This window comes from Eulemur rufifrons, chromosome 30 (assembly GCF_041146395.1).
Source record: "Eulemur rufifrons isolate Redbay chromosome 30, OSU_ERuf_1, whole genome shotgun sequence".
NCBI lineage: Eukaryota > Metazoa > Chordata > Mammalia > Primates > Lemuridae > Eulemur > Eulemur rufifrons.
The window spans coordinates 73,395,924-73,468,012 of NC_091012.1; the positions used below are offsets into that span (position 1 = coordinate 73,395,924).

The 72,089-nt window shown below is 35.8% G+C and overlaps 2 pseudogenes; one reads left to right on the forward strand and one right to left on the reverse strand.

Annotated features, from left to right (window-relative positions):
- Positions 1-20,508: 20,508 nt before the first annotated feature.
- On the reverse strand, positions 20,509-21,360 carry LOC138378570 (AT-rich interactive domain-containing protein 2 pseudogene; annotated as a pseudogene).
- A 19,758-nt stretch (positions 21,361-41,118) lies between these two features.
- LOC138379114 (E3 ubiquitin-protein ligase RNF115 pseudogene) lies at positions 41,119-42,024 on the forward strand (annotated as a pseudogene).
- Positions 42,025-72,089: the final 30,065 nt, after the last annotated feature.

Below are 72,089 nucleotides of genomic sequence, written 5' to 3' on the forward strand. Positions count from 1 at the left end.
GCCCATCTAAAGTCCACTCTGTCCTATCACTGAATTTTGATAGTGGTGGCCAATTGCAATCCCTTGGAGAAAATAGAAGACAATAGCCTACTGTTAATGGAATAAGCTTTAGTACTTGATGTTGCACTTTTCCTGATATTCATCTTCTGTTTTACCATGAATTCTAGATTTCCTTTTCACTCAGCATGTACTTCTACTGGTCCGAGTTGTTTGCCTAGTTAATTGACCTAGACCTTCATCTCTGAAAGGTCTAAACCTTCTGGTTACCTTGCTCTTGTCAGGCTATCATTTTTATAATTTTTCTTTTACTTTTAATACTCAGCATGGAAGCACAAAGAGGAAACTCAGTGAATGTCCCCATTATGAATTAACAACACAAGGTTTTTGTGAAATTAGGTTCAATTACCACCACAAGTATTGTAACATTTTCTTTGCCTGCTGTTCTAATAGAAGGAACTCAAAGAGACCCATTGTAACCATAGGTTTAGATGTCATGGGTCTCTTATTGTGTTTGATAATGGTAGTTCTCACTTGTGGGAAGGAAGACCCATAGAACCTAAAGTTGCTGAAAAAGGAACCACAAATTCCCCAAGCAGGGTCACTGGGAGTGATGGCAAGTATGCCATTTCTACTTTTACCACTTTCCTCCTGGCCCCATATGTTCTACCTTTTGGAGAATAGCATCATAAAATGAACATTTGCTTAAAGTATATACAACATCCTGAAGAAGAGCATACCAACTACTGAGATTGTCATTTCTAATCTAGTACTGTGGCTGCACCATCAAGAGACTGTCTCAATGTTCCATCAGGATGACAGCTTCTGGGTGAAATAATATATGGTAGGAGCAATGAATCCTGTGGTCATGTGCCAGTGGTCCCCATCCTTTTTGGCACCAGGGACCAGTTTCATGGAAGACAATTTTTCTGTAGATGGGGATAAGATGGGGAAAGGGGAGGCAGACTTCAGGCAGTGATGCACAGCCCAGTTCCTAACAAGGCACAGACTGGTACTGGGCCATGGCCCGGGAGTTGGTAACCACAGGTCATATGCTAATTATGGCAACTTCTTTGCTACAAAGCGGCAAACCTTGCTACAAGGTAATATTATGTGGGATCCAGTGTGGGTAAATAAAACAATCTATAAATCTTTGAGCAGTGCTGTTAGCAGGAAGCAGTATGAACAGAGAAGACACACCCAAACCAAGAATGCATATTATTTTTAGTAAAGACTAACCACTGCACCCTTCCATGTGGAAGGAGTCTGATGTAATTAACTTGCCACCAAGTATCTGGTTGGTTTCTTTGAAAGCTGATTTTTTATCAAGGATCCAGTCTTTGTCTTTGATGTTTACTGATCAGATATTTAGCACCAGCTGTATGTGCATTAGTGTTGTTGAGAGGAAACTCATGCTATTAAGCCTATGTATAATTGTCAATTTTGCTACCATGTGAAGTGAGTTGCATGGTGGCCCCTAAAAAGATATGTCCATATCAAATCCCTGGAACCTATGAATGTTACCTTATTTGGAAAAAGAATCTTTGAAGATATAATTAAGTTAAGGAATTTGGAATTAGGAGATCATTGTGGATTATCTGGGGTAAGTCTAATAACAAGTCTGCTTATAAGAGACACAAAGAGGAGAGACAGAAGAGGAGTAGGCATGGAGGCAGAGATTGGAGTCATGGAGCTACAAACCAAAGATGAGCAAAGATTACCAGCAGCCAGCAGAAACAAAGAAAGGTATAGGAAATGAATTCTTCCCCAGAGGTTTGGGAGGGAGTGAAACCCTACTGACACTTTGATTTTGGACTTCTGGCCTCTAAAATGGTAAAAAAAAAAAAAAATCTGTTATTTCAAGCCAATAAGTTTGTGGCAATTTAAGGCAGGCCTAGGAATCTAATATACCATGATTACCATGTTTATGATCTCATTGCATAAGCAATGGGGTGAAAGAAAACAAGCTACATGAAATCTACTAAAGTGACCTTCTACCACCTAGTTGTTCAGTGGCTCCTCTGCAGTGGACACTCTCAGGTAGGCATTGATCTGAGACAAAGATTCACACACTTTGTGTCTATTCCTGTAGGTTTAGCCACATTTGTCTTCCTTAAACTTCATTGTCTTTGATCTTCAAATTTTGCTCATTCTAGACTTCTGATGATCAACCAAACTATTCTTTCTCAATTTGGTGAAGAAAGTGTCCTATGTGGGACTTTTGAGAAATGTAGTCAGATGATGAGTTTTATGGTCTTCTATAGGTAATCCATTCTAGAATGCCCCATCTTTTTCAGCCTTCTAACCCCTTCCTCAATGCCTTGTCAAGACAGTTCAGACATCTCCACCTCATTTATAGTGGATGATCTTTTAATTCTCCATATGAGTCCTAATCTGCATAATTGTACCCATCTGGTATGAGTGTTGCTACTTGGCTCGCCCTCTTGCCCAGAAAATTCCCTCAAGCATCAAGACACAGTAAGCTCTTAATGTGTTGAGAAATTGTTTTCAGGTGATCTGGATAGGGCACTGATGGCATCTGCTGCAAGTGTCAAAGATTATATCATGAGTAGTGAACTTAAATATGTCTTAATTTGAATCCTGGCTTTATTTGTTTATGTCTGTGTGATCTTAGGTCATTCCTTAATCTGATCCTCAGTTTCTGCATTGAAAATAAGGAAATTAATATAATTGACTTTATAATTTGATGGGAGAATTAAGATAATGCACATGAATTACTTAATATGGTTCCTGGCACATAGCTACTAAATATTGGAGGCAGGAGTAAAACTCTAATTTTTTTGACTCCAATGTCTAGGCACTTGACTGTTATACCATATAAATAAGAAAGGAGAGGGTTGGTGGAAGTCATGCTACAATGGCACCATGCCACCATATCTTCTCACTCCAGGATACAGGATTTCAAGTTAAAGTCAGTTTAAATATAGCGTTGAAAGTTTGTGATAATTTCTGATGGCTAAATACACAAATAGAAATTAAGTCCAGAAAAACTGTATAACTTCTCAAGCTTTTATCCTCATTTATAGATGAGATTTATTTAACTTTCTTTGTGGTTTACTGAAAAGGACTTTGAAGACAGAGTCCTAGCAAATAATTGATTATACTTAGAAATCATCTAATTAACACTATATGTTTTGCACTTATAAATGCATATGAGGAAATGACTATATACAAATTTTGAATTCTTAAATCTCCTTATAATTGACATATCTTATATTCTCCACTAGCTTAAATAGTCCAAAGGACTGTTTATGCTGCAAAAGATTTAGAAATACTAAGCACTGTGCTTGTTTTTGCTGTCACTTTAAGTCAGAAAGCAATTAACGCATGACCTCTATTATGTTGTTTCCTTTCTCTTCCAGGTAGTTCACATTAGCATTAGAGTACTCTACTGGACTGCAAATGACTGTTGTCACCTTGGGAAACTATTAAACCAATCAATTTCCTCCCCAAGGTTGGCATTAACTACTGACATTTTAATTGCACAACAGTATTAAAGATCCTTGTAATGCTTAAAATTTTTGTCTAAAGCCATTCATGGCCTGCTTTTGTGTGTTTAATATGGGATTAGAAGAAGTTTGTTCATTAGTGTGTTTAACCTCTTCCACAGCTTGCTGATGCTAATGCACTTTAATAAAATGCTTCTTTTTCTCATGTACCTTTTAGGTCTGGAAAAAAAAGTGAACAAACAAATAACCTTGCCACTCCTCTTTGTAGGGCTTTCTTTTTAGTGAGGATTTTGTGTTTTAACCTGAACTGGAAAGTAACTAAGTAATTTCTCAGAACTAATTTGGGCTCATTTGGTCTTGCTTAGTTCAATTGGGCAATAAAAGTAGTATTTTTCAACCCTGTACCTTTGATGGCACTTTTACAAATTTGCTGCAGGCAGCAAAACAGGTTTCTGAGAGTGCTAAGCAGCAGGTAAACCCCACTATGGACAGCATTGGGAAAATTCTCATTATGCAAAGACCTCAGTCTAATAACTTCTTCTGACCACTGTGAAAACTGGAAATAGATTCTATTTAAAGGTGCAATAAACTTGTTTTACTAGCAGAGTTTTCAAAGGTATTTATCTCCCCTCCTTCCCAGTGACAACTTTATGCCTGCCTCTAATCACAACACCCAATCTCAGACATATTTCTCTAATTTTTTTCTGTGTGTATCTTTTGGAAGGACAATTAAAATATTAGAAGGAACAGAGGAATTATAGTGAGATAGATTTAGGTCCTCATGCAACTCCACCACTGTGTTACCTGTGCCAAATTACCCAAGCTCTCTGAGCTGCAGTTTTCTTTTTGTGGGTAAGAAAGTCAATGATGCCTATCGCAGAGAGCTTAGGTGAGGAATCAATTAGATCACACCTGTGAAAAAACTCAACAAATTTTGTCTTTATGATAAGACTCAAAGGGAACTTTGACTACACTGTTGCAGGAGTCCATCAATTAAGAATAACATAAAATTGATTTGATGCTGAAAGCCCCTGAATCTGACCCGGAAAGTAGCACATAAAGGAATTTAGTCTGAATTTTTAATCCCTTTTTTAAGCAGACATTTCAGTGTTTACTGTATCCTCTTCTGTTAGATAATATACTTGAAAATATAAGAGGTTATAATTGCCAGGAGTCTCAATTTGCTTTTCTCCTTACTACCCTGATTTGCCACCAACACACACACATAGGATTCCTAACATTACAAAGAAATAGAAATTATAGTATAGACTGGGGAAATTTTTTTCTCTGTAAAGGCTAAGAATTGATATCCCAATAGAAGTAATTTATGAGAGTTCTGTATAACTCAGGAAAAATATAGTATTTGATACAAATTACAAAATATAAATTATTTACGTAACTTTTTTTAGAGCATTCTTAACAAATTAATGGCCAGGCATAGTGGCTCACACCTGTAATCCTAGCACTTTGGGAGGCTGAGGCAGGAGGATTGCTTGAGATCAGGACGTCGAGACCAGCCTGAGCAAGAATGAGGCTCCTGTATCTACCAAAAATAGAAAAAAATAGCCAGGCATGGTGGCATGCACCTGTAGTCCCAGCTACTCAGGAGGCTGAGGCAGGAGGATCCCTTGGGCCCAGGAGTTGTAACTTCTAGTAAGCTATGATGACACCATTGCACTCTAGCCTGGGTGACAGAGCAAGACCCTCTCTCAAAAAAAAAAAAAAATCGAGTGTTAAATCCAACAAAATTGTACTTAACTATTAATACTTATAACCAACACATACAGTAATTAGGTATTTATTTTACACTTTCTGTGTATTCAACATTATGAGAGAAGCTTTAGAATATACAAAAGAAATACGGCAAGATAGTTGTCAGCCCTTAAAGAACTTGCAATCTAGTTGTGAAGATCAAACTAGCATACAAAAAAAAAAAATCAAGAGAGAAAATATAAGCTGGCTCCTAATTATATGCTAAATCCTGTGCAGAGTACATTATACATGAAAGGAAGGATGTGACTGAAAGCATAACTAGTTAGGAAATATTACATGGAAGAGATGTGTCTTAAGGCTAAAACTGTAGAAGATTACTGTGGATCTTAGTTGTATCTTCAGAAACATAGGTTTGAACATGCTAGGTACACCCTGCAATAACTGTTTAATGTTAATCTTTCCACAGATGAGAAGTTTATGGCCCACCAAATCCACAGAGATTTAAATTATATGCAACATGTTATTTTTGAAAACTCAGTGGGTACCACAGTGATTTTTATGTGTAAAAATAGTTTTAAAAAACACTGATTTGTTTTAATCTGTTTGTTGAATGCCTATTCTGTACTTTTCAGCATAAATGAATACTATCCATGTACTAAAATATTTTTGTACCATACCAGTATAAATTTTGCATGCAGGGTCATAAAACTTTTATTGAAATAATGCATATTTTGAAGTAGATATTTCTTAAACTTAGAGTGAATTGTGTTCCTGAAATAAAAATGTGGGTGTAGGGACATTGTGCCATTGAAGGAAAAAAATGTAATAATGAAGGATGCGTCTGCTATCATGGGCTTTCATTCACTCAACCACTTCTCCATTTATGTATTAAATAATCTGTCTCTGTGCCCATGCTGTGCTAAGTACTAAGTATACAGTGATGAATAAAATAGACTTTGCCCCTCTGCCCACATGGAGGGGAGTCTAGTGGGGGAGTTAGACAATAAATGAACAAACAAATAAATGTAGACTTATGAGTTGCTATGTGCTATTTAAATAAAAGGAGGTGAGAGAGAAAATATCAGTGGGGGCCAGGGAATCTACTAAGCTAGGCTGCCTCAGATAAGTCTACTTATAAAGAGGTGATGAAAAAGGAGCCAACCTTGTGAAAAGACTGTGAAAGAACATTCCAGCCAGAGGGGCCAACATGTGCATATTCAAGGAATGGAACATTCACTGTGGCTCAGGCATAAAAATAAAATATAATAGTGCCATGAGGTGAGGTTGGAGAGGCAACAGTGGGTAAACCTCATGGGCTCTTGTAGGTCGGTCACTAGGACTTTGTTCTAAGTGCAAGAAATGCCATTGTTGGGTTTGAAGAGGACAAGTGACATAATCTGATTTACGTGTTACAAAGATTACTCTTGATTATGAAGGAAATTAAAATATTTCACCCCAAAATATGCTCATTTGACATATTTTGAGATGGCTGTTCTGAAGACCTGAAAACTAAAGTAGCCCTGCAAAGCTGTCTTTTGTGGGATAGATTTGCAATTGTAGAGAAAATCTGCACTGATGCAGTCAGGTTTTCACTGAAGCCTTCCTTGACTGAATCTAAGAAAGATTAACTGAGACTCTGACACCTTTAAAGATCTGAAAGCAACATTTACAATCTATTATCTTAGTGCTGCTACCTATGAGGTTTCATCTACCTAACAAGACCACTTTTGCTAGCCAGGCCTCCCCTTCTCCCCCTCCCATACCCTGTTTTGTCAAGATCCAAGCCCCCTTTCTCTCTGTAATCTCAAGATGTTATATAAGATTCTGAAACCCATTAGGGTTTTGTGGGTAATCACTCTGTGGTTCACCCTCCATGTGCATATTAGTAAATTTGTATGCCTTGTCTCCAATTTATCTGCTTTTTTTAGTTGATTTTTCAGGAAACTTGCAGAGGTTGAAGAGGAAGTTTTCCCTTGGCCCCTATACTTATTTGTAGAGAAAGAATTAGAGGGGGATGACAAAGAACAGGCATAAAATCCAGTGCTTTTTTTGTATATTAAATTCAGTAATAATGATATGTCTTTTCACATATCACAATACTTTCAAAAGTATATTTATGTTAACGAATGGGGTAGTAGGGTGACCCCTAGAATGTAAAGTCTGAAAGCAGGGACTTCATTTATCTTACATAAGTGGTATAATGGAATGACCTGAATTTAAAAAAAATGGCAAATAAATTTTCTGTCTCTTTAAAACTTCCCTCACTCTTTTTTGGAACTGTAGCCTGGCCTGCATCCCTGCCTCTGGCAGGGAGAATGTCTTTTGTTCTTTATGTTGCAGGAGATAGCTCAGCCATCTCAGGCCAGCACCAGCCTAGCAGGTTGGTCCAGGTGAGCCCTGGTGGGCGGAGGTCACAGGCTTTGTCTTTGGCAGAGATGACGATTAGAATCATTAACATAGTAGCCTAGAACTGAGGGCCCTCCCTTTAAAAGCACTGTATTTCTGCTTATGTTCAAGAATTTGGATTTTGAGGCAAGAGTCTACCATTTTTCCTCCTTTGCAGGCAAAGTAACAAACTTATCTTTCCTTCTCCTCAAATTACTTATTCTCACTCTTCTGATGTGGCCTCAAGGACAAGGGCTGAGCTTTCAGTAACAGTGGTACTTAGATTACTACCAGATAACTAGTAATTGGTCAAAAATATTTCTTAAATCAATTAATTCAAGAATGAATAAAATAATTGTGATTTAATGGTTTTTATATAAGTTATTTCTAAAAACAATAGCTTTCACTTGGAGAAAAACTATGGCATCTCAATGTAGCAGAATTTTTAAAAAGTTCTGTGCATGAGGCTGTGATCCAGTAAAACCCAAAAGAAGGATAAGATTACTTTGCTCTAAAAGCAAGAAAATAATATGTGAAAGCTAAATGAATCATAATTTGTATGATGCTTATTATAAATACAATAAATAGTAACATGAGTATAACAGGCAAAGCACTATAACTCTGTATCATTTTGAAGTGAATTACTCTGAAATAAATGCTTATAATGGGGTCAGCAGAAGATTACAACAAAAGAAAAATTCGAAAGCAGAAATAGTTCCTCAGCAACATGTGCAGTAAAAACAATAATTGCATATGCTATACAATTTTTTAAAAAGAAGAAAGAAAGCCAAACCAAACACTATTTTAAAAAAATACAAGTATTAATTAGCTGACTTGAGTTTCCTAACATTCTTATATAGCTAGTATTTATCTAGAAAAAGGATAGTGCTTTTCTACATAAACAGTGTTTTAGAATGTATTTTTACTAATTTTTCCTTAATATATATTTGAATTGATGAAGAAACAAGTACCAGAAGCTAATGTGCATATCTATACAAGATCTACTTTCTGATACAATGATAATTAAACTAATGGTAAATGTACAGTGTAAGCTCTTATATAGCAATAATCATTTATTAATGCTCTCAAAAGCTATGGGAATATACTTGTAACAAATAGAAAAATGCAGCTCAAACATTTCCAGAATCTCCAAAACATTAGTAACTGAGACAACATGAAGAAGAAACTATTAATATAATACCCACTAAAAATATCCATTTAAAAACTGGGGAAGAAAAACATTTCAAAACCTATATGGTCCATATGGCAGCTGATGCAACCAGTTACTATGTTTTCTGGCAAATCATTTATCAGTGTCATTGTTGCCACATGTCAAAAATAGGATTCCACAGTTTAATGGATCTATGCTTCAAGTGGAAATGTGTAATTTGAAAGCACAGCAAGTGGGGTCATGTTCACAGCATCACTGATCTGTAGACCTGCAGTTATGTCTGTTACACAACATTGAGTAGTGTTCCAATCTCTTAGCTCTAACTTGCCTCTGTACTTTCAAATAATTCTCAGCAGTGAAAAGACTTTTAAAATTTGCAATGTTTTGATGTTTATAAAGAAGCAGCACTCATTTTAAAGTGTCTCTTACTCTACATATGGCTCTGACACAATGCTTTAGCTAGAAATTTAGTATATTCCTGGAAGAATAATATATTCAGGGTTAGAACAGATCTGTGTTTTATTTTCTGGAAAGACTTCTAGGATAATAATAGACAAATAATGACTCATGCCTTATGTCTACACATAAATTAAGTTTCTTAATTTGTTTTCAGTGAGTCTAGTTCCCATACTGCCTTACCTTGAGCAACTTTTTTCAAACAATGCACTGGTAAGAAGGTATTTGAAAAACGTCTTCTCAGAACTACATTTGCGTATACCAAACTGACCATTTTTCAGTCTTTTATATTTGAGGATCCTCCCATATAACTTATTTCTGCCAATATGATTAGAAGGAATTTGGGCATATATATACATAATTAAGATGCAGCTTCACTTCAAATAACTTTTATCATGCAGACATTATTTACTTGGTTGTATAATAGTACATGTGTAATTTGCACACTGAAGACCAAATTGCATAAAAATTTTGGAAGAGGGTTGGGGGTTTACATTGTTGAAATATACTCATTAGAAAATTGTTTAAGTAAAACTATGTGTGCTATTTACATTCTAAAATGCACAGAATGATCATGGATACAACCAGCAAACCAGCTGTCCAAATGTCAACTCAGCGAGAAGTGAGGTAAAATTCACTAAAAAGCAAGATTTGCATTTAAAAAAATTTATAAAATGAACAATGAAGCAAAAATAAAGACATGAATAGTCAATTTTTGTTTTTTTGTTTGAACTGGCCAAAGATCCTAACTCCCCAGCATTGTTTTTATAGAATTGGCAATGAAAAAAAAAGAATTATTAGTGCAGAATCTAGAGATAGATTGAGCAGCAGTGGATCAAAAACCAAGATGATTAGGTAAGTAAGTGACTAAATTACAAAGCAAGCAGTGTGAATGAGACTCTGAAATTGTAGTTCAATACCATACAGAAAGTCATGCAGGAAGAAAGCCAATCAGCATGTTGATTCAATTCATTCTTGAGCATATAAAGTTGTGATGGAGTTAATTGAAAAATCAACTGGGCATGTACTTTGTGAAAGAAATCAAAATATTTTATGTCCAAATATATTTCTTTGACGTATTTTAAGATGGCTGTTCGGAGAGAGCCAGCAAACAGAAAGAAGTAGATCTGCAAAGCTGTATTTTGTGAAGGAGATTTGCAGCTGTAGAAAATCTGCATTGCAGGCAAGCCTTCCCTTGTCTGGATCTAGTAAAGATTAACTGAGAGTCTGACACCTTTCAAGTCCTGTAAGAAACATTTACCATCTATTCTCTTTGATGACTGCTATCTTTGAGGTTTCATCTACCTAATAAGAGCATCTATGCTACCCAGGCCTCCTCCCTCTCATAACCTGTTTTGCCTGCTCCAAGCCCCTGTTAACAGAAAAAAAAAGCCAAACTCTGAATAATTTTAAAGAGATTTACTCTGAGCCAAATTTGAGGATCATGACATGGAGCCACGCTCAAGAAGTCTTGAGCAAGTAGACTCACTGTGGCTGGGTTACAGTTTGGTTTTATACATTTGAGGGAGACAGGGGTTATAGGTAAAGTTATAAATCAATACATGGGAGGCATACATTGGTTTTGCCTGAAAAGGTGGGACATCTCAAAGCAGGGTGCTTACAGGTTATACGTGAGTTTAAAGACTCTTTGACTTGTAATTGGTTAAAGACATGAAGCTTTGTCTAAAGGCTTGGAATGTTTTCACATCAGGAGCTGTTAATCAGAGACAAGCCACTGGACGCATATTTGTTGTGTAAATTGAGGACCTGCAGGTTTGTCTTGCATACCTTTAGGCCTATTAACAGGTTACAAAGGATATCCCCAAGAAGGCATGTCTCACCTCCCTCCTCCTGGCAAGCAATTTAGTTTTAGGATATTCCTTTGGCCAAGAGGGGGTCCATACAGTCAGCTGGTGGGGGGGAGTGTGAGCCTTAAGATTTTATTTTAGTTCATACCTCCATTCTTTTTGTAACCTCAAGATGATATATAAGCTTCTGAACCCCACTGGGGATGGAATAATTACTCTGTGATTCTCCCCATGTACACGTTAGTAAATTTGTATACCTTTTCTCCAATTAATCTACCTTTTGTGAGTTGATTTTTTCAGTGAAACTTCAGAGGACAAAAGGGAAATTTTCCCTTGGCCCTTAAAATTTTAGTACTATAACCAGGATACCAAAGCTCTACTCTTCTAGAAGCCATAGTTATGGGAAACCAGGACCTGATAAGCCATGAAAAAGATAAGAATTTCTTACCAGCCAGGCTCCCAGCCTTTCTGTGCAATCCAGTCAAGTGGATGGTAAAACTCACTGTCTCTTTTTCCTCTGCAACATCTTGATTAATGGGAGAAAAGGATTTGTGTGATTAGTCTTGGGTATAGCAATTCTCTTGTACTTTTAGGTACTTTGGGATATAATTATTCATATTGTTTGATCCTTTTCCTCCCAGAAAGAGTCTTTTTCTTTGTCCTTGGCTTTCTGTGTTCTTTTTTTCTTATTTCAGCATATTATGGGGGTACAAAAGTTTAGGTTATGTATATTGCCCTTGACCCCCCACCACCCCCGAGTCAGAGCTTCAAGTGTATTCATTTCCCAGACAGTGCACATCGCACTCATTATGTATGTATACACCCATCCCCTCCTCCCACATCTGCCAGACACCCAATTAGTGTTATTCCCAAATGTGCACTTAGGTTATGATCAGGGAAACCAATTTGCTGGTGAGTACATGTGGTGCTTATTTTTCCATTCATTGGATACTTCACTTAGTAGAATCAGTTCCAACTCTATCCAGGAGAACATAAGAGATTCTATATCACTGTTATTTCTTATAGCTGAGTAATACTCCATGGTATACATATACCACATTTTACTAATCCACTCATTAGTATTGATGGGCATTTGTGTTGTTTCCACATCTTTGTGATTGTGAATTGTGCTGCTATAAACATTCGGGTGTAGATGCCTTTTTTATAGAATGACTTTTGTTCTTTTGGGTAGATGCCCAATAATGGGATTGCTGGATCGAATGGTAGGTCTACTTGTATCTGTTTAAGGTATCTCCATTTTGCTTTCCACAGAGGTTGCACTAGTTTTCAGTCCCACCAGCAGTGTATCAGTGTTCGTGTGTCTCCGCATCCATGCTAACATGTATTGTTTTGGGACTTTTTGATAAAGGCCATTCTCACTGGAGTTAAGTGATATCTCTTTGTGGTTTTGATTTGCATTTCCCTAATGATTAGAGATGTTGAGCATTTTTTCATATGTTTGTTGGCCATTCTTCTATCTTCTTTTGAAAAATTTCTATTCATGTCATTTGCCCACTTTTTGATAGGGTTGTTTGATTTTCTCATCTGATGTGTGTTCTATCAATATCACAATGAGGGGTAGTGGATGAGGTTCCTTGTTTTATGTCCTTGAGAGTTTGACTTGTGACCTAGTGGGAGCACTCTCACTTGAGCTTTCCCATCTAGGGGTCATGATTTTCAGGTCACATCAGGTGGCCACTCTAAAAATAGCTGGGAACTCAAGACTTTTTATTCTGAATGTGTCAAGCTGTCAGGAGATTTTAAGAAGTCCCATCCGAAAGGGGCTTTTGTCATCTTAACCCTTACTGCATGATTAGTCCTGGGAATGTCCAATCCCAGGAAGGCCTACCTGGTGTCACAGATTAACATGTCTGTGACTGGTGGCGCCCCCAGAAATTTGTGGATTACTGAAGTCAATCACCATCCTTAACTATCTGTTGCAGTAAGAGTCTTTTGCTGTCTTACCCTTTTCATGGGAGTGAATTTATCCAGGGAGATCTTTAGGATTGCTGCTTCTATGGCCTCTCTAGGAAAACTAAATCTAGAAAATTACATCTTGGGCTTTCCAGGAAGATGCCATTGAACTGAACCTCTATTGGAATAGTTACATCATTGAAGATTTTAATTGTCAATGCCAGGAGATGGATCCTTTAAGTTAGATTTCTAAATTTTAAAAAAAGATTTTAGAGATCTCATACTCAAAATGAATGATGGGAAGATCAAATTTTTCAAATGACACATGATAACGTCTTGGCTAGCTTTAAAAATTCTCTTGACAAAATTAAAGACCAAAAATCTGACCTAAAACCAAGTTAAAATCCTCTCTAAGCTCAAACTGCCTGGTTTGGATTCCCTGTGGGATTCACAATAAAGGCTGTTCCACCTTGTAGTCTGGTAGATAAAGTTCTGTGCTTTCACCACCATGGCCTGTGTTTGATTACCTGTCAGGGAACCAGTCCCTTTTACTTTGATATTTGTGTTACTTTAGACATTTTGGGGTACCCATTTGTTGTTTACCCTTTTCCTGTCCATGGGCAGCTTCGATTTCTTTTGTTAATCTGTGGAGACATACAAAGTTTTGAGAGTCTTTGTGTGTAGATGATCAGCTGAGAAGCTGAGACTCTAGAAAATATGGCTGGACAGATGTGGGTTGTACCCCTTTTGTAGCTAGCAAAATTTTCCTTTCTTTGAGCATCTTTGGAGGGGTTCAGGATCTTATTAAATGGGAGGATACTTTTGATTAAAAAAAAAGAATGAAAGAAAAAAAATCAGAGGTCAGAAATAAATACCAGCTGTTTATCTCAGCTTAAATCTGATGAGATTTCAAAGGAATTATTTAAGGAGCTCTATGGTTAGAAGTCAGCTTAATTAAAAGATGATATTCAAGCTTTGCCAAGAGACACAGGTCTGCCAGAGATAACAGGGCCCAGGTATTTTCTCTGGGCTTCTCCATGATAACTTGGCTAGACCTCCTGATCTTGATTTCACATCTCTGTTCTTTGTCCTGGGCTCTGTATCTGGTACATAATTAAAATTGCTCACTTCCCAGGTTTTTAACTGAAAATAAGGGTTAATAAGAGTTAACATTTTAATTAATAGATGTATTTAAAGCTGCTAGATAAATTAAAAATAATTCTATATTCAAAGTGTATAAGAAAAGTAAAATGTGGTCTTGGTAAGAAAGGTTATTTTAAAAGTCATAATTAAACCAAGGAGGTGAAAGACCTCTACAGGGAGAACTACAAAACATTGAGGAAGGAAATAGCACAGGATGTAAACAAATGGAAAAACATATTGGCTCATGGATTGGCAGAATCAACATTGTTAAAATATTTATACCACCTAAAGTGATTTACAAATTCAGTGCAATCCCCATTAAAGAACTAGCATCATTTTGTTTGCAGATGTAGAAAATATAAGTCTATGTTTCATGTGGAGAAGACCCCAAATTGCCAAAGAAACCTTAAGCACAAAGAACAAAGCAGGAGGCATTACTTTACCAGATTTCAAGGTATACTACAAGGCTGTAGTCACCAAAGAAGCACGGTACTGGCACAAGAACAGAGATATAGACCAATGGAACAGAACAGAGAACCCAAACATAAAACCATCCTCATATTGCCACCTTATCTTTGAAAAAGCAGACAAAAACATACACTGGGGAAAAGCTTCATATTCAATAAATGGTGCTGGGAAAATTGGATACCCACATGTAGAAGGCTGAAACAGGATCTACATTCCTTACCATTCCCAAAAATGAATTCACAATGAATAACAGACTTAAACCTAGGGTATGAAACTATAAGAATTCTAGAAGAAGAGGTCAGGAAAACTCTTGTAGATACCTGCCTAGGCAAAGAATTTACGAAGAGGACGCAAAGGCAATCACAGCAACAACAAAAATAAGTAAATGGGACCTGATTAAATTAAAAAGTTTCTGCACAGCCCAGGAAAGAATCAATGGTGTGAATAGAAAACCTACAGAACGGGAGAAAAATATTTGCATGGTATACATCTGATGAAAGGATAATAACCAGAATCTACAAAGAACTCAAGCAAATCAGCAAGAAAACATTAAACAACCTCATTAAATAATGGGCAAAAGACATGAACAGAAGCTTTTTAAATGAAGATAGACTAACAGTAAATAAACATATTAAAAAATGCTCAACATCACTAATCATCAGGTAAATTCAAGTCAAAACCACTGTGAGATATCATCTAACTCCACTGAGAATGGCTTTTATCAAAAAGTCCCAAAACAGCAGATGCTGGTGTGGATGTAGAAAGAAAGGAACACTTATACACTGCTGGTGGCCTGCAAACTAGTGCAACCTCTATGAAAAGTAGTATGGAGATACCTCAAAGAAGTAAAAGTAGAAGTACCATTTAATCCAGTAATCCCACTAGTGGGTATTTACCCAAAGGAAAAAAAGACATAAAAAAGAACTGTACTCGAATGTTTATAGCAACATAATTCACAATTGCAAAGTTGTGTGAACAACCCCAGTGCCCATCGATACATGAGTGGATCAATAAAATGTGGTAAATGTATACCATGGAGTATCATTCAGCCATATAAAAATGATGAACTGATACCTTTTGTGACAACCTGGTTGGAACTAGAGACCATTGTTTTAAGTGAAGTATCACAAGAATGGAAGAACAAAAACCATATGTACTCAATACCAAATTGAAACTTACAGCTCAACACTCACGTACACATATGGCAGTAAAATTCAACAGAGATAAAGCAGTTGGGAGTGGGGAGGGAGGGATGCATAAATTTATACCTAACAGGTACAATGCACACTATATGGGTAATGGACACACTTATAACTTTGACTCAAACTGTGCAAAAGCAATTCATGTAACCAAAATGTTTGTAGCCCTAAAATATTCTGAAAATAACAATAATAAAAGAATGAATCAAATTAAGCCTTTGCAGACCTATGTGAAGAATCTTCAGAAGGCCCAACAGTGACCAGGCTCAACAATTCCTTCCAGTCTATTCTGAGACTTGTGACATTAGATCTTAGGATCCCTTGCAACTGTCGCTGCCTCCCTCTAGCAAATCTTCTGCCATTCTACCAGGAAGCCCAGTCTACCCTACTGGAGGCCACATGGAGGCAAACTGAGGCACCCAGCTGACAGCCAACAGTTACTGTCAGATGTGTGGCTGCAGCTACATGTTTGAGCCCAGGGCAGACCAGCCAGGACCCCCCAGCTGGGCCCAGCCCAACCACAGAGTCATGAGCTTAAACCACTGCATTCTGATATTTGTTACACAGCAATAACTAACTGATAAATTTAAATAAAGCTATATATATTATATAAAAAGGTGTGAGCATGTATTTGATTTTTGCTAAAGGGAAAATAATTTTGCCTAGTTTAGAGGTTTTTAACAGTTGTTTTAAATTGAAGAAATAAAATGAATAATTGATAAAACAATGTATATTGAAAGTCAGGAAAAGAAATAAAATGGGAAAAATTGTAAGAGATTATAAAATGTTCATGGAAATCTTACCTTGTGGTCAAAAGTTATTGAGATTGGATGGATTTGGTTCTTAGGTTTTATTAAAATTAGCTTTACCGGCTGGCACAGTGGCCCTTGTCTGTAATTCCAGCACTCTGGGAGGCCGAGGTGGGAGGATCATGTGAGCTCAAGAGTACGAGACCAGCCTGAGGAAGAGTGAGACCCTGTCTCTACTAAAAATAGAAAGAAATTATATGGACAACTAAAAATATATACAGAAAAAATTAGCCGGGCATGGTAGCGCATGCCTGTAGTCCCAGCTACTCGGGAGGCTGAGGCAGGAGGATTGCTTGAGCCCAGGAATTTGAGGTTGCTGTGAGTGAGGCTGATGCCACGGCACTCTAGCCTGGGCAAGAGAGTAAGACTCTGTCTCAAAAAATAAAATAAAATAAAAAATAAAAACAAAATAAATAAAATTAGCTTTACCATTCATAATACACTGATACAAAGGTAGAATTTGGTTTTCTCTTTTGAACAAGATTTTCATGTATTGTTAAATAAGAGATAGTAAAATACTTTTGTTTACCTTTTGTGTAAACTATCTAAAAAGAAAGGACAGAGGGAGAGACAGATTCAGTTTGCCCAATGGTGTCTTTATTAGGTCTTATGATTGTTAGACAAACTGAGTTTCCTCTCTATCAAAAAGTAAAGAGTTTTGCCTTTTGAAATATTTAAACTATCACTTTGACTAAATGACTATTATATTAACATTACAATGACCTATTAAACTTTTGATAGTTGAAAAACTTTCCAAAATCCAAATTTCAGATTTTAAATTCAGTCTTTTTGACTTTAAACTAATTTTGGATATTAGGACCCTTGGAAGTCCAAGATATGTTACAATTAAACAGGAAGAATTGCCAAATAAGAAATGGTATTTAACTTTCTTTGGGTTATATATTTATATAAATGTGTTATTAACATGTGTGTTCCAAAATTGTATGAGATTCATAAAATTCTGATTTCTTAATATATATTATCATTAATAATTATGATTATTATGTTAAATTGTTGTATACCATAGAAATAACTAAATTTCCTTGTCAATTGTGCCTCTAACCATGACTATTCTAAGACTTTTATTATCCATGATTACTTTTACTTTGATTCTTCTCAAAAATTAGTTTATAATTGGCTATGTCAACAGAAAAAGACCCAAACTCTCTAAAATTATTTAAAAGGGTTTATTCTCAGCTTAACATATGTGACTGGCCCAGAGCACATGGCCTCAAGAGATCCTAAAATAATGCACCCACAGTAGCTGGGTTACAGTTTGGTTTTATAAATTCATGGCGGCAGGAATTACTTGTAAAACCCTAAGTAAGTATGTGGAGGGCAGGGCATACATTGGTTTGGCCCTCAAAGGCAGTATATCTCAAAGTGGAGGGCTTATAGGTAATAGGTGGGTTTAAAAACTCTTTGATTTTGTAGTTGGTTAAAGAAACGAAGCTTTGTCTAAAGGCTTGGAATGTTGTTTTTTTTTAATTTTTTATTTCAGCATATTATGGGGGGTACAAATGTTTAGATTATGTATATTGCCCTTGCCCCACCGGAGTCAGAGCTTCAAACATGGCCATCCCCCAGACAGTGCGCACCGCACCCATTAGGTGTGTATGTACCCATCTCCTCCTCCCCCCTCCCATCTGCCTGACACCTGATGAATCTTATTACTATATATGCACTGAAGTGTTGATCAGTTAATACCAGTTTGATAGTGAGTCCATGTGGTGCTTGTTTTTCCATTCTTGGGATACTTCACTTAGTAGAATGGGCTCCAGCTCTATCCAGGATAATATAAAAGGTGCTAGATCACCATTGTTTTTTGTGGCTGAGTAGAACTCCGTGGTATACATATACCACATTTTATTAATCCACTCATGTATTGATGGGCACTTGGGTTGCTTCCACATCTTTGCAATTATGAAAATGTGCTGCTATAAACATTCTAGTACAGATGTCTTTTTTATAGAATGTCTTTTGTTCTTTTGGGTAGATGCCCAGTAATGGGATTGCTGGATCCAATGATAGTGTTTGCATTTCCCTGATGATTAGAGATGTTGAGCATTTTTTCATATGTTTGTTGACAGAAACTTTTCAAAAGAAGATAGACTAATGGCTTAGAATGTTTTAACTTAAGACAAGGATGTCTGTTAATCACAGACTAGACACCAGGCATTTATTGAAACTCAAGTAATCTTTTGCGCAAATTGATGTCTTATAGATGTGGTTTAAGCCTTGTCTTGTATAGCCTTAGGCCTGTGAATCAGTTACAAAGGACATCTCCAAGAAGGGAGGGGGCATGATGAGGCATGTCTAACCTTCCTTCTCATGGCCAGCAACTCAGTTTCTGGGTATTTCCAGGGTCCCCTTGGCCAAGAGGGGGCTCATTAAACCAGCTAGGGGCTTAAGACTTTATTTTAGTTTACAGGTATAATCCAAAATTTGCTTCTTCTTCCTCTTCCTCCTCCTCTTCCTCTTCCTCTTCCTCCTCTTCCTCTTCTTCTTCTTCTTCTTCCTCTTTTCTTCTCTCTCTTTTTTAATGTTCAGTCGTTTATTTAAAAACTATAAATAGTCACCAAAGTAAATAAAGCCATTCTGTAACATAAACTGTTAGGTCTATATTTTTACTTCATATCCTAATGACACAGCAGAAATGGTGGTTGGGAGGCCTTCCATATTTTTGGATGCTAATAGAACAGGCAATAGGCAGTTATAAATGGATACATTTCACATTGGGGGGAGAAAGACAGTTTAAGGAAGTGAGCATTTTCTGAGCAGAAATGTGGTACAGTATTAAGAATGGAAGAATAATACAATAAAATTCCACACTATATTAAGATAGAAAAAGCAATGAAGAAAATATAATACCTGCACATAATGCATACATAACGCAGGAGAAAACCTGTATAAAATTCCATGTATTTAAACCAATTTATAAATACAAAAAATTCTGTCCAAGCTCTGAGTTTGCACATGACAAACGTTTACAGTGGATACATGTTAGGGAAAACCAAAAAATACCTTCAAATAGTTTTTCTTTTACAAAAATAACATGAGATATATTATTCCATACTCTTTCAGCCAGCAAAATGAGTTCTACAAGGTCTATAATACAAAAAAAAGAAAAGAAAAGAAAAGAAAAAAAACACAGTTCCACAAAACTGTTTGACTTTACAGCATCAGTACCTTTGCAGAATTATTTACACAAATTTAAAGAACATCCACTGCGTACAATTGACAGGAAAGTCTAGAAAACTTTAGAACCTACCAATAATGCTTCTAGGACACCACAGAATTTATTTCCAGTGGCTGCAGTGGCATGAAAGGTGTTCGTTCTATTCACAAATATTTACAAGATCTATTCAGACTGGTAAATTTTTATGATAATAAATAAGTGAAAATATATTGGCTCAAGTAAGAAAACCAAGCTATTGATTTCTAAACAAAACACACAATCCATAGCTAGATATTAGTGGCCCCCTCTGAGATTGGAGGTTTAAGTGTGCTGAAACTTTTTTTTAATTATTCAAACCAGCTTAAACGGTTTTGTAAATGTAAAAATGTGCTCCTTTGGGGATATAGATAAAAAATATTTAATGCTTCTATTTCATCTGCTCATGTAGGTTTTACAATATTTCATGTATATTCCAATGTGGATGGTACTGAATTCTGATCATACCAGTTTCCATCAGGATTTTTCTGATCTGAGAGCCTTCCTTCAGATAAGCTGGTTGACAATCACACAGCAGTTCTTTTTTTTTTTTTTTTCTTTTTCTTTTTAGATTTTTTTTAAACGGAGAACAAAGGGATTGGCTCAGAGATCAGAATACGAACCTTCCTCTCAGCATCATGGGAGGAGATAAAATAATTCATTCAATGGTCTCTGTTCCATTAGGACTTGGTGCTTTCTTAAGTAACAGTATGTGAAATGTATCTGACTTTGAGTCCCCACTGCGTGAGTGAAATTATTTTTCACTGCAGCATTTCTGACTCTTTTTCTTGTTCTTTACTCTGAACTGTAAAATTAAGTTCATAAAGGCATTTGGCAAGGATGGAGGAAGCTTCCATGTTACTAATGGCTAGCACTGATAAGTTGTTTTCATGTCTCTTTAACAATATGCGACCACATTCTGAATATTTACCAATTTTTTTTAATATTAAGGTAGCTGTTAGTCGGATGTGTTTAGTTATTGGTCCCTCTTTTTCATCTGTAAAATATCTAAAGACAAGGTTTCTTGATCCTCTCCTAACAGCCATAAGTGCAGCACTGGGATGATTTACAATGGCCTTTTGTGCTCTAGGAGTTGAGCTTGTGCCCCCTACAGATGGCTGCTTGGTAGAAGATTTTTGACTTCCTGTTTGTCCTGGTTCATCTTGTTTTAATCCTGCAAGCAGTGCATCCTTTGAACAGTGCTTATCCTGTAAGTGGGTAATAAAAGAAAACCTCTGTCGTTGAAAAGGCTCACAACCTTTTCAAAGACATTGCCCTGGATATACATCTTTTCCTCCATGTTCCATTGCTGCATGGTAGAAAACCGGTGAGGGTGTCTGAAATCACTTTTTACAAGACTGCCACAGACACATGAAGTTCTGTCCAGGTTTTCTCATTGGATCTCCATGTTGACTGGATGCACTGAATGGAGAAGGCTGAGAACTGTTAGGCTGGACCTGCACTGATACAGCTGGTGAAGGTGGCATAGGAGTGTTCTGTGGGACCACATTCTGTATGTATGTTGGTGGATGCTGCTGCTTTTGCTGAACAGCACCTTCTACTGCTACTTTAGCTACAGTGCTTGGATCTGCTCCTGCTGGCACAGCAACCATTGTTGCACTGCAACCAGCATTGTTGGGGTCACTGATTGTAACAATTCTAACTCCTACTTTATTTGGAATTCCTGTGACTGTTTCCCTATTATTATCCTCTGCTGGCCTCTTTACAGTCTTGCATTCTGCTGTGCCATTTGTAGACCGAACGTCAGATGATAGGGCGAAATGCTATGGGGATGATATGGGGAAATGCTATGATTTGATGCCTCTGTATAACAGAGGTTGTAGAATGTGGTCAGACAACTACACTTGGGCATTGCTGAGCCACATCTGAATTCAAACTTGAAGCTAGAGGTCCATTAGGCAAATCAGTACCACTAAACTGCTGTGTTGCCACATTTTAAACCTCCTGTATACTGCTCATAGATGATGAACCACCCAAAATTAATACAGGTCCATTAGAAATTCTTTCTAGTTGATCACCTTTGGCAGTATCTTCTTCTTCTCTTTTTTTCTACTTCTTCTCCTTCTCCTCCTTCCTCCTCCTCCTCCTCCTCCTCCTCCTCCTCCTCCTCTTCCTCTTCCTCCTCCTCCTGGAAATTCATAGAAAGGATCCTGACAAGTACTCTTGAATACAGGTTTTTGGTAACTTTGAAGATGATAACATTGAACTAGGTAAAAACCTCTAGGACTCTAATCAAAAAGCTGTTGTGTTCATGAGGATTACTAACCCAACATCAAGCAGAACAAGGGTTATTTACATGGGACTGAATTGATAGAGGACTAAAATGATTTTTTCCTGAAGTTTTTATTTGAAACTTTGCTGATTTTTTTATATTTTGTTCTCTACAGTCATGAATTTTTTTTTCTTTTGAGCTATTTATAGCTTACAACAATTGGATAAAGTATACTTCCATGAGCAAATTTGAAACCTTTATCTTTCTCTCTACCTGGATTCTCTAGAATTTGGAAATTGTTTGTGAGTATTCTTAATTTATTGGATATTGACTATGTTCTATAAGAATCTGTTTCCTTTTGTAACAAGACATAATTAGAGACAATGGTTATTTTACCAAGGCTTTCACTGGAATGGCATATTTTCAGATATGATGAGATTGCTTTGTGGAATAGAGGTTGACTTTATATAGCCAATAAAAAGTCCATTAGCAAGACTGGCCTGGTACCTTGCCTACATGGTTTCTTTACAAGGTCCCTGACCTGTGGTATGTAAATAATATCACTTTCTGACAGACCCAGGACCTTCAAGTTATTTGGGTTAGATTATTCCAAAGAGTAATTCACCCAATTTTTACAAGCATTACAAGTATAGTCTGATGGTAAATCTTTGGTTTGGCTTACTGGGCTTGAGTTTTTAGAAGTCTAATCTGAAATTCTTTATGAAAAAATTCCAGCAAAGTCAATTTAAAATGAGATAATATGTCAGGTTGTAGCTGTGTATTCTTGGTTTTTAGTGTGCTCTTGGCCAAAGAATGACCAGACACACCAAAAGCAAGGTGAGTGTGAAACAAAGTTTATTGAGGAAGGGAAAGATAGGTTTATAGAGCAAGAACATGATATAGGCATGCAAAGTAAGAGCAAGATACATTCACCACAGAAAATGAACAGACATCTTGTCATAACAAAAAGGGTCTTGGTTATGGTCTGGGGTCTTATTATATAGTGTCTGGATTGAGCCCTCCTTGTGGTTCAGACCACCATTGAATGACTTTGATCAACAGTTGGAGTTATATAACCTGAGTCTGCAACCTATGCTTGCAGATCTCCCATGATCCTCTCTTAAAGTCCATTTGGGGGCATGAACCACAATGTACATTTAAGCTAATGACATGACAATTAGCCTTAGCTTGTTCTAGGTCACCTTCCAGACCCTATTGTACCTGTGCTGCTTGGCCCACAGGCTAGGGAATCCTCTCCATTATTTTGCAGTTGACATACTAATTTCTGATTAGCAGATTGGTAGGGTATTCCCTCCTTCCCCAAGTGTAGCAATTGCTTGGGGCACCTGCCTTTGTCCCCAAGAGGGGACAGAAGTCCCTTGCCTTCTACCTAACATTTCCCCACTTTCTATTCTAAAGGCCCAAATCATTGTTTAGGGGTGTCAACTCATTTGGCTGCTTCCTGCTGATTGGAAGAAATGATTTCTATTAGGATGGCCTCTTGCAGGTTCTCCAGGGATCTCTCCAGGGGACTTCAGTATATGTACTTGGTAAATTGTTGTAGTTGTAGGCGTGAGGAGGAGGTAGGCACTGGGGCTGGCAGAGAATGTAAGACCATTTGTAGCTTATTCGCCTCTAGACAGCATGAAATAAATTTAGTTAGAAAACTTATGAGGATTGGTCCCAATATAAGAATTCCCAGGATACAAAGTAATGAGGTGACCAAGGGAATTACCAGCGACATCCACCAGGGCCTAGAGGTCTCACCTCATGTCTGGAGACTGAAGGCAAACTCTAGGATGGCACTGATGTTGTCCTGAACCTGTCCTGACCTGTTAACAAAGAATCAGAACTGTTCTTTTAAGAACAAGCAGGTGCCCCCTTCTGCTGCAGTTAGAAGATCGAGGGCCCATCTATTTTGTAATGCAAAACCCTCCAGTGAATCCACCTGTTCCTGTGAGAGGGCAATTGTATGGCTAGTTTTCACCAGGGCTCATGCCATCTATGAAGCCAAGACAGTTGCAGGCCCAAGGTATGTGCCTCCTGTGGCAACTCCAGCAATGGCTGCTGTTCCCATAAAGGCAAAAATGGGAATTAAGGGAAGCACCTGTGTGTGTTAACAGCCACAGCCATGCAACAGGAAAGGCAAGGTGGATGAATCCTGGGCAATTTGAATATACTAGGCTCAGGGAGCAGCAGCCTCTCCAGTAAGGGGGTAGCACCCAGTATGCTCGGGTGCCACACACCCTGTATATGCCCCATTCTGGAAGAAGTTGGGTGATGAACTGGATTTTGGCTAGTAGGACAGGAGTTGATTAACCACTGGAATGAGTTTTGAGGCTCTGGTTAACTTGCTTCACCTGGCCTTATGACTGAGACCTCCAGGTGCAATGCAGGTAGTAGGAGATCTGTAGGGCCCTAGAAACTCCCTGCACTAACTGTGAAGCAAAAGCAGGATTGATGAGGGCTGTCTTGGAACCCGTGTGGCAACATCATCCAGGTTAATTAGTGGGGTGTGTCATGTAGGGGCATCCATTTAAAAGCAAGCAAATTTTGGCAGCCAGGATGGAGAGGGATGCAAAACAAAACATTCTTTAAGCCTAGTACACTAAAGTAAGTGGTTTCTAGGGGAATGTTGCCCAGTAACATATAAGGATTGGACACCACAGGGTGCAAAGGCACCACCACCTCATTGACTGCCCTCAAGTCTTGCACCAGTCGGTAGGTGCTGTCCTTTCTCCAGACAGGTAAAATAGGGGTGTTACAAGGAGAGCAAGTTGTGATATGTGGACCTGAAACTAGAAATTTTCTCATAAGGTGTTCAATACCTGCCCAGGCTTTGGGTTGCAAGGGATATTATTTAACACAAGGATATCACTGTTGCAGTTTGAGATGGACCATAACTGGCTGGGCTGTTCTGGCACAGCCTGGGGAACCAATGTCCCAAACTATTGCAGGGATATTTGCCTCCCAGTCCAGTTGATCTTGGCCCGAGACCTCTGAATCTGTTAAGAGGCCTATGAGACTAGGTTTCTCCTTAGGGTAGAAAGAAACCCGTGCTTACAGTTTAGAAAGCAAGTTGCATCCTAGCAGGTTGATAGGACAGGTAAGACTTAACAGAGATGAGTGTTCAATGATCACATTCTGCCACAAACAAAGCAAAGAGAGAGTAAAGAATTGTTTAGTAGGGACCCCAGAAACTCCAGTGACCATATAGGATTGAGTACTCAGTTTTCCAGAGTAGGTGAGGAGGACATAGTAGGAAACCTCAGTACCAAAAAGAAAATTTACTGGCCTATCTGCTACCAGGAGGGTTATCCTTGGCTCCAGTACGGTGATCATAATCTGCCAGGGGGCTGATGGGAGTGGGTTCCTTCATTGTTGTACCGTGATCAGGCCTGGGGACTGACTCCCCTCTTGGGACGATCCCATAGGACAGAATGTGGCCCAGTGACCTGTTGATAGCACTGATGACAAGGGGCCTTGGGCAGCCTGTTTCTGTTGGGACAGGCTTTGGCCCAATGCCCTTCCTGTCAGCAGATGTGGCACCAGAGATCACTTCCTTTGGTGGGAGCTTTGGCTGTTGGTCCAAATGTGAGTGCCAATGCTGCCATTAACTGGGCATTGCTAGCCTCCTTCCTCTACTCCTTCTCCCGGGCCTGAGACTCTAGCTCAGAAGTTCTGTTTTAGAAAACAGAATTAGTAGCAGCCACCATGTCATCCAGGGAGGTGGTAGGGTCCTAGACAAGCTTCTGGAGCTTTTTCCTAATATCTGGTGCTGCTTCTGTCAAGATTTTGTCGTATAGTATCACCTGTCCCTCATAGGAGTTAAGATTGAGAGTTGTGTGTCTCTCCATTGCCTCCTGGAGCCGATCCAGGGAGGCTATAGGGTTTTCCTCAGGCCCCTGTTTTATGGCAGAGACCTTGGAATAATTGACCACCTTTTGCCTCCTGGCCTTGAGGCTAGCCTGGACACATTCCAGCAAATGTTCTTTCTCCCACCTCTCTTCTGAAGAATCATTATTCCACTCTGAGTCAGTCACGGGCACTGCTGTTTCACCCACTGGATGTCTAGGATCTGAAAGGTGTAATCTGGCGGCAAACTTTTGTGTCTCCATTAACATTCTGCATTTCTCAAAATCATTTAAAGTCTGGCTTAGAATAACACGTACATCTTTCCAAGCCAAGTCATAGACTAGACACAAATGTTGGAATGTCTCTACGTATCTGTCAGGGTGATGGATCTAGCCCCCCAGATCCTGTTTTATTTGTTTTAAGCCTACTAAAGGGCTTATGGACCAGACTTGGTCCAAACTCCCCTGTTGCTTTCCCCAAGGTTAGGAGCCAAGCTGCCTTTCCCCCTGGTGGAGGTAGAGACGGCACCACCTCTCCTTTTGTAGGGCTCTTTTCAAGCCTCCCTGGGTATAGGGGCAGCTTAGAACATATGGGAACCTGAGGGGGATCTCTTAACACTGTAGTCTTGTTTGGCTCCAAACACCCCTTGTCAACATTAGAATCACAGAGTGATAACCAAAAATTAAGAGGTTGAGGTTACCAGAAAAAGTGGAAGTAATGCCTGGCAGATAAAAATTATGAGATGTTCACTATACTTTGCTTTGAGACTGAGAATTATGCTAGAACATTAGCAAAATTATCCTTCAGCTTCGTTTGTAGAAGATATTTTTTACTTTAGAAAATTGTCATACTTCTAATAAAAACTTCATTATTATTCTTAATGGAAAAAACAATTCACAATGACTGCAAGATGATATCCAAAAATAATACTGTTAATTAAAAGAAGTATAAAAATTACTTTGGCCTGGAAAATGATCATTGAACAGCATTTGGGTGCTTAATTAACACTTATGTTAGTTTTTATTTTACAATAATTAATCCATTAGCAATTCTATTGGTGCAGATAAAGAAACTAATTACTTTAAATTTTCATGCCTATAAAGGAATAACATGCATTGTGGTCATTGAAATTGCTTTTCCTTATAGTAATGCAAGTAGTATGCCACTTAATTTTCCCTAAAATAAAAAAGAAAGAAAAGAAAATGTGATTATTAAAAATGACAAATGTATAATCTGTTTAGAAATCTATTTATAACAAAAGAGCAAGGCTCCTTAAGGGAAGCTTGATCACAACTCTTCTTCAGATTAAATATGCAAATATTAAGAACACATTAAAATAACATAAATTATGAAGTGTAAATTATGAATTAATTGTAAATATGAAAGCTCAGTTACTGATTTCAAACAGGATGGGAGGAAATACTGGATTCACAATAAGATTTTGATTCTAGTTTCAGCTCTGCTGCTGTGACAGGCAGAATTTCTTTTTTTTTTTTTTTTCTTTGTTAATGTCATTTTTATTCTTTTAGCATTTTTTATTATGAAATGTTTCCAGCAGAGAAAGTACAGAGAACAATAAATGTCTGGGTACTTTCTTTTTTTTTTTTTTTTTTAATTTAATTTTACAGAATCAAAGAGTCTAACAGTATATCTTGTTAGATACAGTATGTCCTCATAATGTATACATTATTTCTTGTACAATGATATGAAATAATATGGGAAATATTCATGATAAATTATTAAGTGAACAGTGCAAGTTAAAAACAATAGTTTCATATTTTTTTTCCCCACCCCCCCTTTCCCGAGTCAGCACCTTCAAGTGTTACCACTCCCCAAACGGTGCGCAATGCACTCATTGTGTAGGCATACCCCCGTCCCCTCCCCCACCCCCCACCTCAGTCTGATGTCCAATTGGTGTCGTTTCCAGATTTGTATTTAGGTGATGATCAGGGAAACCAATTTTCTGGTGAGTACATGTGATGCTTGTTTTTCCATTCTTGGGATACTTCACTTAATATAATGGGTTCCAACTCTCTCCAGGAGAACCATAGAGATGTTGTATCTTCATCATTCCTTATAGCTGAGTAATATTCCATGGTATACATATACCACAGAATTTCAAAAATGGTTTCCCAAAGATGTTTTGCCACCCAATCCCAGAAATATCTGGATATGATGAGATATCACTCCTATAATTCTGTTATATGGCACAGTTGACCTTGAGATAAGAAGACTATCCATGATTGCCCACGTGATCCCAATGTAATAGCATGAATCCTTAAAAAAAGAAAGCTTTTGTGGCACTTAAAAAGACAGAAAGAATGAAAAAAATTTGATTTGCCATTGCTGCTTGAAGATGGAGACCATGTTAGAAAGTATGTGTGCAGTGTCTGAGAGCAGCTAGCCAACCCCAGCTGGTAACCAGCAAGGAAACAAGAACCTCGCTTCTACACCCACAGGAAATTAATTCTGCCAACAACCTGAATGAACATGGAACTGTGATTTTTCCCTGTGGCTCAGGTAAGAGCTTAGACATGTTGATGTATTCATTTCCGCTTGTATGACCCTAAACAGAGAACTCAGTTTAGCCTACCTGGACTTTTGACTCACAGAAACTGTGAGATAATGGGTAGCTGTTTTAAATTTCTAATTTGTTATGGCAGCAATAGAAAACTAATATAGCTGCTAAAAGGTAAAGTGAGTAAAGTTCTGTAGATCTCCTTTTCCACTTCTTCCTTTTCCACTTCTACCAAATGAAATAGTTGATCTACATTAGTATCAGCTAATCTGGGGCTCCACTGTTCTGGGAGAGTTTAAGTTTAATTTAATGATGCATACTGGAAAATTCTTTTTTTTTTTTGTTTGAGAGTCCCGCTCTGTCACCCTGGCTAGAGTGCCGTGGCGTCAGCCTAGCTCACAGCAACCTCAAACTCCTGGCTCAAGCAATCCTTCTGCCTCAGACTTCCGAGTAGCTGGGACTACAGGCATGCGCCACCATGCCCGGCATTTTTTCTTTATATTTTTAGTTGTCCAGCTAATTTCTTTTTATTTTTTAGTAGAGACGGCCTCTCGCTCATGCCCAGGCTGGTTTCAAACTCCTGAGCTCAAACGATCCGCCTTCCTTGGCCTCCCAGAGTGCTAGGATTACAGGCGTGAGCCACCGCACCTGGCCATACTGGAAAATTTATGGGTTTCAGGCAGCCAACTATTTTTGACAAAGACTCTGGTTACTCCTGCATTAAAAAAAATCCCTATTTTAAATTATGAATGTTCCAATACCTTTAGCATATATATAAATTCTATGGATCTGATATTGAGAAATTCTGGAGATGATAATAGCATTTTCTGTTTCTAAAATTATTTCTGATAAACCATTAACAGAATGATGAGTACCTCATAGGAATATACATATTAGCCATATTTCTTGTTTCCTGAGAAAATGAAGTCTCAGTTTCAATTGGTCTGTCTTGTCACAAAATGTTAGTTCATATATTATAATTTTTATTTCAAAAGGCATGTTGACCAATAATCACACTTGATGAATACTCAATAGCTGACTCATTCTAATATACTCTGATGAAAGATAAAGAGCCTATTCTTAGATGGTGTGTATTAAAATGTACATATTTGCAACCATGTTTCACTGCTTATATAGTCATACGTCACTCAATGATGAGGATACATTCTGAGAAATGTGTCATTTGGCAATTCTCTCATCATATTCACATCATAGAGTGTACTTACACAAACCTAGATGGTATAGCCTATTCCACATCTAGGCCATACGATCTATCCTGTTGCTCTTAGGCTACAAATCTGTAGAGCATGTTACTGTACTGAAACCTCTAGGCATTTGTAAAACAATTATCAGTATTTGTGTATCTAAACATAGAAAAAGTACAGTAATAAACGCCATCAAGCTAAATACAATTTACTGGTTTAATACCCTATTATTTAGTTGCCTCTGTTTGTGTTATAAAGTTTCAAATAAATTAGATTATCTATACCGCAAAAAAAAAAAGAAAAGAAAAAGTACAGTAAAAATATTGTATAAAAGATAAAGATGATACATCTGTATAGATCACTTAATTGTGAGTGGAGTTTGTAGAACTGGAAGTTGCTCTGGGTGAATCAGTGAATGAGTAATGAGTGAATGTGAAGGCCTAGGACAGTACAGCACTGAAGACATTATGAACAATGTACACTTAGGCTATGCTAAATTTATAAAAAATTTCTTTCTTCAATAATAAATTAAACTTAGATTACTATAAAGTTTTTTACTTTATAAAAATTTTAATTTTTATTTTTTTCTATTTATTTTTACTTTTTAAACTTTTTTTGTTAAAAGCTAAATCACAAACACACACATTAGCCTAGGTCTACACAGGGGCATGATCATTAATATTACTGTCTTCCATCTCCACATCGTGTCCTATTGGAAGATCTTCTAAGGCAATAACACAGAGGGAGGTGTCACCTCCTATAACAATGCCTTCTTCTAGAATACCTCCTGAACGACCTGCCTGAGGCTCTTTTAGAGTTAATATTTTTTTAATAAGTAGAAGGAGTACACTCTAAATCAACAACAAAATGTATAGTAAATACATAAACCAGTAACATAGTCATTTATTACTATGTACTGTACATGATTGTGTGTGCTATATGTTTGTATGACTGGAAGTGCAGTAGGTTTGTTTACATAGCATTACCACAAACACATGAGTAATGTGTTTTACTATGATTTTTTGATGACAGCTCCAATGTCACTAGGGGATAGAAAATTTTCAGCTTCACTGTAATCTTAGGGGACCACCATAATATATGTGGTCTGTCACTGACCAAAATGTCATTATGCAGTACATGACTGTATTTCTCATTTAAATTTATATGAAGCCCTTCAAGAAGATAGGGTTACCAACACAATATTCTTTGTTTTTGATACCTTCTTGTGATCGTTGTGAATCTGTATTCTTCTTATCATTCAGATCTCAATGCAAATACTACTTCTTTTAAAGAAACTTATTTCTAATCATCCAAAGTAAAACACCTACACGCTTTAGCAACCTATTTTAATTTTCTGCATAACGCTTATTACTACCCTATATATTTTTATTTGTATGCTTATTATGTATTTCTCTTTATTTTGTAAATTCCATGAGAGCTGAGCTCTTGCCTATCTTGATAACTGCTTTCTGAGTAATGTAGTCATAAGTGTATCATCTTTTGCCAACTTAACTTTAAACACGTAACCTTCTTGTGCTTTAGTAGGTGCTAGCCATTTTAATTCAGAAACTATATAAGTCTAGATTTTTAAATATATATTTTTAATTTTAGGGCTAAATGAAGATAATTAAATTTAGAAGTGTGGATTCCTTTACAGGTTTTTAAGAAATTCATGTTCTGTAGGCTTTCTTCAACCAACCTTCTTCTCACAGTTGAATCATACACCTGCCAGTACATATTACAAACTCTACTAAAATTTTCAAAAATGTCTTCTAAAAAGTTGCCATGACAACCTTCGGATAATTTTTTGACACTATCTCAGAATTTCAGTTTTAACTTCATAGACTCTAACATATGGGTTAAATGTTGATAATCCATTTATAAGAAATAGTATTTCTTGTTTTGTTTCTTTAAAATTGATATTTAACATTAATTATAAAATGTATTTAATTATTTCAATTACCTACTTACCCTGCTCTTGTGAAACAGCTTGGTTGGCAGCACCAAATAGAGAATTCAAAACCCAGCTCTGCCACTAATCCACTGTGTGACTTTTGCTAAACCAATTCAACTCTCTGGGTCACAGTTCCTCATGTATAGAACAAGGAGGTTGACTAGATGACCCCTCAGTTTCATTCTGTATATAAATTTCTAGAAATATTTATTATTATTTTCTTAAATGACAACATGCTTGAATTTCTATAATGAAAATATTTGTCTTGTCTAGTATTCTACAATTGGAATCCAGCTTTATTCTTTATTTTTTTACCTACTGAGGTATATAAGCATTACATGGTATCTCAGATAATATAACGTTTATATGACGTGCACAGCAACTACAAATAGGAGAATAATTTGCAAGAGTGTTGTCTTTCCAGTTTGAAATATTAGCCCCTGGTTGCTTTTATTTGTGATATTTATAACACATAAAGATATAGTAGTCACTGCTGATTCAAAACTGATTAATTTCAGTCCATACTGATTTTTCCTTCCACCATAGATCCATGGTAGTTTGTGCCTCTATTATTATGTTAATTAGTGTATGTGTGTATATGTCTGACTCCCATAGTGGTTTAGAACCCCCAGAATAAAAGTATTGCCTCTTGTCCATTTTTGGAGCACTCTTAATTCCTGGAATGGTCCATTATACCTAGTAAACTCTCAATAAATGTTATGAATTTAATTGAATCAAATTGAATTAACTGAGGCCATACATCTTTAAAAACAGGAACTCATTTTTTAAATTACATTGGGGACTTTATTGATCAAATAATCATCAAATACCACATTAAAAATCCTCATTCTTCAAATTATGTTCAAATGAAAATAAATTCCATTCCTATTTATTTTTGGTAACTTCATAACTTAAAGCTATGATTATTTTTTAAAGATCTATAATTTTTTGATGTTTTTAAGTACTATAATGTAGATACATCAAATGTGTTTCTGCTTTTCCTAACATTTTTAACTCAATAAAGTATCATAGTAAATAGTTCTATATTGTAACTTCTATAAGATATATTAGATTCATTAGCTATTTGATCATTTTCTAGACTCTGAGTATTGGTAGACTTCACACTTATGGTCAAAAGTAAAGTTATTTGAAAAGGGAAATCATCCTGTGGGTATAGCGTTTTGAGAATAGGAACACAATGAGGAGAACAAACCCCAAATTTTCATTTTAATTTAAGCTGATCTTTAATGAATATTTATTATATATGGCACAATCAATGCATAACATGATTTTGGTAAAACTTATAATTATCATATTCTTCATTTTTGCTTCATCAAGCTCATCAGTTCTACTCTGTAAAGAAAGTTTTGAACTTAATTAGGATTGTGCCTTATTAGAAAACACTTTGAATTATGCCAGAATGAGCATATTTAGGTGTTGGAATCACTATGCAGTGCTGTAATTTAAATTGTAAGGTTATATTTTCAGAGTGATATAGGAATATGTTCATTTTTAAAAACCCAAGTTAACTCATCATATGTCAAAGGTAAATTAGAGATCCAGAGATATAACTCAGAATGTAAAGATTGGTAAACAATATTTTAAATAGTCCAAGATACACAGGGTGGGTACTTGGTCTTCTTTATGTACTTCATAAGCTTGGAAAAGGTAATTGTGATTTTTTTTTTACTTTATGAGATATTTTCAAATATAGTAGATTAAATTTTATTGTAAAATTTCCACAGAAAATTATTGATCATTTCACATGAAAGAGTACTATAGAGCAAGACATTAGTTAAATGGGAAAGAATACAAACCACTGAGGCAAAAACAGTTAACTATGACTGATTTTTAAAATGTTGCTAAAAGCTATTTAATACAAAAAGCAAATACCCTGTTAAATAGGGTGTACAAGTGATGATAAAAAGGTGATCTGTTTAGTAATACTAATATGTTGCATTGTCATAATACTTTACAATTTACAAAACACATTCTGATATACTATCTCACTATGATTTGTTCTTCAGTAGGTTGTCAGCTAAGATTAATGTTTCCATTTTACACAAAAATAAAGCTTACAAAGGTTTGGTTACTAATCCAATATCACGTACCTAGTTAATGTGAGAAGTCTAGTGAAGCAATGTGAAAAATCTGAAACATCTTTTTCAAAATTACAAACTTCCTTATAAAAGCATGACTAATGTAGATGAACAAATGAACTAACTACCACTAAAGATGACAGTAAAGGGACTATGGGAAGACTAAAATAAATTTAACTCAACTAAATATACTGAATAAAATATGCTTTTGAAAAACCTAAATTCATCTTCAAGCTGCTAAGAAAGTGAGAATATTCAAAATCTAAAAAATAATTAAAAGCAAAAAACTGAAATTGATCTGCTCTTGAGATACCCTCCATACCAGATGAACTTGTGCTTCAGTTTTCACCAACACATAGGGGAAGTGGTATAGGAAAATATCCCAGGGACCACTGAAGACTGGAAGTCTGATAGAAGAATTCCTCAACCCCAAATAAAGTTGGGGCTCCCAAGTGCTCGATCCTTAGTATTAAGCACGAACAAGAAATAAACAGGCATTTTCAGGGAATTAGAAAGGAAACTTGCCTGTCTTGAACAATCATGGCAAGTGGGGAACTATCATAATCAAAGTTTTTAAAGATCTTGGTAATGGCCAGAAGAAGAATAATGAAATGTAGTATATTTTTGATATTAATAATTTAAATATGAATGTTAAAAAATCTCAGGTTATCACTAAAGAATAGAAGTAAAAAGTACAACTTTCAAGCTAGTAGAAAAAACAGAAATGGAATGAAGTCATTCAGAAATAAAAGGAGAGAAACAATAAAAGAAAAACAAATAGAAAATAAAAAATTATATGGTAGATATAAACTTAAATATATATGTAACTGCAATATAGTCAGGCACTGCATAACAACATTTTAGTCCATGATGGACCCCATATGTGACTGTGGTCCCATAAGATTATAATACTGTATTTTTATTGTACCTTTTATATGTTTAGATACATTTTGATACACAAATACTGTTGTGTTATAATTGCCTACCGTATTCAGGACAGTTACATGCTGTGCAGATTTGTAGCCTAGGAACAATAGGCTACACCATGTAGCTTAGGTGTGTACCACCTAGGTTCATGTAACTACATTCTATCATGTTTGCAAAATGGAAATATTGACTAACAATGCATTTCTCAGAATATACTCATTGTTAAGTGATACATTACTAAATTTAAACGGAATAAATAGTCTAGTTAAAAAGAAAAGAATTTTCAAACTGGACTATATTCCGTTTATATGGTGCTCTTTGAAAACATAAGAATACAGAAAGTTTTAAACTAAATAGATGGGAAAAGAGCTACATGAGAAATATATTAATCTAAACAAAATGAATGCAACTATGTTAATATTAGGCAAACTACATATTAAAGAAAATGTATTGGCCGGGCGCGGTGGCTCACGCCTGTAATCCTAGCACTCTGGGAGGCCGAGGTGGGCGGATCGTTTGAGCTCAGGAGTTGGAGACCAGCCTGAGCAAGAGCGAGACCCCATCGCTACTAAAAAATAGAAAGAAATTATATGGATAGCTAAAAATACATATAGAAAAAATTAGCCGGGCATGGTGGTGCATGCCTGTAGTCCCAGCTACTCGGGAGGCTGAGGCAGGAGGATCACTTGAGCTCAGGAGTTTGAGGTTGCTGTGAGCTAGGCTGACGCCACAGCACTCACTCTAGCCTGGGCAACAGAGTGAGACTCTGTCTCAAAAAAAAAAAAAAAAAAAAAAAGAAAATGTATTACTGGAAATAAAAGAGCATCAAATTATTGAAATACAAGATGCAATTCACATAAAAATATGATAATTTTAAACTTACATACCTTATTGCATAGCATAAAACATAAAAAGTAAAAATAGACAAAATGTCAGAAGAAGTAGAAAAATCAACTATCATAATGGGAGGTGATAATAATGTTTCTTTAAGTAAGGGATCAGCAAACTATAGCACACAGGCAAAATTTAGTCTGCTGCCTGTTTTTTTTTTTAATTTTTTTTTTTTGCTGCCTGTTTTTGTAAATAAAGATTTGTTGTAAATAGCCCTATCAATTTATTTAAGTAGTATATTGATATATGACAGCTTTTATGCTATGATAACATAGCAGAATAGCTGTAACAGAAGCCATAAGCCTAAAATACCTATTATCTGACCCTTTAAAAAAAATTGCCAGTCCTGATTTAAACAAAAGTTTTATCCAGTAGTATGAAAAAATCAGTAAGAATATGGGAGATTTTAAAAACTAAATTAACAAGGTAGATTTAATAAATATATAGAGAGGTATCTATCCAATAAATGCAAGATATACATTCTTTTCACAAAACTTAAATGAAGGATAAGCATATTATGGGGCCATACAGTAAATATCAAAAAATTTCAGAGAACTGAAGTGACAAAAATGATATTTTCAGACATTACTTAGAAATAAACAACAAAAAATAAGTCAGAAAAGTAAAAAATGTTTACACTTCTGAGTAACTCATGAGTTGAAAAATAATCAAAACTGATTTAATTAAATGATAGTAAAAATATTAACTGTAAAAATTTGAGTGAAGTATTTGGAATGAAATTTGTACACTTCATATGTATATGAAAAATTATTAACATAATGAAACTTATGCTAAGAATGCAATTAAATTCATTAAAGGTAAGCCACAGAATATAATTTAATGAAGTAGAGGAAATAAAATGAAGTATATAATGGAAGAAATTAATAAGATAGGAAAAAAAGTGAAATAGAGGCCAAGCATGGTGGCTCACACTTGTGATCACAGCACTTTAGTAGGCCCAGGTGGGAGGATCACTTGAGGCCAATGGTTCAAGACCAGCCTCGGCAACAGTGAGACCTCATCCCCACAAATATTTTTTTAAAACATGGAATAGTTAGGACCAAATAATCAAACGTTGATTTAAAAAACAAAGTAATAAAATTGACAATTCACTGATCAACCAAACAATGACAGCAAAAACAAATAATTTTATGAAAGAAAAAGATGACATGTTTGCAGATATAGATAGCATTAAAATATTAAATTATGAGCAACTTTGTTTTAAAGAGTTATATAAATGCATCAATTTTTAAAAAGCTGTATCATATCAAAACATACTCAAAAAGAAATAGTAAGGTGATGTCAGCAAAAAATGGTGAAGTAAGATCTAACAAAAATTTTCTCCTCCATATAGTCAACAGGAACACTGGTAAAGACTGACAGAATCAATTTTTTCAAAACTATGAAAATTATTGAAAGACTTGCAGCAATCTGGAAAATATTTATTCAACAAAAACAGCTAAATCTCAGTAAGAACAGCAATCTTTGTGGCATTTAACTTGTATTACTATTCTATTCTCTTAGCTCAGCTGTATCCTTGAAAATCAACAGTCTGCCATCGTAATTAAAAAAAAACAGTAACCTGGATGCTAACAGAGGAGGCAGAAAGGGAGTAGAGCACATTCAAAGCCACATTCCAAGAGAAATATCATCTTTTGAATTGCCTGATAGTTTCCTGGAAAACTCTACTGAAAAGGCTCTTACATTTGATGTGACTCAGAGCTCACCCATTGCAAGCAGACTTTTCCCCTAGAATGTTTGTCAAAAATAATCACAGACAATTGTTAAACATCATGGCTGCCTGAGGCAGTAAATGGATAAGAGCTGGGAAGAACAGTAAGTTAATCAAAAATCTTAAAAAAAAAAAAAAAAAAGCTGGCCCATGAAATCTCTACAGTGGTTTTTGAAAATCTTTGATATACTCCAGGGATCTAGAAGGCCATACTCATGTGTACAGCTGTGCAAATGACCAGGACTACATACTGACTCAGGGTAAACTTGGAAAGGCCCTAAGCTATCACCTCTGGCTAACATTGAGACTCTGCACAAACAGGAAGTGAAGGCTAAGGAAGACACGTAAACTGCCTGGTTGAGTGTTAAAATTGAGCCTCAACATACACACAGAGCCACTTCACAAGACTGGAAGACTTACTTATTCTGAAAACCTAAGGTGTCTCTCTCCAAACATTAGTTGACCACTAAGCTAATGGAGTTAGACTTCAATGACCACACGTGACAAAGAATATAGACTTTATATAACTAGCTTTAAAAAAAATCACTAAAACAAAAAGCAACAACAAAAATGACAAAAATTAACAACAAAACCTGGGGAAGGTGGTAATCTGATTTCCATAACTGTCACATTATGCTATTTAAAATGTCCAGTTTTCAAACAAAAATTATGAGACATGCACAACAATAATGTAGCATGGCCCATACACAGGGAAAAATAAGGTCAATAGAAACTATCTCCAAGGAAGCCCATAGGTTGTACTAATTAGAAAAGACTTAATTCAACTATTCTAAAAATTCTCAAAGAGCTAATGGAAACGATGTCTAAAATTAAAAGACAATATGAGAATAACATCTTATCAAATGGAGAATATCAATAAAGAGATAGAAATTATATACTAAAAATAACCAGATAGAAATTCTGGAGTATATAACTACAATAACTGAAACAAAAAATTCACTAGAAGGAATAAACAATATGTTGAAGCAGGCAGAAGAAATAATAAGTTTATTTAAAGATAGGTTAGTTGAAATTATCTACTCTGAGAAATCAAAAAGAAAAATGAAGAAAAATTAACACATCACAGATCTATGGGCATATTCAAAATGTTGGAGAAAGACAGACAGTCAATAAAGAATTATATATCCAGAAAACCACCTTTTAAAAATAAAGGAGGACTGATGACATTTCTAGATAAACAAAAACTGAGAGAATTCTTCACTAGCAAACCTGCCTCCAAGAAATGCTAAAGAGTTTCCCTTAGATTGAAATGAAAGAATACTAGACAGTAACACTAATACTCATGAAGAAATAAAGAGCAACTCCACAGGTAAATATAAAGGACAGTTTAAATGATTTTTATTTGTAACACTTTCCCTCTCATATCTTATTTAAAAGAAAACTGCATAAAGCACTAATTATTAGTCTGTGCAGAAGTATACACAGTGGATGAGGCAATTTGTATACTAACAGAAGTACAAAAGAAGTGGGAGGGAACAAAGCTTCCTATAAACTGAGTTGTTGCATCCTCCCAAAATTTGTGTGTTAAAATCATAACCTCCAATGTAATATTATTAGGATAGGGTATTGGAAAATAGGCCTTTATGATTGCAGAGCCCTCATGAATGAGATTAGTATCCTTATAAAAGAGGCCCCAGAGAGCCGTCATGCCCCTTCCACCATGTGAGGAGGAAATGAGAAGGCACCACCTATGAACCTGGAAATTGGCCCTCACCAGACACTGTATCTTCTGGCACCTTAATATTGGACTTTCCAGCTTCAAGAAATGTGAATAATAAATTTAATAAATTTTTGTTGCTTACAAGCCACCCAGTTTATGGTATTAGGTTATAGCAATACAAAGAGACTAAAACAGAAACTTGGTATTGAGAGTACAGTGCTGCTGTAACAAATACCTAAGAATGTGGAAGTGGCTTTAGGATTGGGTAATGGTAGAGGCTGGAAGAGTTTTGAGGTACATGTTAGAAAAAGCCTACACTGCTGGGAATCGACCATCAAGAACAATTCTGGTGAGGGACCAGAAAGAAAATAGAAGTGATACAGAGAAACCCTCAATTTTCATAGAGAATATTCAAGTATGCACAATAAAGGCCATTCTGATAAGTCTCAGAAATGAGGAACATGTTATTAGAAACTGGGGAAAGAACATCTTTGTTATAAAGTAGCAAAGGACTGAGTAAATTGTGTTTGTGTCCTAGTATTTTGGGGAGTGTAGAAATTATGAGCAATGAAACTGGATATATGGCTGAGGAATTTTTTTAAGTAAAGTGTTAAAGGTGCGGCTTTAATTTTCTTGACGACCCCTAGTGAAATTCAAGAAAAGAAATATGACTTAAAGACAAAATGGTTAATCAAAACAGAAGCAGAACTTATAGAATCGGAAAATTTTCAGCCTATTCATATTGTAAAGAATGAGAAACGATGTTCAGTAGAGAACATCAAATGTGTGATCAAATGACAATCTAGTAAGGACATTAGTCAAACATCTAAACAGAATCTAGGACCTATTGTGTAAGACAATGAAAAAATGACCCAAAAGGCAATTCAGAAATCATCACAGACCCAGAGGGCAAAAATTCCAACATGTGTGGGCCATCTTAGAGAATCCCCATTAGAGCAATGACCAGCAAAGCTGTGGGAGTGGGGCTGCCCCCATGACCTCAAACTGACAGAGCCACCTGCATGTGATCCCAGCCTCAGGGAACCGCAGGCTTGTGAGTCAGGCACAGACCTGCTATGAAGATGGGGCTGAGGAGGTAGGGCCCAGGCACAGAGATGACAAGGGAACAAAGCTCTAGGGATGTATGCACCACTCCAGTGTCTGGAAGTCAGAACCCCCACCCTAGTAGGTCTAGAAAGTGAGACCAGAGCCCTTGTGGGCCAGAAGGGCAGAACGTCAAATCACAGAAAATTATTCTGAAGACTGAAGATTTAATGCTATCTGCACTTTTGGGTTTTAGACTTACTTGGGACCTGTTATCCCTTTCTTCTTTCCTATTTCTCCCTGTGGAATAGGAGTGTCTATCCTATGCCTGTCCCACCATTGTATTTCAAGAGCATATAACTTGTTTGATTTCACAGGCTCATAGCTGGAGGGGAATTTGCCTCAGAATGAATTGTACTTTGAGTCTCATCTCACCAATATCTGGTTTAGATATTTACATGAAGCTGTGGACTTTAAAGTTTTGAATTGATGCTGGAACTAATAGAGACTTTAGGGGTTATTAGGATAGAATGAATGTGTTTTGCTTGTGAGAAGGACATGCATTTTGGGAGGACAGGATGGTATGCTATGATCTGAACATTTGTGTCCTCCCAAAATTCATAAATCAAAATTGTGATCCCAAGGTGATGCTATTAGGAGGTGAGGTTTTTGAGAGGTTATTAGGTAATGAGGATGGAGCCCTCATGAATAGGAATAGTGACCTAATAAAAGAGGCCCAATGAAGACCCCCTCTCACCTTCTGCTGTGTGAGGACATGGCAATAAGGCAGCGTCTATGAACCAGAATGCAGGCCCTCACCAAACACTGAATTTGCTAGTGCCTTGATATTGAACTTCCAGCCTACAGAACTGTGAGAAAAAAATACTATTTACAAGCCACCCAATGTATGGTGTTTTGTTGTTGCAGTCCAAAGGGAATATATAGGGGAAAGTTTTTGAATGTCATTGAAAATAAGTTGGCATTTATCTGAACTAGATTGTTACTAATTAAAATGCTAATTATAGCTTTCCTTACCCTCTTTGGGGATGGGAGGTAGGATGGAGTGGGGAGCCTCGGGATCAAAAACCACGCAGCTGCCTCTCTGCGCCCATCAGACTCACATGACTGATGCTGGCCAAGTGCTGGCAGTGGCAGGGACAACAGCAGGGGAGTTAGAGGCCTGGAAAAGGACAGACGGGTTGCCCTCTCCCACAGCTATGGAGGAGGACAAAATGGCGGAGGCTTCGGCGATGGGCAAACAAGGGCATCAGCTGTAGCCAGCAGCGTTTTTTCTGCCACCTTTGCAAGGGTAAGATCAGCACCAAACTACTGGAATATATTTGTTCCAAATGTGAATCAGGCTTCATTGGAGAAGTGACAGGTGATTCCTGTTTTTTAGGTAGTGGTAACAGCTGGATAGATAATAGCCCATCAACACATTTTGCAGAGCTCTAGGACCATTTGTATTACACGATGTTCGTTTAAGATTCTAGACCATTTCTAAGTAGCAATACACTGGACCAGGATAATAGAGCCAATGAGAGGGATCATTAAACTCACGGACTCCTGAGGACCAAGTCGGCCTCCAGAGCTACCAATGACTTGGAAACACAGATCACAAGGAAGTACTCCTCCTGACAGATCTCCAGCTATTGAAGAAATAATACAACATATCTTTGCCAGATTTTTTGCAATTCTTGAATCCCCATACTCTTTTACCTAGAGGAGGATGTTGCACTCCAACCCTGGGTACTATGCTTGGGGTCAAACAGGGTCTGATGCCATTGTAACCTAGCTTTTAGAACAACTGGAAAACACAGGGTCTTCCCTAGATGACATAGAAAAAGATCACATCTCTTCCAACAGTGACAGTAACTCAAAAACATGTTGATACGGGTTCCAGGTGTCCAGTATACAAAGAAGATTACAGAGTTGAAGAGGAAGTCTGATGGTTATGCTACAATCACTTCTTTCATAGCAGTTGTATTGTGCCATGGTTAAAACTACAGCATACATGTCCTGTATGTAGGAAGAGCTTAAACAGTGAAGACTCTACTTGGCAAACCCAGAGCTCTGAGGCCTCTGCAAGCAATAGATTTAGCAGTGACAGCCAGCTACATGACAGATGGACTTTCTGAAGCTAAAGACCACACCTCAACCAGGGCTGTGGTAGTCTTCTTATCATAGCTGTAAAATATATTTTAAAAAATAGTAGATGGATTTAGGAAGCACACAAGAAACCCCAACCCATGATATTAATGCAATGAGTGTTTTTAATTCTTCTCTAAATTTAAAGTTAGTATTTATAGATAGAATTGTATCTACAACCAAGTATCTCTTATTCCTGAATTCAGAGTGATAATTTTATAAATGTGAAACTTAATTATGTGGGCTTCCCCCTGCCTGAATAGAATCAATTCCTTAAAGTCTAGCTAGGGTCCTGCTCTCTGTCATGTTGTCTTGTAATGGATATTTCCACCTCCTTCTCCACCTCTATCCCACCATTAGAGTATTTTACGTAAATGTAATGGAACTACAGCCCAGCCCTAATTAAAAAATGCTAATTGTAATCTGCAAAATGACCATATAATAAAACTCAGAAAATATAGTAAAAGAAACAACAAAAGAATTGAAATGTTAAATAGAAAATATCTATTTAGCAACAACAAAAAAAGAATTAACACAGTAATGATGAAAAAAGACATAAAGCATATAGAAATCAAATAGCAAAATGGCAGATGCAAATTCTACATTATTAGTAATTAAATCACAGGTAAATGGATTAGAAACACCCCAGTTAAAAAGCCTAAATTGGCAGAATGGATAAAAACAAATGTGATCCAACTGGATGCTGTCTACAACAGACACAAATTAGATTCAAAGGCACAAATAGGTTGTCAAGAAATGGAAAAAGTGTGACATAAAAAGAGCAAGAAAAAGAGAGCTGGTGTGGCTTCAATGATATCAAACAAGATTAATTTTGAAGCAAAAAATTTTTACCAGAGACAATGAAGGAAATTTTATAATGGCATGATCACCAATACAGCAATAAATTATAATGTTGATAAACATATATGATCATAATAATAGAGTCCCAAAATACATAAAGCAAAAGCTGAAAGAATTGAAGAAATAGAAAATTCAACAATAACATTTGGAGATATTATTACCCCAGTTTTCATAATGATTAGAACTAGACAGAAGGTCAGAAAGAAAATAGAAGACTTGAAATGCACTATAAATCAACTAGACCTAACATATCTATATAATACTCTACCAAACAATAGCAGAATACATATTATTCTAAAGTGCAAGTTGAACATTCTCTAAGATAGACCATATATTAGGCAATTAAACAAGCCTCAATAAATTTGAAAGGATTTAATCATACTATGTCCTACATCCAAAAAGAAATAAAAGAAACCAAGCTCAGAAGGACATTTTGAAATTTCACAAATACATGGATATTAAACAAAATGTTATGAAATAACCAATATGTCAAGTAGGAAATAAAAAGGGAAATTAGAAAATACTTTTTTTGAACAAAAATGAAGACAAATTATAACAAAACTTAAAGGATTTGGCTACAGGCACTACATATCTTTTTAAAAGTCTTGCATATTTGCATCAGAAGATATATACTAGAATGATCTTAGCTTCTTCTTATGATAGCAGTAAACAAATAAATAACAGACACAACCCAAATGTCCATTAAAAGTAAAATGACTAAATTGTAGTATATTCATACAGTGGAATTCTATACAGCAACACTGAACATGAATGGATTCTAAGAATGTGTGATAACATGGAGGAGTCTCCAGAACAAAATGCTGATTGAAAAATACAAGTTTCAAGAAAAAAAATATCTAAGATGAGTTCCCTAGTATAAATTTTAAAACTAAGAAGAATAGAACCATATAGTTTAGGGATGAACACATAACTTGTAAAATTATAAAGAAAAACAAAGAAATGATAAACACAAGATTTAGAATAGTGGTTACTTCTGAGGGCCTAAGAAAGGATATGGGCTCAGGAAGAGGCAGACAAGGAGCCTTCGTATGTAGCTGTCATGTTGTATATCTTAAACAAAGTGATGAGCACTTAGCTGATCAATAATGAATAAAATAATTTTTAAATGATTATATTGTTCTAATCTGGTACATACATAATTTTATAGCAAAATCCCTAAACAAAACACTTTAAGTATTTTATATGTGGTATTATGTACATGTTTATGATATCTCCTCATGGTTGAGTAATGTGCAGTAAGGAAAAACAAAAGAATAAGGAACTTTGTAGCTACAAACGTGGAAAGATCTCTAAGATATACTATTAAGTGAAGAAAGAAAAATGGAAGAAAATATAGTATAGATTATACTATCAGTTCTGGTAAAAGGATACGCATTTGTATTTGCTTGCATAGGCATAACATTCTTGGATGGATACACAAAAATGTAATAGCAGTTGTAGGGAAAGGAAACGGCTGGCTGAGGCCAAGGTTGGGAGAGTTTGGTTTTACTTTTTATATCTTGTGCTTTTGAAACAGGTGAATGCACAATCCACTAAAAATATCAATTTAAATTCTAATTTAAAAAAGATGCTCCTACTTAGCCAGTCATTTAATAACATTTGGCAGATAAAATTAATCAGCTGTGGCACTGAAGCCCTTAAATATAAATTCAGAGGATTCTACTGTGTGAAATCACAGAATATCACAAAGAGGGACTTATTTGGATCAAAATGTGAAAATAAAACTTTGCATATCACCATGATTTTTGATTTCAGGAAAAAATGACAGAAATGTTTATAAGCTGAAGATAGGATTATTGTTTCTGTAGAATTCATTACCATAGTGGAAGCCTTTTACTCATCATCCTCCACCTGTGGCAAAACATAAAACAAAACTGAATCATACATTTATCCTGCCATCAAGAAACATATGTCAGGGAGAGGAGATAAAACAAATAAATAATTAACTATTATACAAAATAGAAAATAAAAACTCATATGAGAGGGAAAAAAAGTGTTAGAGTATTTTAGAAGTGATTGGAAATTAAATCCTACTAAGGGAAAAGTAAACTAGGAAAACTTATGGAGTAGGGCAGCATGAGAGTTGGGCCTGCAGAAATAGACAAGACTTATGTGTGTAGAGATAGATTGGGGCAAGAAGAGATAGCACATTCTATATGGAAAGAACCACATAAGCCAAATTATGTGGTAAACCAAATAGACTAGAATATAGCACAGGAAAGATCACAGTGCCTATTCCAATGACTGGAGTGTCACAGAGGTGCTCAAGAATCATTTGTTGAATAAATAGAAAAGAAGGTTAATATGAAGTATACATGGGTTGTGTTTGAATAATAAATTTTTTTCTTGCTTTTCTGTTTTCCCCATATAAAATCACTGTTACAATCTCACTAAAAAATGGAAAGATATGTCATATTTATTAACTGAAAGAATTAATATTGAGAAAATGACCATACTACCAAAAGTGATCTGCAGATTCAATGTAATCCCATCAAAATATCAATATATTTTTTCACAAAATTAGGAAAAAAATCCTAAATTTCATATGGAAACAAAAAATAGCCTGAATAGCCAACACAATCTTAGTCAAAAAAAAAAATCAATCTAGAGGCATCATGTTACCCAACTTCAAATAATATTACAAGGATATAGTAATCAAAACAGCATGGTACTGGTATAAAAGTAGACAAATAGATCAATGAAACAGAATAGAGAACCCAGAAATAAAACCACACACCTGCAACAAGCTGATCTTTGACAAAGCCAACAAAAGCATACACTGGGGAAGGGAAACCCTATCCAAAATGATGCCGGGAAAATTGGATAGCCATGTGCAGAAGAATGAAACTGGATCTTTATCTCTCACCGTACACAAGATAGATTAAAAATTTAAATGTAAGACCTGACATCATAAAAATTCTAGAAGAAAACATAGGAAAAAACTCTTGTAGACATTTGATTAGGCAAAGAATTTATGACTAAGATCCCAAAAGCAAATAACACAAAAGCAAAAATAAAAAAATGGGACTTAATTAAGCTAAAAACTTTCTACGCAGCAAAGAAATAACCAATGGAGTAAAGAGACAACCTGCAGAATGGGAGAAAATATTCCAAACTATACATCTGACAAAGGACTAATATCCAGAATCTACAAAGAACTCAAATAAATCAGTAAGAAAAAAACACTAACTCCATTAGAAAGTGGGCAAAAGGACCAGCCTGAGCAAGAGCAAGACCCGTCTCTACTAAGAGAATAGAAAGAAATTAGCTGGACAACTAAAAATAGATAGAAAATATTAGCGAGGCATGGTGGTGCATGCCTGTAGTCCCAGCTACTCGGGAGGCTGAGGCAGGAGGATTGCTTGAGCCTGGGAGTTTGAGGTTGCTGTGAGCTATGCTGACACCACAGCACTCTAGCCCAGGCAACAGAGTGAGACTCTGTCTCAAAAAAAAAAAAAAAAAAAAAAAAAAAAAAAAGTGGTCAAAAGACATGAACATAAATTTTCAAAGAATATTTATAAATGGCCAACAAATACATGAAAAAATGCTCAATATCACTAATCATCAGGGAAATGCACATTAAAACCACAATGAGATACCAATTTACCCCTGTCAGAATGGAAATTACTAAAAACTCAACAAACAATAGATGTTGGAATGGATGCAGTGAAAAGGGAACACTTATATACTATTGGTGGGAATGTAAGTTAGTAAAACCTCTATGAAAAACAGTATGGAGATTCCTTAAAGAACTAAAAGTAGACCTTTCATTAGGTCCCACTACTTGCTATCTAAAGGAAAAGAAATCACTATATCAAAAAGACACATGTGCTAATATGTTTATCGCAGCACAGTTCACAATTGCAAAGATATATATTTAATCTAAGTGTTCGTCAACTGATGAGTGGATATCTATACCATCTAATACTACTACTCAGCCATAAAAAGAATAAAATAATGTTTTTGCAGGAACTTGGATGGAACTGGAAGCCATTATCCTAAGTAAAGTATCTCAGGAATGAAAAAATAAATAATGTATGTATTCACTTATAAGTGGGAGCTAAGCGATGGATATACATGGTCATATGGAGTGATATAATAAACTTTGGAGATTCAGAAGAGGGGAGGGTGGAAGAAGGGAGTGATCAAAAATTAGATATTGGGCACAATGTATACTATTCAGGTGATGGGTATACCAAAAGCCCTGACTTCACCACTAGGCAATTTGCCCATGTGTCGTAAAACCACTTGCACCCCCTAAATCTATTGAAATGAAAGAGTCTTATAGAAAAAGAAATAAAGGTGGAGGCATCACACTACCTGATTTTAGAATATACTACAAAGATATAGTAACTAAGAAAATATAGTACTGGCATAAAAACATAGACCAATGTAACAGAATAGAGAATCCAGAAATAAACCCACATATTTACAGGCAACTGTTTTTCAGCAAAAGCACTGTAGGGGCTAAGGGATAATTTCCCTTTCACCATCTGAAGCTTTCCTAAAAATTATCTGACTAAAGGCAAATTAATATGAGAAAAGGCATATAAATTTATTAACTTACATGGAAGTCATAAAAAACATAAAATCCCAAAGAAATGGCAAGATGGTTGACACTTTTATACCATCTTGAGGTTACAGAAAAAATGGGGCTTGGAGCATGGCAAAATAGGTTATGATATCAAAACAGGTAATGGGAGGGGGAGAAGAGGAGGTTTGGCTAGGAAACTTGGCCTCCTTTTGTAGATAAAGACCTTCAAAGAGAATAGGTGGTAAATGTTTCTTTTACACCTTTAAAGATGTCAGATTGTCAGTAAATCTCTCCTAGATCCAGGGAGGACCTCAGAGAAAGCCTGGCTATACATACAATGCAGATTTTCTCTACAGATGCAAATTTCCCCAACAAAAGACAGCTTTGCAGAGCAACTTCTGTCCATAGGCCCTCTAAATGACCATCTCAAAATATGTCAAAGAAGTATATTTTGGGGTGCAATATTTTGGTTTCCTTTAGTTCCCTCTTTGAAACTTTTCCTTTTAGAAAGTTTCATATATTAAAAGCAAAGGTGATAGCTTTGGAGAGATGTGGGTTAAAACTTTTGAGATACTAGATAGGAAAAAGAAGAGCTTAAAAAACAGATTGGTGGGACTGCAAACTAGTACAACCACTGTGGAAAGTAATATGGAGATACCTCAAAGAGCTACAAGTAGAACTACCATTTGATCCAGCAGTCCCATTACTGGGCATCTACCCAATGGAACAAAAGACATTCTATAAAAAAGCCATCTGCATAGAATGCTTATAGCAGCACAATTCACAATTGCAAAGATGTGGAAACAGCCCAAGTGCCCATCAATACATGAGTGGATTAATAAAATGTGGTATAATGTATACTGTGGAGTTCTACTCAGTCACAAAACACAATGGTGATCTAGCACCTCTTGTATTATCCTGGATGGAGCTGGAGCCCATTCTTCTAAGCAAAGTATCACAAGAATGGAAGAACAAGCACCACATGTACTCACCATCAAATTGGTGTTAACTGATCAACACTTAAGTGCACATATAGTAATAACATTCACTGGGTGTCGGGCAAATGGGAGGGGGGAGGAGGAAACGGGTATATACACACCTAATGGGTGTGGTGAACACTGTCTGGGAGATGGACACACTTGAAACTCTGACTCAGGTGGGGCAAAGGCAATATTTGTAAGCTAAACTTTTGTACCCCCATTATATGCTAAAATAAAAAAAATTAAAAAAAAAAGATTAGGATAAGCAGAAAAGAAAAATAAATCAAGTATATTGTTCCATATCTTCTTACATGAGTGTTTTAGTCCTGCGAATTAGGTCAGTTCAGCTTAACAGGTTTTTTTTTTTTTTTTTTTTTCTCATTTTAGGAGACAGCACTGTAAATTGGCTCTCAGTGATAGGCCTCTATATATGATGCAGGCATTTCTTTGGAAACTAAAAAAATAAAAATTTAACATCTGGAATGGCCTATAAACTAGTTTTTTCTAGAGTCTCTGAAGCACTTTCAGATTGCAGTGGCAAGCTGACAAATTTTTCTGGGCAATAGTTCAAATTAGGTGTTCCAGTGAGCTTTCTGAGTAGTCTATAAATCAACACAAACACAGACTGTTTATACATTAAGTTGCTGTGGCAATTTTTCTGGTCTATATCAAGTTATCTAGCTTCAGTTTACAGGGCTTTAAGAAAAGCACAGTTTTAATTTCTAGTGATTTTAAGTTGAAAGGGTGGGAAAAAAATTAGAAACATTAGTCTGTAGGCTTATAGCCAGGAAAGAATTTAATATTCAGTATAAATTGTAGCCAAATAATAAAACCTCAAAAACAATTGCCAGGGCTATAATCTAGTAACACATTTTCTTCTGAAATATAATTTTTCTTTTTCCAGTCCCCCATTTCTACCAAAGATAAATCATAGTAAGACCAATTTATTTGTAAAATAAGTTTCAATCTTATTATATTTGGCCTTATTATTTGCATAAAGTGAAGCATACATTGTCATTGGCCATATATAGTCTCTTTTTAAGTTGGCTTTTTTGCAATTATTTTAATAAGGAATTTTTAATTAGGCTTTTGAAAGCCTCTGAAGGCTAGGAAGCCAAGCCAAGGATTCTCCATCAGACTGTTTCTGTAATACTTGTGTAAATCTGGTGAATTCTTTTCTTTCTGAGGTCCCCAAAATGTCTTGAGGCTTCTGGGCCTGTCAGAACATAACGTTCTGTATTTCCTTTGAGGTGAGGGTCCTTATAGGAGAACTGTGTAGACAAGATATTAGGCCAGTATTTCCAAGGGGCTTTTTGTTGGCTATATAAAAATTAACCTCAATTCCACAAAGTAGTCTGGTCATATCTGAAAATATAACATTTCATTCAAAGCCTTGGTAAAATAACAAGTATTTCCAATTGTGTTTGGTTACAAAAGAAAACACATTCTTAATGAACTTACGCAAATAACTATATTGCCATAAATTAAGTGCATTCACAAATAGTTTCCAAATTATGGAGAAATTAGGCAGAAGAAAGGTAAATGTTTCAATTTTACTCACAAATTATACTTAATTGCTGTTAGCTATGTATAACTTAAAAGAAACAAAAAGCTTTATTGATTCTAGACTACAACATATAAAATGAATCAGCAATGTTTCAAACAAAAGTCATAAAAAAATTCAGTTCTTCATCTGTTCAGTCCCTGTAATTAATTCTTGTACTGCTTGATATTAGGTTAGCAATTTTGTAAGTCCAATTCTTTTCTTTGGAGTTATTAGAGTTCTTACTAAGTTCAAAGATCTTATTATCTCAAAGTCATAAGTGGAGGCCTGTATTTCATAGTTCTTGTCAGAGTCTTTTTATTCTTTTTCTGAAACTTCTTGAAGGCACAGCACTTTAGATTTTGCAAAGAGCTTTTAGGGGAAAAAAGTATAAGAATAAAGCAATTAACTATGGATAAGACTTAAAATGGTTAAAGAACCAAATGACAAAAAATTGGTCATTTTTGTGGCTTACAACAATTCAACATAACAATCATAATTACAACTAATACCTTATACCAAGACATATCAGAATTTTAAGAACCCCACACAATTTTGGAACACATATTATTAAAATATATGAATATAACTCAGAAAAAGATTGTACACTTTGCATACAGGAAGCATTGTTTTATTTGACATAACATATAAGCCTAATGTGTCTTTCTTGTACTTCCAGGGGCCCTTTAGAATTTGAAGCTTAGTTTGGGGAAGTTTTTCCAGTATCAAAGATTTAAAACAATCAAAAACAGGCTCACAGGTCACTGTGAAATAATAGTTACTCATTTAGTTAAAGTGATAATTAAAAGGTGAGAACAATTCTTAGAGGAACCAATTTGGGAAGCTATTAAGCTTTTTAAAAGGCCAATGAAATTTTACATTCTTCTTTTAGCAAAAACCATTCCAATAAGAAAGAAAGAAAGAAAGAAAGAAAGAAAGGAAGGAAGGAAGGAAGAAAGAAAGAAAACAGAGAAACCAAACATATAATTAAAAAGGGGTTCAGTCAACTGAAAAAATATCCAAGAAACACAATACAAAAGAGAAAAAAATCAGAAATAACTTTTTAAAAGGACTTTTTTAAAGCCTAAATATCAACTTTTAATTAAGTTGACTTTTGACCATAGACCTCTTTAAAAAAATATTTTAGAATTTCTTATTATCAGAATTTGTTTGGGACAAATAGCCAATATTCCTTGATTTTTAACTTTTTTTCCTTTTTATAAAACTAAAGGTACCTTTTTCCAAGTGACTCACCAAAACCAATAAGCCATAACCAAGGTTAGGACTTAACCAAGGACAAAAGAGGTATTTCCAAAGAGTTTTAAAGCAGTCCTCACAAGATCTATACCCACCCTAAAGACCGCTCAAAGAAGGGAATGTTTTACTAGCCACAAATGGGATATAACCCACATGTTTGTCTGACAATATTCTCTAGAGTCTCAGCTTCTCAGCTGACTGTCTATATATAAAGGCTGACCACCCTGTGTGCCTCACAGATGGAAGATTAAGAGACAGTTGATAAGACAATAAATCAAAGGCTGTCCATAAAAAGAAAAAGAGTCAATAACAAATGAGTACCCCAAGAAATCAAGAGTCACACAAATATCAAACCTATATATATATATATATTTTATTTCAGCTTATTATGGGGGTACAAAAGTACCCCCATATGTATATATGTTGCCCATGATCCGCCCATCCCCCCGAGTCAGAACTTCAAGCGTGTCCATCCCCCAGACAGTGCGCATTGCATTCATCACGTAGTTATACCCCCATTCCCTCCCCCTACCCCCATCCTCCCTGAGTCAGAACATTCAAGCGTGACAGACGGTGCACAACGCACTCATCATGTAGGTATACACCCATCCCCTCCCCCCAGCCCCCACCTCAGTCCGATACCCAATTGGTGTTATTCCCAAATGTGCACTTAGGTGATGATCAGGGAAACCAATTTGCTGGTGAGTACATGTGGTGCTTGTTTTTCCATTCTTGGGATACTTCACCTAATAGAATGGGTTCCAACTCTCTCCAGGAGAACAAAAGGGATTCTATATCACCATTATTTCTTATAGCTGAGTAATACTCCACAGTATACATATACCACAATTTACTAATCCACTCATGAATTGATGGGCATTTGGGTTGTTTTCACATCTTTGCAATTGTGAATTGTGCTGCTATAAACATTCAAGTACAGGTGTCTTTTTTATAGAATGACTTTTGTTCCTTTGGGTAGATGCCCAATAATGGGATTGCTGGATCGAACCAATATTTTAATAAATATTCTTTCTCCTGGGTTAAAGAGCTCACATCTGTAGATACTGGTTCCCTGACCGAGAATCAAAACTGGGCCACAGTAGTGAAAGCACAAAATCCTAATTACTGGACTACAAGGTGGAGTGTTCTTTTTTATAAATCCTTCAGGGAATCCAAAGGAGGCAGTTTAAGGATACAAAAGATTTTAACTTTGTTTTAGGTCAGATTTTTGCTCTTTAATTTCTTCACAATTCCTAAGGTTAGTCATGACACTATTATGTTATTTCTTTTTAGTTTGACCCTCTGATAAACACAAATGAGAGATCTCTAAAATATTTTCCAATAAAGGAATCTCTTTAATTTAAAGGATTCATATTTTGGTCACTAGCAATGAAAATTTCCAATGGTGTACTTATTTTAATAGCAACTCAATCCAATAAACCTCTTTATGGAAAGCTCAGGAGGTTATTTTCCAGGTTTGGAATAAGTTCTTACCATATAAGAAACTGTTGCATCTGGGAGAGAGCATAGAATAAGCGGTCTCAATGATCCCACTCTCAAAATTTACTAGCAGGAATAGGCTGAGATAGCAAAAGGCTTTTGTGCTACAGATGGTTGAGGATGGTGCTTGTGCATATGGTGCCTCCAGTATCTCACAGATTTTTATGGGACTGCCTATCACAAACCATTAACCAGTGACACCAGGTAGACCATTCTAATATTGGACTTTTCCAAGACTAAGTAGGCAACAAGGGTAAAGATGGAAAAAAAAAAAAAAACCCTTATGGGATGTCTTCTTCTTAAGACAAATTCCCCTGAGAGTGTGGCACATTTGGAACAAAGAGTGTGCTGTGCTGCTTAAAATCATATTTGTCTCAAGTTTCCAGCCATTTTCAGACTGGCCACTGGATGTGACCTAAAAATCATGCATGTCAGGTGGCAGAGACCAAGAGAGAGTGCTTTCACTTGGTTCCAAGTCAAGCTCTCAAGGACATAAAACAAAATGAGGGAAAAATCCTTCTAATTTTTATTTTGGAGTTCCAGAGGAGAGTTTGTGTCAGTAGATGCTGGTATGGTCACAAACACAAAACTGACCAGTCTGTAGGGATAGCCTAAAAATTGGCTTATAGGGGTTTTAGGCCTATGTTCTACCCTATGGTACCCCTCTTTATGACAGAACAACACAGACAAAAACAAAGGGAAAGACTATTTCTGGGAGGAAAAGGGCCAGACAATATAAATATTTATACCAAAAAATGTACCAGAGCCACTATACCCAATACTAGGCACACAAATCCTTTTCTCCCATTAATAACTATTTTGGAGAGCAAAAAGAGAAAAACAGTGATTTTTACCATCCACTTGATGGAATTCTACAGAGAGAGAAGGTGGTAGCCTGGATGTTAAAAAATTTTCACCTTTCTCCCAGTCTGTAAGGCCATGGGTTCCCTTGCTTGCAGCTTCTAGAAGAGCAGAGCAGGTTTGGTTATCCTGTTCACAGCACCAAAACTGTAGGAGGCAAGGGAAAACTTCCCATTTGATTTCTAAAGGTTTGCTAAATATCAATTGACTAAAGGCAGATTAATAGAAAAAAAAGCATGGTAATTTATTAATGTGAACAGGAGTCATACAAAATATTAGAACTCAAGAAAATGACCAGATGCTTGATGCTTTTGTGCGATCTTGAGGTTAAAGAAAGAATAGGGACTTGGAGTATGGCAAAACAGGTTATGGTGGCAAAACAGGTTATGGTATGGGGAGAAGAGGAGGCCTGGCTAGCAAAGGTGGTCTTGTTATATAGATGAAACCTTGCAGGTAGCATCCCTCAAAGGACAAAAATAGTAAATGTTTGTTTTACACACTTAAATGTGTCAGATTCTCTGTTAATCTTCCTTAGATCCATGCAAAGGAGGGCCTCCCGGAAAGCCTGGTTATATCAATTCAGATTTCCTCTACTGACATAAACCTTCCCTACAAAAGACATTTTTGAAGGGCTACTTCTATTGATAGGCCCTCTGAGCAATCATTTCAAAAGATGTCAAAGAAGTATATTCTGGGGTGAAATGTTTTGGTTTTCTTCAGCACCAAGAATATTCATTGGAGAAAGGACACTCTCTTCAATAAATGGCACTGGGGAAACTGGATATTTATATGTAGAAGAATGAAACTAAACCCATATCTCTCATCTCAAAATAGATTAAAGACTTTAAGTAAGACCTGGAATTATGAAAGTACTATAAGAAAACATAGGGCAAGTGCTTCGTGACATTGGACTTGGCAAAAAAAAAAATGTTTTGAAGACCTCAAAAGTACAGTCAACAAAAGAAAAAAATAGAGAGATTATATGCAACTAAAAGGCTTCTGCATAGCAAAGGAAATGATCAATAGAATAATCAAGAGACAACCAACAGAATGGGAAAAATATTTGCAAACTATTAATACCTGGAACAAGCAAGGAACTCAAAAAATTCAATAGAAAAAAAAAAAAACCTCAATTTTTAAAAAACGGGCAAACACGCTGAATAGACATCTCTTAACCATGATATACAAATGGCCAACAGGTATGTGAAAAAAATGCCACCATCATTAATCATCAGGGAAATGCAATCAAAATCACAAAATTATCGTCCGACCCCATTTAGAATGACTATCATCAAAAAGACAAAAAGTAACAAATACTTTGATGACGAGAAAAGGGAACTCTTTTATCCTGTTGGTGGGAATTTACATTAGTATAGCTATTATGGAAAACAGTATAGAGATTCATCAAGAAATGACAAACAGAACTACCATGAAATTTAGCAATTCCATCACTGAGTATATATCCAAAGGAAATGAAACCAGTATTTCAAAGAGATATCTGCACTCTCATGTTTACTGCAGCACTATTCACAATTGCCAAAATGTGGAATAAGCCTAAATGTCCATCAACAGATGAATGAATAAAGAAAAGGTAGTGTATATATATATACACACAGTGGAATGTTATTTGGATATAAAAAATAATACAATCTTGTCATTTGTGACAAGGATAAACCTGAAGGATATGTTATTAAGTGAAATAAGCCAGGCACAGAAAAATAAATACTGCATGATTTCACTCATATGTGGCATATAAAAAATTTATCACATAGAAGTGGGGAGTAGAATAGTGATTACTAGACACTGGGAATTGAGGAAGGGAGAAGATAGCCAGAAGCTGGTTAATGGAAACAAAATTACAGCTAGACAGAAGGAATAAGTTCAAGTGTTCCATAGCACTGTAGGGTGACTATAATGAACAAAAATTTATTATATATTTTTAAACAGCTAGAAGAGTGAATTTTTAATGTTCTCAACACAAAGAATTATAAATGTTTGAGATGAGGGCTATGCTAATTGCCCTGATTTGATCGTTACACATTTTATACATTTATCTAAATATCACACTGTAACCCATAAATATGTACTGCTATTTTTTGTCAATTAAAAGTAATAATAAAGTAGCTGAAAAAAATTGCTGTCACAATCAAAGCTCTCAGGATTCTGATTTTGAACTAAAATTTAGGTAGATGCAGTTGGCTGTTATCAGCTGCCTGGGAAAGAAGCAGACAGAATTACTCAAGAAGTTCAGTTTTTAGAGTAAAAAGAGAATTTCTGTATTCTTCAAATGATACACATAGAAGTAGATTTTTCTACATATGATTATATCTTAATGCTATTGTTATCATTTTGTATATTTTGTATATTTGCCGAAATACAGTACCACATCAAAAGTAGATTTATAAAAGAGAAATGATTAGGTAGACTTGGAAATCTATCTCCTTAAGTTTATGTGTGTGGGTGTCTATGTCTATAAGTACCAACATGTGTGTACCGAGAGAATGAAAGTAGGATAATTTTCTTGGAACAATAATGCAAATAAATGTTTCTAGAGGCTTCTGAGAAGATAAAAATATTTAATGAAATAAAGGGATCAAATAAATAATCCTCAGATTTTGTACCTACTTGTTCACATAATTTTTTGTTTAGCTATTAGCAAATTAGCCTCAACTGTTTCCCAAAAGGTATTATACTTAGAGTCTGGGAAGAGATCATAATTTACATAATCTCTAATACCTGTTAACTAAAAAAAAATTAATAATGTTTATACTTTGGAAAAAGAGAGCTTTGTTTCTTATATAGTGTAGCCACCTGCTGGGCAGCCATTCCAACAGGTTGGGAGGCAGAGCCCAGGCCAGAAGCCAGGCACACATACTTCAATGAAGAGACAAAAGGCAACCAGATTTTATACTGAGTGGGGTGGTCAAAGATACATATAGAACAAGCTATAGGAGAAATAATGAATATTCATGAGGAGAAATCATACACATGAAATTATGCTTTATCTCTCCCATCCCATCATGGCTGCGATGGTGTTTCTGGGGTCCCCTTGCCCAAGAGGGGTCCATTTGATCAGTAGAGGGCTTAAGATTTTATTTTTAGTGCACATACCATACTTGAGGTTTGCATTTTGTTTTTAGCAATTTACCTTACTTTGTGCCAGGCACTGTTCTAAGCACTTGATGATCATCATTGAATAGAACAACCAAAGGTCTTGCTCTCATGCAGCTTATTCTAGGCCAGAGAGAATAAATAAAGTTGCAACAAACAAAATTAATGAGTAAATTCCATAATATATTATAAGATGATAAGTGCTAAAACAAAAAAAGAAAAAAAAATACAGCAGGGTAAGGAGAACACAAAGTGCTACGAGTGGGAATGAGACACAGGTTACAACTTTTAAAAGATTTAATATTCCTCATTGAGAAGGTGACATTTCAGTAAAATACCCAAAAGAGATGAGGGTGTTAGCCATTCAGACACCTAGAGAAAGACTGTTATAGGCAAAGAGAACAATAGTTACAAAGGCTTTGAGGCCAGAAGGTACCTGGTATGTTTGAGGACCAGGAAGAAGGGCAGTGTGCCTAGAGAAGATTTGTTGCTTGTCCGTAGTGAAACAAATTATCATCTTTCCATTGGTATAAAACAAAGAGAGATCTCTTTGTTAGAATGCAAGATTAAAGAGAATGACTTTCATAAAATTAAAATAATCGGATTATATTCTTACCCCTATCAGATGTAACAGACATAAAGTTTGCAACTGAAAATAAGATGAGATGTCATTTTATTTCCTACATATCAAAATTTTTTAAAATACAATCATCTCAATAGGTGTAGAAAATTGCATTTAACAGCACTGATCATACCTTCATGATAATATATTTTAGTAATACTTATTAAAAAATTTAAAAATTCCCTTAGTCCCTTATTGAGCATCTACAAAAAACTTATAGCATATACCACATGTAGTAAGAAAATGATGAAAATTTTTCTTTTTAGATGGGACATAAGATGAAGATACATATTCTGTAACAGCAGAAGGGAAGCTTAGCATGACTAACTTCATTTTGCTTCTGATCCCCTGAAGTAATATCATTTAGATTAAAAACTTCCTCTTAGCTCTGTATAAAGGCTAGAAGAAAGATGACAACCATGCCTTTTCCAAAACTAACTCCCAGGGAGATAAGAAAAGTATAGGAAGTCTGTCCAGAAAGTATGCATCCATTGTTAATATAACAACAATAGTTTGTGTGATATCGATGTCACCTGGAAGCCAAGGAGAGTGGACTGTAATGCACATGTGTGAACAATGACAACCTCACTGTACTAGTCAGTGGGGTGCTAGATGCCATTGAGTGAGCGTGGGTACTGTGTGGCCCTCACATCCAAAATGACTAAGTGAGTTGAGCAACGAATCTGCATCAAATTTTGCGTTAAGCTTGAACATCCTCCGTGGAAACTATTTGGATGATTCAGAGGGCTTTCAGGGATCATGTAATGAGTGTAGCACAAATAACAATGTGGCACACACTCTTCAAAGATAGTTGAGAATCTGTTGAAAGTGATCCACATTCTGGAAGGCTTACAACAAACAGAACACCTGAGAATGTTGAATGTGTATGAGCTGCAATCAATAAAGATCAGCAACTGACAGTGCAAGAACTAGAAGCTGATCAGGGGATTCCAAAAACTGTTGTGTCCGAGGTTTTGATGCAGGATCTTGGCATGAAATGTGTTGTGGAAAAATGCATTTTGCAGTTTCTGCTACCAGAGCAGAAGGAATATCATGCTGCATTTGCTAATGATTTGCTTCAAACCACTACCAATGAACCAGATTTCCTCAAGAAGGTCATAACCAGAGACAAATCGTGCATCTACAGCTATGATCCAGAAATGATGTCCCAGTCATCCTAATGGAAGATACCTTGTTCTCCACACCCGATGACGGCACAGCTAAGTCACAGCAAGGCCACATTAACTGTGTTTTTTGATTGGGAAGGTGTTTTCCATCATGAGTATGCTCCTCCAGGCCAAACAATTAATAAGGAGTACTACTTCAATGTTCTCCATTGGTTGAGAGATGCAATATGATGAAAATGGCCACAGCTATAGGCAACTGGTGATTGACAGCTTCATCATGATAGTGCGTTCACCCATGCATCACGTCTCATGCAGAGTTTTTTGGCCAAACATCAAATCATCCAGGTGACTCAGCCCCCCTACAGCCTAGATTTGGCACCCTGTAACTTCTGGCTTTTCCCAAAATTAAAATCACCTTTGAAAGGGAAGAAATTTCAGACCATCAATGAAATTCAGGACAATACGACAAGGCAGCTGACGGCGATTCCAACAAAGGATTTTGCAGAATATTTTCAACAGTGGAAGAGATGCTAGAAGAACTATGTGAAGTCCCAAGTTGCCTAATTTGAAGGGGACTGAGGTGCCATTGTCCTATGTACAATGTTTCTTGTATTTTGTATCTTGCTCAATAAATGTCTCCATTTTTCATATTACATGAATGGATACTTTGTAGACAGACTTCATATACACAAGTAACAATGCTATGTTGAAGACTTTTAGGAACATCCTTACCTTCATCCTCTCAAGTTAACTGACCAAGAGCAAAGAAATTTTACAACCTCCTCAAACCCTCACTGATGCCCAGATGTCTGCAGTTACCTCTTGCAACCCAACCCTCCTTTCTCTTCCCTGAAGATATAAAGGAGCCTAAAGTTTATACTAACTTAAAAGAGTTCTTAGGGACATTAGTCCACCATATTCTTGGTCTGCTGGCTCTCCATATAAGTTGCTTTCCTTGCCCCAACACCTTGCCTCTCAACTTACTAGCTGTCCTACAGTGAGTGATATGAGCTTGACCTTGGTTACAATCGCTGCCATTTTAATTCAGCCTTATTGTGGAGGATTTGGCCAGTGCCATATGAAAAGATGCCCAAGACCAAATTCATGATCTGCCCACTCCAAATCTGTCCTTTTCTTATTTCACTCAATTGTAGTAACAACCTGTGTGGCACAAGCCCCAAATTTAGGAGTCATCTTTCACATCCCCCTCTTCCACATTGTTGTATCCAATCCATCAGAAAGTCTGATGATTTTTAACTAAATAAACATCTCTCAAGTACATCTGTTTTTCTACCACTCCATGAATACTATTTTACTTTTAGTTATTGTTTCTCACCTGGACTAGCACCATAAGATCTTAAATTGTCTAACAGTTAACTGTGTTGTTAACTGTGTCTAAGAGTTAACTTCACCCTTTTGTCAAAGTGATTATTTGAAATGAAAATCAGATTGTTAATGGATTTTCATTGCACTTGTGATAAAGAAAAAACCTGCATGATTTAGCCCCCAAATATCTTTCCAGCCTCAACCTTCTTTTACTTTTTATGGGTGCATCTACACTGACCTTCCTTTAGGCTATCTTACTCACCTCTCCTTCTTCCCTTTATCTATGCTCTTCTAGCTAATAATACCTGGACGTCTCTTCCTTCACCTTTCATTAGTTAAATCCTACTTAACTTTCTAAACACTCACTTGCACTAGATCAAATAACTGAAATAAAATCTCCTAGCACCATACACTTCCCTTTCATTGCATCTATCACATATGTAATTTTGCATAAATTTGTATGAATACTTGATTAATGGCAATATCCCTTGCAGAGTGTATGTTGCATGGAAGCTGGAAATCTGTTTCACTTATTATATTTTTGTATGTAGATACAGTTCCTAACACTAATAACTACTTGAAATTATTTACTGAATTATAGATGAATGAATATTTATAGTTTTAACTATTTTGTATCATGGCAGACTATATGTTATTTAAGAGCAGGAATAATGTAATTATTTGTATATTCCCAGTAGCTTGGATTTTGTTTGGCATTTATTACTGCTTGGCATATAATTGATGCATTTAGAAAAATGAGTCCATGGCCCAGTGCATAAGAATTGTGAATAATTTCTTTCTGGTAATTCTTTAAATAGAAAATAAAGAAAAACAAAAGAATGGAGAAAAAAGAAGAGAGTATTTGCAGCAAAACAAGTGCCAGGTAATTCACAGAGAATACAACACTAATGTGGAAGGTAGGAATATTACTTAAAGAACTTAGATTTCTACATATTTTAGTAAATAGAATATTCTCAATAAATATGACAATTCTGATATGTCAACAAAATCTATTAAATATATTATTATAAGAATCACAGAGATTTTCTGTGATGAGATAGTTAAAAGAGATTAATGGATGATTATTTCTGTTTCAAGATAAGCAGCCCTCAAAACTTCTGTGCTGAAAACATTGTCAATGCTCCATCCTTAGCACTTGCCATTTCTGTGCACACCAGCCAGACTTCTAACCTACCAGGAATTGTCACCATTTCCTAAGGGCTTTCTCTGACATCTGGAGTCCTCTTTGCCAATATGCAGGGTAAAAAGATGTTCCAGAGAATTAAAAGGCCCCAAGAGTAGCACTTAACCAGTGATTGGTGAGAGCTGGTGAATAAAAACCCCACCTTACCAGGTTACTTGGGTAGAGTAACTCTGAAATTCTATGCTGGCTCTCAGGGTTTTCCTGTGCTGTTAAGTTCCAGTTGCCATCATTATAGTTCGCTTGAAAGTGCATACTTATTCACTTATTTCCCTTCTCTGTCTCATTTTTCTACTTTATTTCTAGAGTTTCTGGATATACCCACCAAAACACTTGCATTTGAATCCTTGTTTCAGGATCTTCTTTTGGAAGAACCCAAACTAAGATACTCTATTAGAAGTTATGTTTAAAAAGCTTATAAATGACCAAGTTCCCCAGCCTACTCTACCTAGAATAATCTAGACAAGTGGATTTGGAAAAAAAACTAAAGATGCCAGAGAGCTATCAAGACAGGCAGAACTTGAGAAGCCAATAGCTAACAACAGCTATTTTTAATTTCTGGGATTACTTTGTCATTCATTTATCAAAATTTCACTGACATGTTAGGTACTCTGTCAAACACAGAGACTACAATATCGAATAAAATATCATTCTTGCCTTTAAGGAGCTTAGAGTTAGTTGAAAAGATAAATATGTAAACAAATAATTGCAACACATGAAATAATATTGGGCATCAATATCTCCAGGGAACCATGGGTACCCTGACTCAAGTGTTTCTGGGGAAGTGTTCAGGGAAATTTTGATAGCAATTACGTCTGAAAACAGTTTTGTGACCTGGGTGAAACTCTCCCAGGTGAACCAGTTATGGCAAACTATTCTGTGCAAAGGGAAAAGCATGATTAAAGGTATGGAAGCATAAGACAGTGTATGTTTGAGGAATGATATGAGGTTGAGTATGACATAATTAAATATAAAAATAAATAAATATAGGGTTCTGTCAGATAATAGCAGGAACCAGGAATTAAATAGAGAACTGGTGTCAGGCTAAGTAAATCAGATTTTAGCCTATGGGTAATGACAACATTTTCATACTCAGACAGACACCACCTTCTTGCTTTCCCATGTTATGGAGGAGATATTTTAACACCTAGAGCTATGGTCTTTCTATTGAAAGTTATTTCTGAGCTTTATGATTGCAACATATGACACCTTCCTGAAATTCTACTAAATTCATGTCTGAAAGTTGATACATAGTATTTAGCCCAGTAATTGAAGCAAACCACATGTAAGATTTGTTAAAAAAGGATTTGTTATTTTAAAATGGACAGAAATAAGGTATGAATGGCAAAGAAAGCAAGTCTATTATATTGTGTAGAAAACATAACGTAATCTATGTTAAAATAACTGATTGAATTACACAATGAAACCTGCTACAATTGTCTGTAGGTGGTATCCAGAGTTTTGAATGCCTCAGATACCAAATGTTAGCAATATTTTAGCAGGTTTTTTTCTTAAAGATCTTGAAGGAGATTGACATCCCTAGTTCTGTAACACAAAGGGGCTTCTTTCAAGTCAATGTCCCACAAATCTCTCTAGTTGGTGATATTCTTATCTACCTCAGGGGCTATTAATTCAGCGAGGGGCTTGTTATTGTTACATATTTTTTAAAAAGAAAATTTTAAAAGTATAACAAAATCACAAAGAAGGAAAAAAGCCATTAACTGTACTTGCTGTCCAGTCTTCTTTGTAGAAAAGCTTGACAGCAGCTATTTTATGGGCAACAAGGAATACAGTGCCTGTAGGGTTGACAGACTGGGAAGCAGCCTTCTGCTTCCCTTATTTACCCTGGAATAGGAGCATATATAATAAACCACATGCCTAAGGCTCTCAGAATATAAATCTGTTTTTCATAGTGCAGTTGGACATGTTTATATGTGTATGAGGCCCCAATTTGCAAACTCAAACCCAAGGAAATTATATACTAGCTCTAAAGTTTAAGATCTGTTTATTTATTTTTTTAATCTTTACCTCATGGAAATTGGTAATTAGTTTTATTATCTCTAAAATCTAAAACAAAATCAAAATAGTAGACACAATGCAGATAAAGCAACCAATAAGTTTCTAAATAGCGTTTTTTGTTGATGCAAAGAGTAGAGAGTTCAGAGTTTCATTAACTAAGCCAATAGAAATGCTAATGAGTTAATTATCTCTTTGAGGAATGGAATCATTCAATAAGGTGACCATTATTTGACAATGTAAAATAATGATTTTTAAATCTCTTCCACAGCTTTAAAAAGGCTAATAAATGACAAGCTCTGTTAATATTAACCTACAAAGAGTTTTTCTCTGTATAATGCCACTACATATTTTTATTTTACTCTCCTCTGAGGTTGATTATAAACAGAGGTATATTTATAGTAAGCCACATATAAAATATGTAAGAATAATAGCATAAAATGGTCTTTAAATGCTTCATATTTAGGGTAGAATGCCAACATTAACCGAAGCAAAGTACTTGTGGTATGAGGTCTCTTGATATTCAACCAAAAGGCTAAAACCAATAAGAACTGGTTTCAAGTGAAGGGAAGTCAATCCAACTAGAAATTAGAGTTATAGCAATTATGGCTATCTGAAAATAATGAATAAACTCTTCTGTAAAGCCAAAGGTTCTATGTAAACAGCCTCTAAGGTAGGACATGCAAATGCAGGTAAAAGAAGAGAAATGAAGATAGCAATCACAAAAAGAAAAAAATAGAAGTACAATCCATAGAAAAAAGGTATAAATCTAAGACAAATTTCTTTTCCTAGAATTTCCTGCCTGATCTGCATCACTCTTACTTTCCACTCAAGGAGCAGGATGACCTTACCTGCCCTTGTGGGAGATGAGGGGCAAAAGATCAACTCACAATATGGCAGATTAATGAAAGAAAGATTTATTTACAGTGCCTGCAGGGAGAATCAAAGAGTGATTACTCAATATCCCAGTGGGGCCCAGAAATGTGTATATCCTCATTTTAGAGGGGAGTGGGAGATGAGAAATATAGGTAATTCTATTTAGAGGCAATAAATGGTTGCTAGGGAGGATGAATGGATACTTGGGAGAATGAATGGATGAGGGGAAAACAGATTGACTTGTAATGATTCTCCTTGCAAATTAAATTAACCGGAGAGCCAGATATTATATTAAAAATGATTTGGGCCATGTCTGGTTGCATTCTTGATCTTCTATCCTGTAATATATTAAGATAATAGGGAAGGTAAGGGAAGTCAATTGTTCTTTTTGATGGGTCTGGTTTTTTATGAATAAAGATGGAAAGCCCCTTCCAAGGCCTGTCAATCTCTAATGGCCTTTAATTCAAAATACTTTTTAAACCAAGGCATCATATTTTGGGTGAAATTTCCTGAGCTTCTGGCCAAGTGCAGTGTCTCACATCTGTAATCCCAGCACTCTGGGAGGCCAAGGTGGGAGGATCGCTTGAGCTCAGGAGTTAGAGACCAGCCAGAGCAAGAGTGAGACCCTGTCTCTACTAAAAATAGAAAAAAGTAGGTGGGCGTCCTGGTGCCTGTAGTCCCAGCTACTCTGGAGGCTGAGGCAAGAAGATCACTTGATCCCAGGAGTTTGAGGTTGCAGTGAGCTATGATGATGCCACTGCACTCTAGCCCAGGCAAGAGAGCAAGACTCTGTTTCAAAAAAAAAAAAAAATTCCTGAGGTTCTTCACCTTTAATTTATCCTCTCATCCCGTTCTAACTGTCATTTCATGAAAACACACACACACACACACACACACACACACACAATACCTGATGTATGAGCAGAGATTCTAAATGGGAGTTCTTAATAGTCAAGTAATGTGACTTTGGGTCTGTCATTATTTTGGAAACAGTCATTTATTAATTTTACTTACCTCGTCCCTGCTTTCTTTAAATTAAGTAACAGTAAATCAAATTACAGATTACCAAACAATAAATTGAAGTTTCACTGGGCAGAACTTTAAAGTATCTGCTATCAATATGCGTTCCATGTAATACTGTATGAAAATTAATTAAAATAAGTGTTTTTAAAACAAAAATATGGAAAGAAGAAAAGATAATCTCTTTGTTTCCAGAAGTAGCACTGTATTAGTTTGCTTCTTAAAATTAATGAGACATTTTCTCTTTTCTGACTATTAGGTTTATTAGGCTAATGAAATGATCGTATTCTTATTATTTAATAGACATTTTATAAAGTACCCATTTAGTGACATAAATATACTCAGAAATAAAGCATTTAAATAAAACAATAGTCTTCTACAACATTCAAATAGCTTTGCTAAATTGAAGTAAAGCAACAATGATTTTAAGAAATTATTTTCATCTGATACTGCTTAATTCATGTAGACTGAAAAATAGTCTTTTTAAGAGAGGCTATTCTAATCAGTGTTCTTAACAAAATATTCAGAATATAATTAAATCATATGCAAGTCCATAAAGAAAACAAATTAATCCAAAATTCCCAGTAAATAGGTGCTGAAGTTATTATATAAAATTAACTATCATATAAATGGGAAAATGTCTCCATAAAGTTATTTATCAACACTCAGTCATAACTCATCTCATTCCATATAATTTGTAAATAACAATCACATTGATATTAGTACTGGCAACTACATTAAACTAAGGGTTAAAAATCTTTGTAAGAAAGTGCCATACAGTGAGAAAAATATGATAGGGTTTCATATTTTTTTGTGATTTATTTCCTATATTTTATGCTATAAAAATCCTTTATAATATGCCTATTTGAACTATTATTTACATGCATAGCTACAAGGGAGAATTATGGATTAAGGAGGGGAAAATGGCTGATAATGATAGCTATGTTTTCCTATCTTAAAAAGGCTACCTTTAATACACTCATGTATTGATGGGCACTTGGATTGATTCTACACCTTTTGAATTGTGAAATGTGCTGCAATAAACATTCTAGTGCAAATGTCTTTTTTATAAAATTACTTTTCTCCTTTGGGTAAGTTCCCACTAGTGGGACTGCCAGATCAAATGGTAGTTCTATTTTTAGTTCTTTGAGGTATCTTTATACTGCTTTCCATAGAGGTTGTACTAGTTTGTATTCGCACCAACACTGTATAAGTATACCTTTCTTTCTGCATCCATGCCAGTATCTGTTGTTTTTGGACTTTTTAATAAAATCCATTCTCACTGGAATTAGGTGACATCTCATTGTGGTTTTGATTTGCATTTCCCTGATGATTAGAAATGTTGAACATTTTTTCATATGTTTATAGGCCATTAGTCTATCTTCTCTTGAAAAGATTATGCTCATGTCTCTTGCTCACATTTTAATAAAATTGTTTGATTATTTTTCTTGCTGTTTTGCTTGAGTTTTGCTTGAGTTTGTTATAGATTCTGGTCATTAGCCCTTTATTGGATATATAGCATGCAAATACTTTCTCCCATTCTGTAGGTTGTCTATTCACTCTATTGATTGTTTCCTTGGCTGTGCAGAAGCCTTTTATTTTTTTTTTATTTTTACACATTATGGGGGTACAAATGTTTAGGTTATGTATGTTGCCCTTACTGCCCCCCCCCGAGTCAGAGCTTCAAGCGTATCCATCCCCCAGAAGGTGCGCATCACACTCGTTATGTATGTATATACCCATCCCCTCCTGTCTGCCCAAAGCCCGACAAATGTTGTTCCGATATGTGCACTTAGGTGTTGATCAGTGAAACTAATTTGATGGTGAGTATATGTGGTGCTTATTTTTCCATTCTTGGGATACTTCACTTAGAAGCTTTTTAATTTTATCAGGTCCCATTTATCTATATTTGTGTTGCTGTGATTGCCTTTGGGCTCTTCTTCATAAATTCTTTGTCTATGTCAATATCTATAAGAGTTTTTCTAACATTTTCTTCTAGAATTCTTATAATTTTCTGTCTTAGGTTTAAGTCTGTTATCCATTGTGAATTTTTGTGAGTGGCGCGAAGTATAGATCCTGTTTCAGTCTTCTACATGTGGCTATCCAATTTTCCCAGAATCATATATTTAATAGGGATTCTTTTCCCCATTGTATGTTTTTGTCTGCTTTGTCAAAGATAAGATGGCAGTATGAGGATGGTTTTATATTTGGGTTCTCTGTTCTGATCCATTGGTCTGTGTCTCTGTTCTTCTGCCTATACCATGCTGTTTTGTTTACTACAGTCTTGTAGTATAGCTTGAAGTCTGGTAAATTGATGCCTCTCAATTTCTTCTTTTTGCTTAAGGTTGCTTTAGCTATGTGAAGTCTTTTCCAGCTCCATATGAAGAATAGAATTATTTTTTCTAGATCTGTGAAAAATGACATTGGCATTTTAATGAGGATTACATGGAATCTGTAAATCACTTTGGGTCATATTGACATTTTAACAATGTTGATTCTGCCAATCCATGAGCATGATATGTTTTTCCATTTGTTTATATCCTCTGTGATTTTCTTCCTCAGTGTTTTGTAGTTCTCCCTGTAGAGGTCTTTCACCTCCTTAGTTAAATATATTCCTAAATATTTTGTTTTCTTTGTCGCTATTGTGAAATATATTGAGTCTTTGATTTGATTGTCAGCTTGACTGTTGTTGGTATATAAGAATGCTACTGATTTGTGTACATCGATTTTGCAGCCTGAGACATTAGTATATGTTTACCATGGAGTTCTACTCAGCTATAAAAAAATGGGGAACTAATAATTTTTTTAACAACCAGATGGAACTGGAAACTATTTTTCTTAGTGAAGTATTGCAAGAATGGAAAAACAAACACCACATGTACTCACTTTTAAACTGGAACTAATCAATTGACACTTATGTGTACATATGGAAGTATAACTCAATGGAAATCAAGCAAGTGGGAGGGGGGAGGAGGTATAGGGTAAATTCACACCTAAAGGGTACAGTCCACACTATCTGGGTGATGGGCACACTTACAACATTGACTCAAACTGTACAAAGGCAAGACATGTCACCAAAATGTTTGTATCCCCATAATATTCTAAAATTAAAAAAAAAAAAAAACAAGCACACAGTCTGTCCCTTCAAAACATAGGCACACACAAATAATTATGTACAATTAATGGAAACATACTTAGAATTCATTTATTTAGATTAGAAATAAAGAAATATGCAAAGACATATAAAACAAATATTAACCAAAACAATGCCAAGATATCAATATTAATATTGGATAATGGGAAATGTAAAGATTAAACACCAAAAATGATAAAATAAATGCTATTAGGGAGTTGGCTGATACTAGCTTGTTAGGAGCCTATTGTTAGCATTTATTCCTAATGCCACGTTCAATGACATCACATTGAAATTGATCAAAATGTTACGATTTATACCATGGAAATTGGAAATGATACAAGTCAGGGCTTTCTTTCTCCCCTCCTCTAGAGCCAGTTGATAACCATTTACCGGCAATTGTATACAATTGAAGTTAAAATGACTCCAAATGTGCAGGTGCTCAACAATATAGCATCTACAACTGTAAAACCAAAACTATTAGAAATGTAAAGAAACTTTATTTAAAACATATAATCGTGTTGGCATATTTTATTTTTCTTCTTTAGAATTGTACAGATCCAAAAAATATTAAGTAGTGATATAAAGGAATTAGATGATATAATCCACAAACTTGATAAATAAAAAATATAACATTTATTTTTACAATGTAAGTATGTAAACAGATGTCTCTACTTTAAAAATGAGAAATTTTAGATAAATACACAAGCCACAAGTGGAAAAAAAAGCCTATTTTTGGTCCCATTTACATGAAATCTTGAGAGAATAATTCCCTGTGTTTCAAGGACAATTAAGATATTTCAATCATGGAAATCTTGTTCCACTGTGGAACTTTCAAAGATTAGCCTAATTTCACAAAAAGAGATGTTTCATTGAGAAAGACATATTCCATGATTAGAATCAGTATTTATGTTCTTTTGTTGCAAGGTAGGATTTTTATTCATTCATTTAACAAAAGCATTTGGAATGCGTATTATATAGCAAGCACTGGGCTAAGCATGGGAAATACAACAGTGAGGAAGGCAGTAATACCCCTGCTCTTGTGAGAGGTTATATTTTTATAAGCGAGATTGACATTCAAAATTTTATTACACTAATGACACTTGTTGTCAGTATTATAAAAGAAAGATGCAGAATGCTAACAGGACATTATAAGAAGCAATCTGACCTAGCTGGGGGGTGTGGTAGGGGAAGACTTCTTTGCACAAGTTGACAGCTAAACTAATGTTTGAAACGTGAATAGTAGGAGGACTTGGCCTAATAAAGAATGGGATTAAGAGAGTTCCAGAAAGAGACAACATGTAAGAATGCACTGAGGTGAGATGCAACGTAGTGGAACTGCAAGGACATTGTGATTGGAGCAGAGTCAGTGTTGGTGAGAATGTTAGAGAGGGTGATGGAGAAATTTCAGGGACCAGATCCTATAGATCACTGTAGTCCAATATATATATAAATACACACAAACACACACACACATACAAACACACACCCCTGATTTTCCCCTATAGAATTAAGAAGTCAAGCATTAAAGAATATGAAATTTTAAGGAGAAGGACACAATCATAGTTGTGTTTTCAATGTTACTATGGAATTGGGACATTAGGAAGATGGCAGACTTGGAGGTTCCAGGTCCTTGTTACCCAACAGAAACATCAAAATACAGCTAGAAACTGGCTAACTTTAAATGAGCTATGGAAAATGGCGAAAGGTCTATAGCAACCAAGTGAACACCCAATAAAGAAAAAGCCACATTGAAAACAGTAAGAAACATTATGCCATTTTTGCTTGCCCACGCCCCATCACATCACACGTGACGTGTGTTCTAGGGATATGACATGGTATGTTGTAGGGCAAGTGGAGGCACAGCTCTCAGTTCCCTTCCTTGAATCAGAGAGAGCATACAAGACCTTATTTGCAACATTCTTATCTCTCTGAGGGCTGCCTGAAGCTCAGATGGGAAAATGCATCACAACTCAGTTTTCACATTAGGGAAAGCCAGAGGATGTAGCAGACACCGCTCATGAAAGCTTCCAGGGGGAGGACAGACTTGCAAACACCTATAGCAAGAGATTATGGATAAAGAAATAAAATAGAACATCTAAAGCTCCAAGAGCAGTAATGAAATCCTTTGGTAAATTGAGACATTTAAAAGTATCCATGCATGTAGGGGAATTGAAATACACACACACACACACACACATGCACACACACATACATACACACACAGGCCCAGACAATGTGCATTCCCAGGAAAAGCTTAAGAAGAACATAAGTCTTTATTATTGGCTGATCACAAGGCTGAGAACATGCCTTGATAATTAGTGAATGTCTTCATTGGCAGAGAGCCAATTTTTAAGGGCTGTGAGATGTGGCTGTTTTTTCCGATGCCCAATTTTCAACCAAAAAAAAAAAAATCATAAGGCATATGAAGTAATTTGGAAAAAGAAAATAAATCAGCAGAAACTTCTGCTAAAGAAACACAGGCCATTAGAACTACTCTGCTTAAATATGCTTAAACTATCTTAAATCTGTTTAAAGAGCTACCAGAAAATACTAAAACAGAACTTAAGAAAATCAGGAAAACAACATATGGACAAAGTTAGAGTATCAATAAAGAGATAGAAAATGTAAAAAGGAATCAAAAAGAAACTCTGAAAATGAGTATCTGAATGAGAGCTGAAAAATGTAATTGTATTGAAATATTAACTGGACAGGTTCAACAGCATACTCAAATAGGAAGACAAGAGAATTAATAAACTTGAAGACAGATCATTTGAAATTCTAAAGTCTGAGCAGCAGGAAAAAAGAATAAAGTGAATGGGGCTTAGGGATTTATAGGAAAACAAAATGGAACAATGTATCTATTGTGTGAATCTTAGAAGGAGAAGAGAGAGAATAGGACAGAGGCTTATTTGAAGAAATAATGGCGGAAAACTTTCTAAATTTGGGGACAATATGGATCTACAAATCTAAGAAGCTCAATAAATTCCAAGTAAGATAAATCCCAAGAGACCCACAATGAGATATATTACAAGATACTCATTTTTTATTTAAGGGCTCTTAAAGATTGAAAGCAAAATTTTGGAAAAAAATATTCCATGTAAATAGTAACCAAAAGAGAGCTGGGGAGGCTATAATGATATCAGACAAAATAGACTCTAAGTCCAAAACTCTTACAAACAAAAAATAAGGACATTATATATTGATAAAAGTATCAATTCAGTGGGAAGATATAACAATTATGGACATATATGCATGAAATAACAGAGCTCAAAGGTTTATGAAGCAAATATTTACAAAATTAAAGGGAGAAGCAGAGAGCTACATGATAAGAGTAGGAGACTTCCGTATCTCACTTTCAATAATAGATAGAACAATAAGATAAAAGATCCATAAAGAAACAGAGGACTTGAACAGTAGTATAGACTAATTGGGCCTAACAGACATATACAGAACATTCCACCTGACAATGACAGAATACACATTTTGGTCAAGTGCACAGACATGAAACATTCTCCCAGATAGAATATATGTTAGGCCAGAAAAAAATCTTAATAAGTTTGAAAAGATTGAATCCATGCAAAATATTTATTCTGATCACAATGGAATAAATCTAGAAATTGATAGAAAGAAAACTGGAAAATTCACAAATGTGTGTAAATAAAACATCAAATACTTATATACCCAATAGATTAAAGAAGAATTTACAAGGGAAATTAGAAAATATCTTGAGACAAATGACAATGAAAACACAAAATACCAAAATTTATGAGAGGCAGCAAAAGTATTGCTTAGAAAGAAATTTACAGCTAAAGGATTGCATTAAAATAGAAGAAAGATCTTGAGTCAATAACCTACCTTTACACCCCAAGGAGCTAGAAGAAGAACAACAACCTAAACCCAAAGCTAGAAGAAGGAAATAAATAATACATATTAGAGCAAAGATAAATAAAAAAGAGAATAGAAAGACCATAGAGATTTGCTTTAGTTTCAGTATCATATCATATAGAAATATTTTTAGAGAAATGAAAAAGTAAAACAACAAACAGGGATTACAACATATTTA